Source organism: Neltuma alba, unplaced genomic scaffold (assembly GCF_004799145.2).
Source record: "Neltuma alba isolate B1F8T4 unplaced genomic scaffold, ASM479914v2 tig00008026_pilon, whole genome shotgun sequence".
NCBI lineage: Eukaryota > Viridiplantae > Streptophyta > Magnoliopsida > Fabales > Fabaceae > Neltuma > Neltuma alba.
Genome location: NW_021634928.1, coordinates 5,461 through 73,731, shown reverse-complemented (window position 1 = coordinate 73,731; position 68,271 = coordinate 5,461). Strand labels below are relative to the sequence as shown.

At 34.7% G+C, this 68,271-nt stretch overlaps 7 protein-coding genes and 2 long non-coding RNA genes across 17 annotated transcripts; 3 read left to right on the top strand and 6 right to left on the bottom strand.

The window, feature by feature from the left end:
• The first annotated feature begins 715 nt into the window (after positions 1–715).
• Positions 716–2,835, top strand: LOC114753610 (uncharacterized). Its single transcript, XR_003741031.1, has 3 exons — positions 716–1,220; positions 1,489–1,725; positions 2,327–2,835. It is a non-coding gene; the product is annotated as an uncharacterized LOC114753610 (long non-coding RNA).
• Positions 2,836–7,536: 4,701 nt separating this feature from the next.
• LOC114753619 (endoribonuclease Dicer homolog 3-like) lies at positions 7,537–20,875 on the top strand. Its single transcript, XM_028942314.1, has 24 exons — positions 7,537–7,785; positions 8,184–8,297; positions 8,477–8,611; positions 8,893–8,962; positions 9,630–9,694; positions 9,788–9,919; positions 10,260–10,412; positions 10,673–10,802; positions 11,012–11,117; positions 11,206–11,398; positions 11,906–12,066; positions 12,622–12,840; positions 12,958–13,227; positions 14,007–14,286; positions 14,410–14,948; positions 15,049–15,143; positions 15,383–15,588; positions 16,148–16,357; positions 16,751–17,227; positions 17,574–17,828; positions 18,143–18,469; positions 18,556–18,799; positions 19,312–19,423; positions 20,668–20,875. The coding sequence occupies exons 1-24, from the start codon at positions 7,537–7,539 to the stop codon at positions 20,873–20,875; spliced, it is 4,950 nt and encodes a 1,649-aa protein (XP_028798147.1).
• A 2,146-nt stretch (positions 20,876–23,021) lies between these two features.
• Positions 23,022–27,534, bottom strand: LOC114753616 (DEAD-box ATP-dependent RNA helicase 21). 9 transcript variants are annotated; one of them, XM_028942310.1, is made up of 4 exons: positions 25,092–27,534; positions 23,975–24,109; positions 23,657–23,704; positions 23,022–23,496 (listed from the first exon to the last, which is right to left on the bottom strand). In XM_028942310.1, the coding sequence occupies exon 1, from the start codon at positions 27,452–27,454 to the stop codon at positions 25,262–25,264; it is 2,193 nt and encodes a 730-aa protein (XP_028798143.1). In that variant the 5' UTR covers positions 27,455–27,534; the 3' UTR covers positions 23,022–23,496; positions 23,657–23,704; positions 23,975–24,109; positions 25,092–25,261. The 9 variants fall into 9 exon arrangements, with proteins under 9 accessions (XP_028798143.1, XP_028798144.1, XP_028798145.1 ...); XM_028942311.1 differs by having other exon boundaries at positions 23,994–24,109; XM_028942312.1 differs by having other exon boundaries at positions 24,002–24,109.
• A 912-nt stretch (positions 27,535–28,446) lies between these two features.
• Positions 28,447–31,289, top strand: LOC114753618 (uncharacterized). The gene is made up of 4 exons (XM_028942313.1): positions 28,447–28,556; positions 29,323–29,476; positions 30,091–30,201; positions 30,600–31,289. Exons 2-4 carry the CDS (start codon positions 29,360–29,362, stop codon positions 30,852–30,854), a joined length of 483 nt encoding a protein of 160 aa, XP_028798146.1. The 5' UTR covers positions 28,447–28,556; positions 29,323–29,359; the 3' UTR covers positions 30,855–31,289.
• Positions 31,290–33,166: 1,877 nt separating this feature from the next.
• On the bottom strand, positions 33,167–38,890 carry LOC114753612 (pectin acetylesterase 10). Its single transcript, XM_028942299.1, has 12 exons — positions 38,303–38,890; positions 37,677–37,759; positions 37,101–37,230; positions 36,923–36,996; positions 36,388–36,474; positions 36,185–36,309; positions 36,005–36,065; positions 35,457–35,510; positions 34,623–34,700; positions 34,253–34,358; positions 33,972–34,117; positions 33,167–33,555 (listed from the first exon to the last, which is right to left on the bottom strand). The coding sequence occupies exons 1-12, from the start codon at positions 38,502–38,504 to the stop codon at positions 33,448–33,450; spliced, it is 1,254 nt and encodes a 417-aa protein (XP_028798132.1). The 5' UTR covers positions 38,505–38,890; the 3' UTR covers positions 33,167–33,447.
• Positions 38,891–40,502: 1,612 nt separating this feature from the next.
• On the bottom strand, positions 40,503–41,183 carry LOC114753609 (uncharacterized). The gene is made up of 2 exons (XR_003741030.1): positions 41,067–41,183; positions 40,503–40,837 (listed from the first exon to the last, which is right to left on the bottom strand). It is a non-coding gene; the product is annotated as an uncharacterized LOC114753609 (long non-coding RNA).
• Positions 41,184–43,418: 2,235 nt separating this feature from the next.
• On the bottom strand, positions 43,419–45,063 carry LOC114753615 (uncharacterized). The gene is made up of 2 exons (XM_028942303.1): positions 44,734–45,063; positions 43,419–43,691 (listed from the first exon to the last, which is right to left on the bottom strand). Exons 1-2 carry the CDS (start codon positions 44,899–44,901, stop codon positions 43,644–43,646), a joined length of 216 nt encoding a protein of 71 aa, XP_028798136.1. The 5' UTR covers positions 44,902–45,063; the 3' UTR covers positions 43,419–43,643.
• Positions 45,064–45,623: 560 nt separating this feature from the next.
• LOC114753613 (probable serine incorporator) lies at positions 45,624–49,186 on the bottom strand. Its single transcript, XM_028942300.1, has 6 exons — positions 48,853–49,186; positions 47,671–47,910; positions 47,093–47,204; positions 46,821–46,995; positions 46,432–46,672; positions 45,624–46,223 (listed from the first exon to the last, which is right to left on the bottom strand). The coding sequence occupies exons 1-6, from the start codon at positions 49,034–49,036 to the stop codon at positions 45,943–45,945; spliced, it is 1,233 nt and encodes a 410-aa protein (XP_028798133.1). The 5' UTR covers positions 49,037–49,186; the 3' UTR covers positions 45,624–45,942.
• Positions 49,187–51,052: 1,866 nt separating this feature from the next.
• On the bottom strand, positions 51,053–52,964 carry LOC114753614 (60S ribosomal protein L13a-4). The gene is made up of 4 exons (XM_028942301.1): positions 52,641–52,964; positions 51,931–52,047; positions 51,721–51,808; positions 51,053–51,431 (listed from the first exon to the last, which is right to left on the bottom strand). The coding sequence occupies exons 1-4, from the start codon at positions 52,910–52,912 to the stop codon at positions 51,288–51,290; spliced, it is 621 nt and encodes a 206-aa protein (XP_028798134.1). The 5' UTR covers positions 52,913–52,964; the 3' UTR covers positions 51,053–51,287.
• Positions 52,965–68,271: the final 15,307 nt, after the last annotated feature.

Genomic DNA, 68,271 nt, shown 5'->3' with positions numbered 1-68,271 from the left:
TGGGTTGAACAATCAAGCAGTGAACCAAAGGCAGCGACAGCCTCAGCAGCAGCTGCAACAGCATCAACAATCAGGTAGGCAGCATCCTAATCAACGGCAGCATCCACTGTCTCATCAGCAGGCTAAACTTGTGAAGGGAATGGGAAGAGGAAGCATCTCAGTCCAACAGAATATCCCTATAGATTCTTCTCATCTCCATACATTATCAGTACCTCCAGCAAGTCAAACTGCTGACAAAGGGGATAAAAATTTCACACATGATGCGAGATCAAAACTTACATCCTGCTTCTAATTTAAATCCTACTCAACCATCAAAGCCGTTGGGTCCTGCTCATCCTTCAAATCATTCCCAGTTGCAACACAACTTAAATTCGGGGCCAATAACCACCTCATCAAAACAACTTCAGTCAGTGGTATCACCTTCTGATAATAGTACTCAGGGACAGGCTCCAACAGTTCCATCAGGTCATGTATTGTCACCTCCTCAGACAGCAGTTTCATCAGCTGTTATTTCTTCCAACAATCCCCAGCTACAGCAACAATCTCAGCTACAATCTAAGAAAATGAATCAAACTCAGTCAAATGTTCACAGAATGTTGCGACAGAACTTTCGGGTGCGTTCTGAGTCATCAAGCGAGCCTCAATCTGACTTAACTCAAGCTGATCACCCCTGAAAATAATGCTTCTCAGATTAGTACAGGCACTGCTGTGACTCATGTGTATTGATTCCTCTGCTCAGTGGAGAACAGAACCACCATTTGATTCCCATGTTCCAACTCCTGCCAATCGAGTGGGCTCCTTCGAGAAAGTACCTGTTAGAAATTCAGCTGGGAATGAGCCACAACCTACTATTAATCAAGGGCAAGGCCCTAGACAGTTGTCATTTGTCATGCCTCATGTACATAATTCAGCTGCACAGTGGCAGCAACAGCCACTGCCTATTCAACAATCTTCATCGCAACCTATTCCATCCCAACAGGTACATCAGCCCCACGAACAGCATCAACAGGGCCAAGATCAACATTCACATAAACATGTGACTTTGCAACGTCAGCCTCAGTAATAATTGCAGCATCCGCAGCCAGGGCAGAGCAAGTTTTGTTTGTCTGTCCTGAATTCAAAGGGGAATGATACAACCAAATGGATAGAGCAGCTACCCTGAGAGCGGTGGCCTTTGTCAGGATTGGAATTTTTTATGCCCTTTTGGCAGCAATTTACAGGTATTTAGATATATATATATATATATATAGCTTATTTTGCCTTCACTTATATTCACAAATATAGTGAGCATTGAAGCATAAGCGACCTGTTGTTTTTATAGATTTTGTTTTTTTGGTGGGGGATGTGACTTTTGAGCTGGTCGTAGTTGAGAGTATTATTATCCATAGACATCGGATGATTTTTCTGAACTACTGCTGATTAAGTTTGGTGCTTTTGTGGGAAATGTAGTCTGCAACTTCTCACCTACATAAATCCTTGTATTTACAGAGACCTGATACGAGACATTAGACTACAATAATTAGAGACATGTACAGCACCATATGCAACGGGCTTACAATCAACAAATGCTGGTGTAGATAAAGGTTTATCCTCAATGGTCATATCCGTAACTAGAATATGACCACTTTGTCCACATGGCGACGATGGTGGCTATTGTTATTAAATTTGTTGCATCATTGAGGTCTTATTTTGATGAGAATCTGCAGCTTTACTCCAGTTAGACCTGTAACGTCGTCATACCTTTTTACTTCAAATTTTCCTCTGAGCTGATATGTTTAGTAGCTGATTCTTAGGCATTATCCTTCTATTTTAAGCATAACAATATCAATCGCAGCAGAACCAAGTCCAGCTGGTTTAGGTTATCGTTCTCAGTTTACAACGGGAAATCTTTCTGCATCAACTTTTATCTTGAGCTTTTCCTCCTGCCAAATGCTTGCTGACATGTTCTTTCGTAATTTGAATCTAAAGAAACAGTCATGCAAATTAGATGACACTGTATGGGAGTAGTAACTGATATTATATGACATCATCTGAGTTTTCCTCTCAATTTTGTGCTGGTACACAGATAACGCGTGGATGTATGTTGTAATTTTCCTCAGTTGACATTCACATGCATTTTGATACCCTATTAATTCTCTCATGTATAATACAGTGACACCCACGCACACATTCAAACCTTAAAGTATTTACCAAGTTGCAAGGTATTTAATGAAAGTTGATCTGATCTGTTGTGTGCATGTTCATTTGGCCTTTAGATTGCTCTTTTGCTGGGTTTATATATGGCAGGAAAAAATGACGTGATCTATTTTATGGGGGTTTTGTGCAGATGAAGCTGGTGAATATGGAAACAGATGCATTGGTTTCTGCTGGTCCTGTTAAAAAATTAATTGGCTGGCACTATTGGTTATTTTTATTTGTGTCATCCAGATCTTGCACATTATCACTTTTTAAACCCCCCCCTTTTTTTTTCTGGAAGGGACACGAATACAGAGGTGTGTACAGGGTCGTCTCTCTTGGCCATTCTGTAGAGAAACACAATTCCCCTTTTTTGGTAGATTAGTGGGTGTTTATTGTCACCCTCTTAGTTAATTGGGATAGCAATCATTTTTGTTGGCAAAAGCCAATTCAAATATTTGTAAATACAAGTTTTTGCACGAGGCAATGGGTTTTTTTTTTAAAACCTTTTTTCTGTTTCTTGTACTGCCTGTGCACTTGCGGAAGTAGTGAATCTCGTGACTATTTTCTGTTCCTGAAATTCAGCAAGTTGAACCATCCCATTTATCGGTTTGTATTACGCAACAGTATATGAATTTATGGTACAGAATGCTTTGATTCTTCAGGTTTTGCTGATGGGAACCGTTATCATAGGTGGAGGTGTGAACTTCGTTTAGGTTATTGGAAGCAAGTTTTTTTTTTTTTTTCCAACTAAAATAAATTAAAAATTATATATTTTTTAAAAATAATTTTGGATTAGTGTCATCAGTCCTCTTATTGCTCTATCCGGTATTTTGTGGTTTGACTCTGTTGCATATGTTTAAATAACTAGATGGTTCTTCAGGTTTGATTCGTCTGTACTTTTTTTCCTCTACCATTTTTGAGTGTTTATGGTGTACTGGAAGAATACGGGTTTTCCCTTCTGAAGTTGTAATGGGGTGGGAGACTGCTGTTACTGTGGGATTGCGTGGACCTGATTTATATGGTAATTACAAATTCACAATTGTGTTGAATTTCCTTATTCACTACTAGGGTTTATGCTATTCAGAGCAGTTTCAGACTTGAAATTATAATACCACTGTCAGTCCAAAAAAAATAAAATAATAATACCACTGACTGCTGATATGTTCAAGCACTCATGCTCAGATTAAAAGCAGTTATCCTTTCTGTCTTTAGTATACGAGTTATTTAATTTTAAAAAATTTTAAAAAATAAGTTAAGTTAGTTGTTTAAAAAATGAGTTGATTTTTTTAAAATATCATGTTTAATAATGATTATTAGTAAATGGAAACCCTCTTAATACATGTAGTCAGTAGAGATATTTTGAAGAATGGATTATATATATTTGAGAAGCAAAGTGGGTTCAAATTTTATATTTATGAATAAATTCAATTCTAACCAACTCTTATATAGACGATTGGAGGTAATATCATTATTACTATTAGGTACTTGTCTTGTGGCAAGTGAGGAAGGAAAGTGCATTATGGCAAACGTTCCATCTTTTTACTGGGTAAGATCAAATGTCCACGTAAAGAATTTCAAAGCAGGCTTGTTAGGTGGTGCGATCCATTGATGCAATTATATTGACGAGTTTTTTCTGGCTTCTTCCAAATCTAGGCAGCTGGTTTAGGGTGTACACAGAAATTTCTCGTTTTATTGATGTTCTCACATAACGGAAGGACAATGATGGTACTTGTTTATCTGTGTTATGTAAAATCTTTGGCTTTGTTGAGGACTTTGACTCCTCCAGAATTTATAATGCCATACAAGAATACAAAAAACCCACCCATTAAATTATAATATTTTTCATTAATAAGAGTTGAGTTTAATTAAAAGAGCTAATTTCTTATAATATGACATTTACAAATCAAGGTATGAATTTTTGTTGAGAGATATTTTTATATTTAATACTTGATAATGCTTCGAGTATGATTGCTTTCAATAGAATGATATATGTGCTTATAGAAAAGTTAAAATATTTTTGAGATTGCAATTATTTATTTTATGCTTTTAAAATATATATATTGCAATTATTAAATTAATTAATTAATACATGGTAAAACCAATAATGGGGCTTTTTTAGTATGACTACAGGATCAAAATGAAACCATCTCTTAGGCCTAAGAATAAAACAAACAAACAAGACTTTACAGTTAAAAGATAAAATGTATATTTTTACCTAATTTTCACATGCAATATATGAAGGAAAAAAAAACATGTGCTGTTATTTATAGAAATTATACATTTTGATTAGAAAAATTATTCATATATACCTGTTTGGAGAATAAGGGCCTGTTTGGTTTTGTTTTGTTGTTTTTTGTTTCAAAAACAATTTTATAAAACTGTTTTCTGGAACAAGTTTTGAAAAAAAAAAACAAAAGAATCTGTTTGGATGTTTATTTTAAAAAATTATATTTAAAAACAAAAAATATAAAAAGTTATTTGGAATACTTGTTTTTAAAATCATATATTGAATGTACTGTTTTTTTTTCTTAACATGATCTGAGCCTTTATAACTTCAAATCAGAAATAGATCGTGCAAGAAACATAACAATGACATCATATAATGCATCATACATGATTACATGCATTATTCATAATTCAAAGGAGGCAGAACAGGAATCATAAATAGTCGAGTAGAATGTGCAAGATAAATCTGAAATATTCATTATAAGCTTGATCATCTATATTGATTACAATTGTCACTATAGAATGTGCAAGATAATCTGCAATATTAATGTAAAAAAAAATCATAAAACAGATATTCTTCTGCCTCTTCCAATTGCACTTCAATCATGCAAGCATAATGTTTAAATGATGGTTTGATCTCATATTTATCCATTATTAAATAGTCCCTAGCTTTATCAACTTTGCCTAGATGTTTACAAGTTATCAAACACACCAATGAAACTTACGTAATCTGGCAATAAACTTGAAGAAGATTCAAGTTCAGAGAAGAACTCAACTGCTCCTCTTTCAAGACCATTCATGGCTAGCCCTATAATAATGGAGTTCCTGCCAACATGATAATCCTTTCCTAGGACACTCCTCAAACACCTGGAGAGAGCATTTTCAATAGATCCACATTAGCAATATATATCAACTATTGCTGTCACAACAATAACGTTAAACTCAAAATCATTCTTATACAATCATGAATCCATTTCCCTTGTTGAAGTAAGCCCATGAGCACAAGCATTCAACAAGCTTATCATTATAAACTCACTAGGCTCAACCGCTTCTTCATGCATCCTGTGAAAAAGCTCTAATAATGCCTCCATTAGTTTCCTGTTTCTTACAAACCCGCTAGTCATAGAATTCCATGTGACAGAAGCTCTTGTAAGCATTTCATCAAACAGGTTCTTTGCCTCTTCAATTTCCCTGCATGTAGAAAGACCTATGATCAATGAGTTCCAAATTATAACATCAAATTCAAAGAGACCATCAAACACTCTCCTCGCTTCACTCAAGAGCCCACAATTCGCATACATATGTACCAGTCAACTACGAATAAATCCATCATTTTCAAGACCCAATTTCAAAACTCTCTCCCATGAAGATGAGCTCCTTCATGTCCAAGACCCATCTGAGCAAGTAATAAAAACTGACCTTCAAGTTGAGTCACTGAGTACAACATTTCAACGAAATGAATAATATACTAGTTAGATAAAACAACAAGGCACATCAAACTATCATTGATAAAAGCAGCAAGATAGAGGAGAGCAATGTTAAAGGAAGTTTTCAACGTTGCGGAAGAAGCATGCTACCACACTTGAATTGAACTCAAACCAAAGACAAGCTCTCTTGTTTGTATAACTTCGTAGCTCTATCAAATGGAACCACCAAAGCCGCTGCCGTTGCCCACTAAATCGTATACACGAAAACCCACTAAATGGTACAAATTAAATTCAGTTGAAAAATCGACTAAATTAATCAGTTAGGGAGAGAGGGTATAGATTGAGGACTCACCGATTGAGGATTGAAAAGGGAGGAAGGAGAGACTGGGGAGTAGAAATGTTGGGGGAGTGAGGAAGCAGCAATGAGGGAGAGGGGAGTAAGGAACCGAGCGCACTGGAGACATCAATGAAGTGAGGAGATGGCGAGCACTGAGACTAGCTAATGGGCCATGAACACTGAAGAATGAATCTTCAAGCCGTCGAGCAAAGAGAAGTGTTCGATCGAGAAAAAAGGTCATGCCCGATTTTTTGAAACAAGAAATTAGGAAGCTCAGAACCAAAAATTAAAAAACATCTAAAAGTTGTTTTCTGTTTTTAGTTTTTCAAAATAAATTTTTATTTTTTTGTTTTTAAAAATAGTAGACTGAGAATAACTTGCCAAACAAGATTTTTTATTTTTTTATTTTTAAAAACAAAAAACTGTTTTGAAAACAGGTAAACAAACAGGCCCTAAATTGCCCAATAATGTCTGACTTCAACGTTATATGTTTTCATACGCAAAGTATCGATACTTTGAAAGACTTCATATATTTTTCAGATTTCACACTCTCTAGAATTAAACTATTTACGTGCAATTTTCTCTTTTTATTAATCATTTTCTAAATTCTAAACTAGTACGAAAGTGATATAAGGCTTTTGGGTTCCCAAAAATTATGAAATTATGAGAGCTGAAACACATTTTTAACCCATAATTCTACAATTTAGTAGGGTCATTTTGGGTTATAAAATTTCCTTTCAGGGACTTTGGTCCTGCCATTTTCAAATTTTAGCCTCTAAACGTCTTAACTGTCGTTATTTTATTTAAAAAAAAGGTCCCTAACCGTCATTTCCACTTTTCCCTTTGGTTTCTGCATGGCTTTTAGAAAGAAAACACACCATCTTCATGCTATGTGTTTTTCAGCCATCTTGCCAGTGAGAATGAAACTTGCATGTGCCCAACTTTTAACACAGCAAAATTCAACTTTAGTTTCCCCAGTCTTGATCTATATTTTTCAACTTAAACCTTGATTTTATTCTAATTTATTGCTCTTGCTATGTTATTATAAATCCTTTATTTAGAAACTCAGCCTCATCACATTCTTATTATGATTCGGATGTAGTTAAACACAGACTGAAAGCCCTTTACATTGGTTTGAGCTAAACAAGTCGTTGACATGAAACAGAATTAGTCACATTCGTTGCACAGTACAAAGTGAATTCCCAAAAGCAAGTTCTTCAGATGTCTCCCAACAACACAATCTTTACAAATCCTGACGTGGATCAAAACTCTAAACCTTCTTCTAATGCTAAAGATTTCAATCCTAGAAGGTACGTAATTAATTTGGCTCCCGTTCATTTCTCTTGAAGATTTTATCTTGCCTATGTGATGATATTGACTGGAAAATTAACCTTTGTATGTGTCTTTTGGGTTGTGGTTTTGTGTGTTCCTCAAAGGTATCAAGTTGAGGTGTTTGAAGTTGCCAAGAGAAGGAATACTATAGCAGTGCTGGATACTGGTGCTGGAAAGACGATGATAGCTGTGATGCTTATTAGGCATATAGCTCATTCTATTAAGTCCACTCACCAAAAGAAGCTGATTCTTTTCTTGGCTCCCACAGTCCATATTGTTAATCAGGCATTTTCCTAATTGTAATTGTATTATTATTTTAAGATATAATTACAAATTCATATGAGATGATAATATGCTAGAACTCTTGAACAATCTGATGAAGATTTAACCATAGGGGCGATTTGATGCAAACCGAATGAATCATTGGATCCCACATGATAAAAGAAAATGAAAAGGAGGGGAACACAAGGAAAGAAAATGGAAAAATTACTGTGCGGTCACACCTAAGCAATTTAATCACTAAAAAGTCTTGCAACAAATGAGAAGCATGCAATAACAAGTTCCGGTGTAGGAAATGATAATATCTGTATGCTATTAGATTGTTTACGCGGGACTGTGAAATGATTTTTCCAAAGAAAATTGTATCGGATTTATGACTGACAGATTTTAGACTCTGTGTGCAGCAATTTGGGGTCCTAAAAGATTACACGGATTTGGCTGTGGAAGAATTCCATGGAGCCAAGGGAATAGACGAGTGGAATTTAAATTGCTGGGAAAAGGAAATTGAAAAGCAAGATGTAAGCCTGCTATTTAAACAGTCATAAAAAAGTTGTCTCTAAAATATTAGTTACGTTTTATGGTCCTTCAAGGCCACTATTAGAGCTTTCTTTTGTTTACCTTAGTCGTACAATTACAATTTCACCTTCATTTTCCTTTGATAGAACATTTTCCTCTGTCCTCCTCACTAATAATACAGGTCATGGTCATGACACCACAAATTCTCTTGGATGGCTTAAGAAAAGCATTCTTCAAAATGAAAACAGTCTCTTTGTTGGTTATTGATGAATGCCATCGTGCAAGTGGGAACCATCCTTACGTTAAAATAATGAAGGTTGGTGTAGATTATGCAATCTATTTGTGAAAGTTGAGGGACCTATTTTCTAGTTGCTTTAAGTCCTGGGTGCTATTTGCATGTGACTCAAAGTTCAACAATGTTCTTTTTTTCACATTTTCCCCAGAAATATCCAAAATCTGCTTGAATTGCATCTTGGTAATGCAGTGTTAATATACGAGTGGAACATATTGTTGAAGAACTTTCCCTTTGTTGCCGTTTATATTTACAGTAATAATCTTAAGAGGGAAGCTTACTACCTTCCTCCTTTTCATTTCTAGGAATTTTATCACACATCTAGTGACAAGCCAAAGATTTTTGGAATGACAGCGTCACCAGTCATTGGAAAGGGTAAATGAAGTTTTCATGCCTCTGATGTATGTAGCTGCTTCAAGGCCTAACATAAAGCAGTTGCAATTTATTTAGTTGTTCAAATTCAAAACTTAGTTATGCTACAAGTTGGAATGAAGCTAGCTTGTAATCACAATCTATGAAGTGTTATTTACTAGACCTTCCTTAGAAATCATCGTTCTTTGTGACTCTTGTTTGATGAGAACCTAAGCGGGCTGAAAAACTGTCACAAAATCTTTTTATTGACATGAGCGAATCAACTCACTTAATACCCATTGAGCAGCTCAAACTGCTCAACGTGATATTAGACATGTCATTATACCTTAGTCTCTATTAGTAGTCATCTAGAGTTAATCTCTGTCTAAAGTATTTATTGGCTTGACTTTAGTATTGCAAGGCAATATAGGAAATACATGGGATCATGAAGGTGTGTGCGCTAGATACATAGTCATTAAAGTTTGCAATATACGTTTTGGCCTGAATTACTATTTTTATTCTTGTGTAACACTGAAATATACAGAGAGGGTGCTTGGTTAAGAGGTAAGAAGTTAGTTGCCTCATATAGATTACTTTTATTTCTTAGGAAACATCAAATATCTTGATATTTATGTTATGTTGGGATGGTTTGAAATGTTAAATGGACTCTAAACTGAACTTTTTGCATCAGTTGTGTCATCCACCATGGACTGCAAAAGTCAGATGTCTACTCTTGAAAGCATCTTGGATTCCCAGGTGATGTTGATAGATCAAATTTTTAGTCATCCATGGGCAATGTAGTCCAAGGTCAATGGATAATTTTTGAAAATCTCAAATGCTATCTTGCAGATTTATACTGTTAAAGACCGAACAGAATTGGAAATATGTGTGCCCTCTGCCTCTGGAACTTGTAGATTCTATGATCAGGCACGAGTTCCATTTGAGGGTCTAAAACTAAAGATGGAATCTCTATGGTCAGAGGTGCGTTGTGCCAGAATAGTACAAATTACAAGTCTTTGCTTGTTAAGCTGACGCTTCAAGTTAAAACGGTCTTTGAAATAACGGCTCTATAGCGGTCTGGTGCTCAGTCTTTGCCTCCTTCATTCTTTTAATTCCTTGAAGGCTTAGACTTTTAGGCGAAGTCTTCCTCAAAACTTTTCAACTGTAATACGCATGTCCATATTACTTACACATAATATAATCTGGTACATGTTTATCTGATTCCTATTGCACAAATGACACATGTACATGATATGAATAATGTCATATTTATTTACTGTTAAAACAGGAAGGATAGTGAGAAACTCTTTTGCTTTGACAGTTTGATGCTTCATTGCTGAAACTGCAACGGTCAACGGAATGCCAATATAAAGACTTGGATGATAGACTTGAGAGAATGAGAAAGCGATTGTCTAAAGATTATTCAAAGATTTTGTATTGCCTTGAAGATCTTGGCCTTGTGTGCGCTTATGAGGTACGAGTTTAGTCCTCATTGATTACTCTCGTAGAACTGTTTTTCAACTTCTATTGATTCTTTCTTGATCTCTTTCACAGTTATGCGATACTTATAATAGTTTCAATGGTGTAGCAAATTATTATCACGTAGTTCTTGAGATGGATTAAAAGCATTTTGCAGACTATTCTTATTCATTCCTGTCATTCATTGTGATCGTTTTGTCCCTTAACTTTTTCCCTTTTCCTTTGTCTTTTTTAATATTATCCATCTTTCTATAGGCTGCTAAATTCTGTCAAGAGAACAGCCCTGATCCTGAAGAGGGGTGTAAACTTTATGACGAAAGCCTTTTGAAGCACGCACAATTCCTTGATGAACTGGTGCAGCTAATTGGGGTATTTTTTCCTACTGGTATGTTTGCATGTGGATTTCTTTTCTCATAAGGTCTTCATCTTTAGTTGTTGATTTATTACATCATCTCAAGGGATATCATCTAGTGAGGTCCAATTACAAAAAAGAAAAAAAAAAAAATTGAAGTAGGTTTCCTCATGTAACTTGATGCCAAATGACTGTAAGCAAGAAGATTTGCAGAAGCTATTTTAATCTTCGTTTCTTCTCAGGAATTAACAACTATGGGGACTTTAGTGATGACCTCGTAAAAGAAGCAGACTTGGGATACATTTCTCCAAAATTATATGAACTAATAAAAATTTTCAAAGCATTTGGGTAAGCTGATTACTTGAACTTTTATAATATTAACAATTAATAATAGCAATAATTGTACGAAAATTGACCATCATATTTTACATTGCAGAGAAAGTAACGATGTATTGTGCCTCATATTTGTTGAAAGAATCATCACAGCGAAAGTCATTGACAGGGTTGTGAAGAAAGTTAGGTCTTTATCACATTTTACTGTGTCACATCTAACTGGAAGCAATAATTCTTGTGATTCAGTGGTGCCAAAGATGCAGAAAGAAATATTACAGTTGTTTTCCTGTGGAAAGGTACTGGATATCATATATCAATGGATTAAGAAATGTTTATTCTTCATAGCCTTAAGTCTGTTCTGCTGCACAAACTTTCTACACAGTGTTGGAGGGAGGAAGAGCGATTTTTTCTACATCTACTCAAGTTCTTCGACTTGTTCTTAATCTCCATGTACAATGAGAGTATATGGCTTATCAATCAGCTTTTCTATACCTTGATCTCCGGACCATACAACTCAAATTTGGAAGATCCAGATTTAGTGTTTTTTTCTTTTTTAAATATAAAGATTCATGTTAAATCTTAAAAAAAGTAAAACCCGAGTAGTTTATATTTGATATGGATGGCCCAGGGGTTGAGAGGTAGAGGAAGATAGTATAGAAGCCGGTTTGGGATGATCCTTTAGCTTCTAATCACATGAATCACTAACTTATACCCTAACAAGAACTAGAACGTTTACTATGGACATACACTAACGTTGAACGTATACATCTGGAAAATATTAAATTACTAATTCCAACATATAGGTTAACCTACTATTTGCAACTGATGTTGTTGAGGAGGGAATTCATGTGGCAAATTGCTCTTGTGTGATACGTTTTGATCTGCCCAAAACAGTTCGTAGTTATGTCCAATCAAGGGGACGTGCTCGGCAAAACAATTCTCAATTTATCATCATGCTTGAAAGGTACAAAAGTTATCTTCCTTAACCTATAACACATACCAGATGCTAATGTGTATAGTTAACAGAGAAAAACAGAGAAACAACTAATCTGAATGTGATCAACTGATATCTTTTTGTGTCTATCATCATAGATCAGTTCAAGTGCAAGTGATACGAGGCAACTAATAATCAACATACGGTTTTCAACACAGTTGTCATTGGCTTATAGTACAGTAGCATGTAATATAGAAGGGATAGGTGAAATCGTTAGAAAGTGGGGAGTTAGTTTTCATGCCCTTCATGTCCAACGAATATAAAAGCCTCGCATTAGGTGGAAGGTAGTGTGTATCGGCTGTTAATTAAAGTTTCCTTCTTTTCTACGCTCTATCTCACTCTTTCTTCTTTTTGTTTCTTATCATACTGGTCTAACATAACACGGTCTAACATAACACGTACATGCACACCTGCATATAGAAAATAGCCGGTTGACACAGTTTTTTCAAAACATGTCAACGTATTCTTAATGATATTCTCTTCATGTTTTTCTGTCAAAAGGTTCTCACTTTACAAGTTTTACAGGGCAAATGTGAAACAAAGAAATCAACTGTTTGACATTATTACGAGTGAATATTCAATGGAAGATGTGGCGATGAAAAGAGAACTCGATTCTTCTGCTTTGGTACCCTATAGGAATGAGGAAATGCACACATATAGTGTCAATAAAACGGGTGCATGTGTTACTGCAGATTCTAGTGTCAGTCTCATCCATAGATATTGTGAAAAGCTTCCTGGTGATAAGTATGAATACTTTTACTTAATCAATGCCACAACATGAGTTCCTTTAAACTTTGGTAATATATGTGATTCTGAGAACTTAGCAATATGAAAAATTTGATTTGTTTCCAATTAAAACAGGTACTTTGTTCCAAAACCAATTTTCCAATTGTCATATTCAGAAGGGAATTATCAATGTAAATTATCACTTCCTCCTAGTGCACCATTTCACACGTTAATTGGTCCTGCGAGTAGTAATTCTCAGTTGTCAAAGCAGCTTGTATGCTTGGAGGCATGTAAAAAGCTGCATCAGATGGGTGCTCTAAACGACCATCTGCTCCCTTTTTCTGAAGAGCCTTTAGATATTAATATGAGCTTTAATTGGAAAAAGTCATCATCCGGGGAAGGTATATGTGCATAATTTAATCAAATTATGTCAACATCTTAAAGTGATTCATCTGAGTAATTTCCGCTAGTTTCAATAATTTTCATGTTATATTTATTTGTTTTAAATTAAATGTTGATATAGAGACAAGATGAATATAGTACTTCGTTTCCTGAATTCCTGTCCTGCTACGATAGATGTCTCCCCTTTCCCTAGGAGTTGGGCTTTGGGTTCCCATTTATCTATTAGTTTACATAATAAATTATACCTATTTGGAAATACGATGTTGACGATCATGTGTAGAAGCATTATATCCGTTGTCACATATTGATATGCTTGAAATTGAGAAATTTATCATGTTGCAACTTACGTGGGACCATTTTCGTGTCTGTTTTATATTTAGCATATTGAGGAAACTCTACCTTAGTCCCGGACAGATGATTGCACTTCTAATTTTGTTCCCTACTAGTCCTTCAATTTAGTTCCTTAATCACTAGAACACCATATTGTTGGTCTTCATTCTGTTCGATCTAAAGATTGCTGCCAAAATTTACAGATTTTTGACTTGGACTTAATGATTTAACTTGCACCTTTAATTTACACCTCAGATTCCTCACTCCAAGTTAGCAATGTATTAGGATTATCATTATATTTTGTATGGATATAGCGCGGAAGGGCATTCTAGAAAATGTTTTGGTTAATGATTGAGACTGAATTGAAAGTGCACTCATTTTTCAAGGGCTAAAAGAGTGTTCATCTTTACTTTTACGTTCTTCCATCTTTACTTACGCACATATATCAATACTACTATAGGAACAACCAAACTGAAGGAATTACATGGGACTACTTGTATTAGTGCATTATCTGGAACTTGGGTTGCAAATCCTAATGGAGCCACTTTTCATGCCTATAAATTTGATTTTGCTTGTGACATTATCAAAGAGATTTATTCTGCATTTGTTCTTCTGATGGAATCAAAACTTGATGATGATGTGGGAAATTGTGAGGCAGATCTATACTTGATCTCAAAGACAGTCAATTCTTGTGTTTCTGCATGTGGAAAACTGTATTTGGATGCAGAACAGGTATAACATAATTTTTTGTGTAATTATTATTTATCTTCCATTCACCCAAAAAAGGAAGTTATATCGCAACTTCCGGGAACCAATTTATGTGGCCTTATTCTTTTTTAATTTTTTGGGTATCAGATGTTCAAAGCAAAGTGTTTCCAGGAACTTTTCTTCAATGGTTTGTTTGGGAGACTCTTCGTTGGATCAGAAGAATCTGGAGTAAAGAGAGAATTCTTACTCCCGCATCAAACAAGTAAATTATGGAGCCCATCAAAGATGTATATGCTTTTGCCATTAGAGACATTAAACAGTGAAGGAGAAGCTTGGAGAATAAACTGGAGAGGGGTGAGCTCCTGTATTGGAGTGATACAGTTTTTTCAGAGTAGAGCTCTGAGCAATGCATCAAGTTCTGAGCATAGTCACGAACAAAATTTATCAGACTGGAATGGTTCATCTGATATGAAGCAGAAGAGCTCAAAAACAGTCCATTTTGCTAATTGTGTGGTTGATATTGATGATCTCAAAGACATGGTAGTTTTGGCTATTCACACTGGAAAGTTCTATTCTGTGGTTGAAGTTGTAACCAATACTTCTGCTGAGAATCCTTTCAGCTACACTGGATCTCAAGTGTCTGTTTCGTCCGAATATAGTACTTACATTGATTACTTCAATAAAAAGTTGGTACCTTTGGATGCTACTTTTGCTTTTTTGTTAATGATTCATACTTTTTCTCTGCATTTACTGGTTAATTATGCTAATAATATGAATCTTATTCAGGTATGGGATTGTGCTAATGTACCCAGGACAACCTTTGTTAAGGTTAAAGCAAAGTCATAACCCTCATAATCTACTTGTGAATTTCAGGAGAGAAGGTTATTTTAAAGCTTATTTCTTTTTTGGTTATATTCTTTACTGTCTTCCATCCTTCCCTCTAAAACATAACTTTGTATGACAAAGACTGTTAAATGTAAGCCACTTGCATAAAGTTGACAATTGTTTTGTGTGTTTGTCAACTAGAAAATCAAAGTTTGATTAAGATTAAAAGAAAAGAAAAAGAAATTGACACAACGGTAATTTGTTTCTTTTTGGTAATTTGTTTCTTTTTCGTCAGGTGTATCTCCGGCTTCAGAACAAGAACAAGTTCATGTTTATATGCCACCTGAGGTTTTAGTCAAGACTGACGTTCCTGTAGAAGTTTTGAAGTCATTTTACTTGCTGCCATCACTAATGCACCGCTTAGAATCCTTAATGTTAGCCAGCCAGCTTAGAAAGGAGATTAATTTTAACTCTGGCAGCTTTCAGATACCAAGTTCTCTGGTTTGTGCTGTCACTTTTGCTCACCCTGCTTTTAGAAAAGTTTCAACTTGGTCTCTTTGGTTCAGAACCTGACAATTTTACCCTCTCATTTTCAATGAAATTCCAATTGGACCCTTTGTTGTACCCTGTCAACAAGTTAATAGAAATTACTCATGTGGCCGCTAGTTTGAGAGTCGGCTCCTAGTCCTAGGTGACTAACGCCATTTGTTTTGGCTGATTCAAAGGCTCCATATCCAAAGGATAATAATAGAAAGGATGAAGAACTTCATAAAGTTTTCAGCTTTTTGAGATTCATCATTAAAACTGGCATTTTGGTAATCCCATAGTCAAATCATAAGAATAAGATGAAGAGCACCAGCTTTTTTACACTAAATGGGCGAATGCTCGCCTGCTAAGTCTTAACTTTGAATGGATTAAGAATGATTTTCTTGGTTTTGAACTTGATGACCGAAGTTGAATCTTTCTAAAACTAGAGGGACCAAATAGTATTTAAACCTTTATAGTGAATCATCATATCATTACGATTAGCTAACTTCACCTGGTTATGTTATATGATTAGATCCTTGAAGCACTGACAACAATGAAATGCTGTGAAAACTTCTCCATGGAACGTTTGGAATTGCTCGGGGATTCAGTTCTAAAGTATGCAGTGAGCTGCCACCTTTACCTTAGATATCCTGAGAAACATGAAGGACAGCTATCTGATTGGCGTTCGTCTCTTATTTCTAATTCAGCTTTGCATAAATTAGGAACCAACTGCAAGTTGCAGGTAATTGATCTAATGCAATCCCACTTGGTTAGGGGCAAATTTTGGATAAGGGATAATGGAGGGTAAATATAAAGAAAGAAAATATCATTGTAATATTTCCCTTACTTGTGATTTTTTGTTTAGCAATGTAGGATAGTTAAGAATTGACATAACTATTGGCATCATTGGAACTTTCCCTCCAACAGCATTTAAAATTCCTGGTGATAATTATGTCTTCACCACATGAATGTAGTTATCTTTTCACCACATTTGGAACACATACAATATATAAATTCGAAAATTTGCATATTATCTAAACTTAAAAAATTTGTATATAGTTTCCAAGGGGTTGAGGGATTAAAATTCTCACATAACAAGTCACCATCTGAGTTCTAAGTTTTCTTGATTTGACAGCGATATATACGTGATAGTGCATTTGAACCACGTCGTTGGGCAGCACCAGGGCAGCTTTGTATACATTCTGTTCCTTGTAGATGTGGTGTGGATACTTTAGAAGTTCCCTTGGATGAGAAATTCCAAACTACAAATCCATCTTGTAAGGTTGGAAAGTTGTGTGACAGAGGACACAGGTGGATTTGTTCAAAGACTATATCTGATTGTGTTGAGGCCCTTATAGGAGCTTATTATGTGGGAAATGGCCTTGTTGCTGCCCTTCATACGATGAAGTGGTTTGGTATTGACCTTGAACTTGATCCTTCACTAGTAGTAGAAGCAATCAGCAAGGCATCATTGAGGTCCTATGTACCAAAAACTAATGAGATCACAACCTTAGAATTAAAGCTTGGATATGAGTTTTCTTGCAAGGGTCTCTTACAGGAGGCTATAACTCATGCATCTGAACAAGAACTGGGGGTTGGCTATTGTTACCAGGTATCTGTTTTTAAGTTATTTGCGAAGTCTCTTTTGTCAAAGTTAAATACTTGTGGATAGTTAATTAGGTATGTGTTATATAAATTTCTTTAATAAGACATAGCATGCGGAAAATTTTTTGCACTCAGCAGACCATTATTGACTTATTTTCAGGTGCCATTACATAATTGAAGAATATATTAAACTTTTTATTTTGAAAAAAAAAAGGGAAAAAATAACCTTCTGTACACTTCCATTCCCATTGGCCAAACTAGCACAACCCAAGTTGAGGAATTCATATTTCCAACAAGACCTTGAAGATTTCAGCTAATGCTTTTTCCTGTACTTATTTACCTTTTCTCCGCAGAGGCTTGAATTTCTGGGCGATTCAGTTTTGGGTCTTCTCATTACGTCGCATCTCTACAAGAACTACCAAGATATTGATCCCGGAAGATTGACTGATTTGCGTTCAAATGCAGTTAGCAATGAAAACTTTGCTCAAGTATGCATAAGAAGGGACCTTCAACCACACCTTCTGCACTGTTCAGGGTTTCTTCAAAGCCAAGTAACAGAGTTTGTGAGGTCATTGACTATGCCTCTCAACAAGATCAAAGTACCAAAAGTAAGTTCTCATGATGATTAGTGCTGATATTGACATGTTCAGAATGAAATATATCAAGAACTCTGAATAATATAGTTTAACGTAGTTTTATTTGGTATATCCTGTGTCACGCTAGCTTTCATAGTTTATGAAAATTAACGGGTCAATATATTTATGCTTCATAGTTTACTTGTCAATACTCAATTCACTATAGTCTTGCTGGACACCTCTCTTATAGACTAAATCAACCTAAAAATGTCCCTTCATATCAGTTTGCTGTGTTGCTTTTATCAAATCATATTATTCAAACTAAATTTTACTTTCCCCTGCCATAGGCTCTTGGAGACATGGTGGAAAGCATTGCTGGTGCAATACTCATTGATACCAATCTTGACCTGGACAAAGTTTGGAGAATCTTTGAACCACTATTGTCTCCAATAGTGACTCCTGATAGCCTAAAACTCCCTTCATTACGTAAACTAAATGAGATGTGTCACTCTCTTGGGTACTTTATAAAAGAAAGATGCATACAAGTGGGAGACATGGTTCATTCTGAGCTTAGATTGCAGATGGAAGATGTCTTATTAGTTGGAAGAGGCTGTGAAAGAAACAAAAAGGCTGCCAAAGCAGCTGCTGCAAGCTGTTTGTTAGACGAACTTGAGGTTTGTTAGTTTCCTTAAGGATAAACTATTTTTGTTTTTACTACCCCTGATAATTTACTGAAGATGTGATGCTTGAAATGCAACAGAAGAAGGATATTTCAAAACCCAATGGCATTTCCAAGAGGAGAAAAAGAGGTTCTGATGAAGATGAAGATTTCATTACTTCTTCATTGGATATAAAGTTATGTGGTCATGTAACTGCTGAGGAATCTTGCAGCAAAGGAAAGGAAAAGATAACTGAAAGTCAATGTCCACAAGAATCAGCTAAAGCTTCCTTCTCAATCAATGATTGTTCTTGGAAAACCTGCAGCATCGTTCCTGCCATCCCAGGTTTGCTTAATCCCCTTCCTCTGTTTTTTTTTTTGGGGGGGGGGGGGGGGAGTTTCTCTAGATTAATTTTATGCTTGACTATAACTGAGAGATGCAGTGAAGTCATGTATGGTAGTCAGAGCTTTGTGTACATTGAGTTTTTAAACAGAAAAGGAAGGGAGAAATACTGTGGAAATTGCAATTTTTGTCGTGATTTGGAACATGTGATTGGAATGACATGCTTGTTTCTTTGTCCTTGGTTAAAATTAAAAATTCTGGAACTTCTTGGTCATTGTTGTAGCATGTTAAAGTTTCTGTTGGTTTCAGTTGCCCCTTCTTGGTTTCATGTTCAAAAGATTTTTCATCCTTCTCCCATCTAGTTGGAACTTGGAAGTGAATATGGCTGATGCTTTCATTGTACTCGTTCATTTGGCAGCCTAAAGTAGGATGTGATCGTTTAATGATAGCTATTCTATTTGTCTAATCTTTTATCTCTGTTCTTTTATATAATTTTTTATCTTTTACCTTTGTAGTTATTGGACCAATAAACATGAGCAAAGGTGGACCCCGGACCTCGATATTTGGAATATGCAAGACATTACAGTGGCCGATGCCAACATTCAGAACCAAAGAAACGAAATCCAGGTCATTTCAATCAACTTAGTTTTACATGATAATATTAATCTTCCTAAGCACTTACAAGGATTTAAGATGCAACATGACACATAAAAGCAGTATGAGGACAAATGTGATGTTTCGGTGCAATTTCAAGTGTCTTGTTGTGCTACCTCCAATCCATAATACTCCTCCAGTCCTAAATATAAGATTCTTTTTGTAGTGTGTATAAGGATTTTATATTTAGGACCAAAGGAGTATAATATTACCTCTAATTTTTAATATAAGAGTTAGTTGAGAGTTGAATTTGATCCTAAATACTACCTCCGATTCTAAATATAAAAGCTAATTGACTAATTTGAGTAAATTAAGAAAATACTACCTCCAGTCCTTAATATAAGACCCTGTTTGACTTTTATTTTGGTTCTATATATAAGACCCCAGTCCACTCAATTTTTTCCAAGATAGTCCTTCTAATAATTATAGTTCTAGTTAATACACTTGATTAGTAAAGATATTTTAGGAAAGACAACACTTATTTAGGACAAATAACTAACTCAATTTACTTTCTTAATCTTTTCAAATTAGTCAACTGACTCTTATAATTAGGACCAGAGGTAGTAAGTTAGTTAGTTAGTTGTAATAAATAGGTGTTGTCTTTCCTAAAATATCCTTACTAATAAAGTTTATTAGTTAGAACTACTATTATTACAAGAACTATTTTGAAAAAAAAAGAATAAATATGAGAAATAAAATAGATTGAGATCTTATATTCAAGACCAAAATAAAAATCAAACGAAAGCTTATATTAAGAACCGGAGATAGTATAAGATTTTGGTCCATTTTGTCTTTTATATTTATTATTTCTCCCAAACTAATTTACCTAACTTATAAACTACTACCTCCGGTCCTAATTATAAGACCCAATTGACTAATTTGAGGAGATTAAAGAAAGAAGTTAAGTTAGTTATTTGTAATAAATAGGTGTTGTCTTTCCTAAAATATCCTTACTAATCAATTATATTGGCTAGGACTATAATTATTAGAAGGACTATCTTGGAAAAAAAATATATCAATATGAGAGACAAAGTAGATTGGGGTCTTATATTTAAGACCAAAATAAAAGTCAAACAGGATCTTATATTAAGGACGGGAGATAGTAATAAATAATCTTATGTTACATTCAGGTATTTTATGGGGATCAGGTGACATTCGTTATAACTAACTAATTTGTCCGACTTCAGTTTGTATATTTTGTTTTTGTTCATCTACAGAACTCCGATTGAATTTGGAGAAGGCTCAGAGAAAAGATATGGTTTCAACAGCTACGTCTCTAAAATCAAGTTACAGATCCCAAACGGTGGCATAATGGAGTGTACAGGAGATCCTAAGGCTGACAAGAAAACTTCATTTGACTCTGCAGCTCTCGCAATGCTTCGTGAACTTGAACACCACCGCAGGATATCTATTATTAGGTCCTAACTCCTAGCCTTGAAGCCCCCTAATCTAAAAACCACCTATATCTGTGATATCAATCAATTTAAAAACAAGATGAAAATATGATATTTAACTTCATTCACTTTTAGCCAGGACGTCTAGTTTGAATTGAAACCTATAGCATTAATTTATATTTTTCTTGATAACTTACCTAGTTTACAGATATGTTTTGATTATAAATACAAAATTCTAATTCACTTTGTCTTTCCCATATAATATTGTTTGCCTTTGCATGGCTTTTTTTTCACTCATTTGTTCACTATAACTTTCAGTCTTTAATATCAGAGCTAGTTAGATTTTTTTATATTTATTCATTTTTTTCAGAGTAGTTTTCATGGTGATTATATATCTATGAAAGAATAGTTTCAAATTTTCAATATACATAATTAATAAGAATATTTAAAAAAAAACAATACTAATTTATTACACATAATTAACTTAATTAATTTTCTTAATATCTATAAATTACTTTTCTAGCTCTTATATTAAGAATTGAAAATAATATCATTTAATAATATCTCCATGTAAAAAACTCCACTCTCAACTTTAAATGATTAAACCAAGCCAAATTTTACGTAAAGTCCTGCATATTTTTAACATAATGATAGCAAATAATAAATTTAACCAACGTTTTTAATATCTCCGGTTAAGTAGGCCCTATATTTAGGAGTAAGAGTATAAACACATCCATGTGCATGCTTTTTAATAACTCATGATATTTGACCTAAGCGAAGCGTCGTTGCCTCACAAAACAATCTCCTTGCTGTTGTTGATAATGCAAACAAGTCTGTCAATCCACTGCAATTTGCCCAGACATGTCAAAGTGATCCAATGTCAGACTGGAAATTTGTTCGCGAGATGTGGTCTAAAACTGGGTTGTTTTTGGCATCTGCCATCCTTCTTTACATTAAATGCCAGAGTCTGGGTAAACCTAATCTTGTCGATACTTTTTGTCTGGTGCTAACTTTGCTCCTGACCACCTTCTGCAACTGCAAGGAAGTCTTTCATCTTGGGACGCCTTTTTGAAGGACCAAACTAGAAACATAGCTCTCCGATTTTTAATATAAGATCTATTTAACTAATTTAATTAGATTAAATAAGTTAGCTAAGTTAGTTAATTATAAAAAAATATCACATGTTTTTTCTAAAACACCATAATCATTTTTCTTAATATCCTTCATCTCTCATTTACTTAATTATAGTTGAGAGAGTATCCATAAAGATAATTTAGAAAAAATTGATAAATATGAAAAATAAGTCTCATATTTAGAACCAAAATTAACTTAACAATTAGATTTTACTTTAAGAACCGGTGTTTAGTTGTTTGGTTGGTCCTCATTCCTCAAACTAAGGATATTATGAGAAGTTTTTGGTAAAGACACACCTTGAATATTGGCCTTGCAATGGCATGATTGAGGCCTTTTGTTTGGTAAAGAGGCCCCTCCAAGGTGGGAATTGCCTATCACGCATGAAACAGTGGTTAACGGTGAACAAAATATTTATTTGCTATTGCCATTTATGCCTCTGTTTTTTTTTTTCTTTCTAAATCTTGAACATGTTTATTTATAAAATAAAATACTCTAACCTCTTTTATTTTGTCTTAATTACAGAGATCCCTATTTTTAAAACATATATTTTAGTCCAAGTTATTAACACCATTAAACAATATTCTCAAGAATATACAATATTCTCAAGATATTCTTGAAGTATTTTTTTTAATTAAAAACCATATTAAAATAATTTTTTCTTATTAATTTACCTCTCACTATGCTCAATCTCTAATTTATCTGCAAACATTAATATTTATTAATTATCTATGTCATATTTCTACTAAATTTAGACAAAATTTAAGCAACTTAAGATGTTAACAAGAAGATCCAAAAATTGAGTAATTTTTTAACGACATGTTTTATGAAATACATTTAAAAGATTTTCAATTATGACATATTTCTATAAGAATTTCAAAATTATATCATTTTTAATTGAAAATAAATATATACAACTGCAAAACATTTTCAGGCAACATCTATATTTAAAAGATCACATCAAAGTAAGTTAAATTTTAATAAATAAACGAGATTAAAAGATTTAAATTTATTGAAAGTTTTAACTTCGAAAATTGCAAGCATTATTACAGCTCAAGTCATTTTTTATTTCATTCTTTATTGCAAGCATTGTTTTGGTGTTAAGGATGGTCCCTTCCACAATCAACACAAGCATATCCCCAGCACACTCCACTTATGACCAGGTACTATCCCATAAACTTTAAAACCAGACGTATGGTTGACCGCATTACAAAGCTAAACAATGAAGGATTCCCTCATACAGATGCCAAGAGATATCACTCATACGTGGAAAGGACTTGCAAATAAACCAGTCAAACAAATTTTAAAAAGTTGACAGTTTAAATATGCCTTGAGAAATCGTCGTCTTCGCCGAGCTATGGATCGTGTGATACACATAACATGAGATCACATCCAAATACATAAAATTTACCATCCTGTCAAATGTGCTTTGGAAAAAAGTTTGGCATTCGGTTCATGATAGTCAACCAACACCAAACGAACTCTGTCTGTGAAGTAAAGTTGTGTGCTTTCCTGAGCCCCCTTTTCAAATCCAACAGGCAACAGAAAAGAAACTAAAGAACATATTAGAACTGTTGGCAACTCACGACAAAAACTTAACAAGCTAAAAACTACTAAAAAGATGAGCACTTGTATAGAAGAAATAAAATTCAACAACTTTCATGAAAGGATTTACGTAGACCTTGGAACACGAGCGACGAACAGGACAACTCTCCCCAAAATCCACAACCTATAAGACAACGAGGCAATAAGATAGAAGATGCATTTTGCATGATTTAAACTAATCACTCAATAAAACCAAAATGCTAGAATTGGAGAAACCTATTAGCTTCTAAATTTTTTTGTTATCAGATACCACAAAAAGAAAGGATAAAGGACAAAGAGAATTATCAACAACCATGAAACATGTGTAGAAATACCATATAATATTAGAAAACACAAGTTGATTGGCAAGGCATAGTGTAAAATGTAAAAATATCAACAAATAATGTTTCCATACATAGAGTCAAGTCCCTAACTGACACACTTGCCACGTAGGTACAATAAGCTTCCCCTGCTCGGAGTGGCTACGCTCCTGCACCTGCACTTCAGAGAACGATATGAAGTATGACCAATAAGGCAGATGCTTCGGATCCTGCTTGAACAAATCGGAAGATATTGTCGATAAATAGAAGTACATCTTGTTCATTGACATCTTGGAAAACTAGTCACTTAAAGCAGCAAGTGGCACATCCCACAAAAACATAAAAACAATCAGGAATGAAATTAGACTACAAGATTCATATTTTTTTAAAAAATAAAAAATTCCAAACAACTCCAGCTTCCTGGATTTTAGATAACACACTTGTCATATAAGCTTGCCAGGCCGCATCAAAAAATGAGGTAACACAAGGACGATAGCTTCCCTTTTGGAATAATATAATTACTAACACTCCCCTACCCCATTCATTCACCCATGGAGGGACAACTCTAACAAGCAACACAAAATGTCAACAATTAGTACCAATAAAAATAAAGGAAAAGGAGGAAACTAAGCACGATCGATAATATAGTAAACTCCTATCCAGCTAGGGAAAGACTTGATCAAGGATGTTAACCAGTTAACTTTCTCTTTAGCTGGTCCATATAACTTCCCTCTTTTAGAATCATAGTTGCATCATATTAAATATGACACTATTCAATAGGTAAACTTGGCTACAGCCAAGTTAATCAAAAAGATATTTTACAAAAACACACATGATGTGTACCAGAGTTAGAAGGCATATATAGCATGGAAAGATCAGACTTTAGCACAATCAATTCATTCAAATGATGCTACATAACAGAATACCATGCCATCTGATCGCAGAAATCAGCAAAACTTTAAAAGCTAATTTAAATCCTTGAAATTAATCTAAAACTATTATACACAACAATAATATTACAATAATATCCTGCATAAAGCCATTAAATCATAAATAGATCAGAAAAAGCCATATTACCATGTGATTAAAATGATTGAGGTCAATCGAAAAACATCAATCAAGGATTCTCCGTCAACACAAGCAATTTCTACGACAAATAATTATAAGAGCTATAACATTTGTGAGGCAGAATATAGGCAATAGTAAGATTACCAGGACTAAAGGATAGTTATGATTAAACTAAATACAACGCTATTCGTCTACAAAAAGCAGATTACGCCCCCTTAGCTCCACTGGCAAGCTGTTCAGCCATCTAAAAAACTCATTGTCACGCACAACGTCGGTGCTCCCTTTTAAAACTGCCTATTCGAACAACTAAGTCTTCAATGTGCAAATACGGTGTCATTCCGTCTAGGTGGTCTATCAGGAATAGTTCCTGGCTTGAATTTTGAAGCCTCATGTCTGGCCAATTCAGGAGGGACAGGACTATTACTCTGTATAAGCATCTGTTTGAGGTCATAAAAGACATCAGTGTCATGAAGAGTCAGGAACGTCGTAGCAACACCTGTCTTCCCAGCACGACCAGTACGTCCAATACGATGTGTGTACATCTCAATATTCCCAGGCATGTCATAGTTTATGACATGAGCCACATCAGGTATGTCAATCCCACGCCCTGCAACATCAGTAGCAACCAAGACATTATATCTCTTGGTCCTAAATCCTTCAAGACTAATCTCTCTCTGCTCCTGTGACTTGCCACCATGCAGAGTGGTTACACGGTAGCCATCCCTATCCAAATTCTTTGCAACCATGTCAGCATTTTTCTTAGTGTTAACGAATACAATTGCTGTCTTGTCATTAAGTTCATCAAGCAGCCGTTGCAGTTTGAAAAACTTTTCAGATTCCTTCATCATAATCACATGCTGGCTGATCAAATCAGTAGCCTTTCCTGCAGTGCCTATGGTTACCACAACAGGGTTCCTCAGGTATTTCCTAGCAAGCCGCTCAACAGCAGGAGGCATGGTGGCACTGAACATATAAGTAGTTCTGTAAATCCTCTTCTCATCAAGCTCTTCATCTTCATTTTCTGGTTTCAGATTGCTGGAAGGCATTGCATCCAGGACACCCATTACTTGAGGCTCAAACCCCATATCAATCATGCGGTCAGCCTCATCAAGAACAACATAATTGCACTGATTTAGGACAGCATAACGCCTCTCCAAGCAATCAATCAATCGACCAGGAGTGGCAATTACAATTTCACAACCTTGCCTTATTTTAAAACCTTGCTCTTCAATTGACTGTCCACCAACAATGGAAACCACTTTGATTCCAAGATACTGGGCAAACTTCACGGTCTCATCCTCAATCTGCTGTGCAAGTTCACGGGTAGGTGCCATGACAACAGCATAGGGACCCTCAGCCTCATTCTCTTCACTCATGGGAGGAAGCCTTGTGATGTAACTCAGCATGGGAAGCACAAAAGCAGCGGTCTTCCCTGAACCTGTCTCGGCAACGCCAATGACATCACGCTGCTGAAGGCCAAGAGGGATGGCAGCCATCTGAATGGGAGAAGGGGTTTTGTACCCAGCCTTCTCAACCGCCTTCAATAGCTCAAGACTCAACTTACTCTCAGTCCAGCTACGCATTGGACGAGGAATTTTAGAACCCTTGTAGGAAATATTGAAATCCTCCCTGAATATACGCCAATCCCTCTCAGTCATCTCCTCAAGCTTCTTCTCGCTCCAGTGGCGGTCAACTCTCATGTCAAAGGTGTCATAGAGGTCAGCAGCAGCCTCCTTTCGCCGTTGTGCAACAGCCTCTTCGGGCTTCTCCTCCACGCCCTCCTTCTTCCGGATCTGTTCACGCATCTCCTTCTCATTCTTAGCAGCAAGCTTCTTCTGCTCACGCCGGTCCATGCCAGCACGAAAGCCACGACCAAAGAGAAGCTGCGCTTCGTGAGGATTCTGGTAAAGAATGTTCATGTCACGAGAAGTATCCTCCGTGTTCTCCCAATCGAAAGAAAACCGAAACTTCTCACTGGGTTTGATAACCCGCTTCTTAGGCTTCTTCGAGCCAAGATACTGCTCCTTGATCGCTTCAAGCTCTTTCTCACGCTCCCGCTCTGCCAATTTCTCCGTCCGAGCACGCTCGCGGGCCCTAGCCTCCTCTTCACGCTCCCTCTCACGGTTCCTGCGTTCTGTTTCACGGTCCCGATCCCGAGCCCTATCTCGCTCACGCTCGCGCTCACGGTCCCGCTCTCTATCCCGGTCCCGGTCCCGGTCCCGGTCGCGGTCGCGGTCCCGTTCCCGTTCCCGGTCCCGGTCCCGGTCCCGGTCCCGTCGATCGGAATCGGAGGGTTTAGAATCAGAGTTCGGGTCGGATGGGCGGTTCCGAGAAAGCAGTTGTTCCTGACGGCGTCTTTGTTCGGCGATTTCTTCTTGGCGTCGCTGAAGAGCCAATTGTTCACGTTGAGCTTTCGTTAAGAACACCGGTTTCGAAGGAGCCGCAGCGGCGGAGGAGGCAGCCGAAGAAGCCAAGGGCACAACGATGTCATCGATCGGGCGTTTCATGGCTTCGAGTGTTGACGAAAATCCCCACCAAACAGGGAAATCGGGAATTTTGGGATCGCTTGGTTAAACGCAGGAGGGGACAGCGGGTGCATGCTCTAGTCAATCGTAGGATGATAGATCCCTCTTAACGATCTCATTTTCTTTGGCCCACTTAGTTCTAGAAGCAGCCCATTTTTCATGGGCTTATCACCCCTAGGTCCTAATTCATAACCTTTTTTGCCAGCCCAACATAACAATCTTTTCTTGTTGGGCCGTAATCATATACAATTCTTTTTCTGGTAAAAAAAATAGATATCCATTTTTTTTTTAAAGTTTGAATTCTTTTATCCAAAAAAAAAAGTTTGGATTCTCTATGTTTATATGTTTATATGTTTGGAGAAAAATATAACTAATAGAACTTGGGTGTAACGAAAAAAGTTAGTATCACACAACTTGATGAATTAATGTTCAAATTTTCATTAGGAAAATATACTTACATTTAGTACTTAACAGTGTTTCGAATAAAATTGTTTTAATAAAAAAATATCTGTCTATAAAAAAAATATAACAACAAAGAATGTAAAGTACTGGTTTAAAAAGAATATAAAAGTTGGCCAAAACTTTTTTAAAATAATATATTATTATGTATAATGTATATATTTCATTATTATATCCATAATTTATTTTTATTTTATTTCTCTAGATATTCTATATTATTTATTTCTTAGTTCAATTTACATCTTAAAATTCATATTCTTCCTAGTGATTATATATTTTAATTTTTTTTATATATCAACTAAATAATTTCTATCAAACATATGTTTGACAAATAAACTTCCTCTTTTTGACAAATTAAAAATCAAATACACTTGGAAATTCATATGCTCTTCTTGTTTGGCTTGGTAAAATTGCTCAGGCAGAAACGACGGCGTCTGTCGTTTTCCTATTTTTCGTATTTTAAGATTTATCATTTGAGTCTGACTTTAGCCGAAGCTTAGTGAGCTTCATCGCACCACGCATAGCTCAGGGATCATCGAATCTCTCATACCCGGAGACCATTCTCCGCCGTCGCCGATCGTCTGCGGTTCAGTACGTCGGGTGCTTTCTGTTCCACTGGGCATTGGTAAAGCTCCCTTTCGATCTTTTTTATTTTCTTCTTTGAATTCCCGATCTGTTAGAGTTGGAAAGATTCCTTTGAATCGTGGGGTGAAACGGATGCTTTGAAACTGGACTGATCTTTTCTGATTTTTTTTGGCTTACCGTTTTAGAGTAATGAAAAATCCTGGGACTCCTTTGAATTTGAGAAATTGTAATTGGGCCATTTTTGAAATTATCCTTGGAGAACAGTACCTGTACCTTAAAATGTTAACTATCCAAGTTTTGTACTACCATTATTGTAAGTAGCTATCTACAATGCCGGCATTAATTCCTAATTATGTTGATATGCATTTTACCCTCAGATTCTTCTCCGGACAGCTTTCCACTCTGTTGTTCGTTTGCAATTTTTTTATCTGCTTCCACCCTAAGAGATGGGCGCCTAAAAGAACAAAAAATCCTATGTCATATGACGATCGATCAAACTGAATTTTCTTACTGGATTGTCTTAGTAGTAAATAGTGTGTTTATATCAGCGGGGAGAGCTGAGAGATAGATTGAAAGGGTACTACGTTAAACAATTTGAATTAAACAATCAGAAATTAAATAAAAAGCCTTGGATTTAGCACTCTTTCCTGTGACTTATGTCTTTCACTTGGTGAGATTGTCTGTGTTTGACCCCATGGGGCTGCCATGTAAAGCTTAGTAAATGCATTCGTTCAAAACTTTCATGTGAATTAGTTCTGATCAAACTTTGATTATGGCATCTGAGCTAAAAAATCTTATTCTTGCAGGGGAAAAAAAAAAATTAGTTGGTGGTCATTGGCTAACATGAATAAGTTGTTAGACTTCGGAAGAAAAGCTTTATTTTATGTACGGGTGCTTTCTGGATATGAGGAGCGAAGAATACGATCTTTTAGGCTGCAACTGGAGAACCAACTTAAACAGGTGTGGCATATTCTCTTGTCTCAACAACAATCATGTTCTTGAATCAGTAACTGTTCCCTTTTAGAGGCTAATTGAGAAGATAAACATAGACAAATGAACTGCTGCTTTATTCAAGTGGAGCTGTGGTTCTATGCAAGGGAGAGAAGTGAGCCTCACATTTTAAAAATCAAGGGAGCCCTGCCTAATCTGAAGTGTGAGAAAGCACGAACTACACCTGTTAAGCAGGATAGTCTTCAGAAATCCTAGGCTCAAATTGTTTCAAATGTACCAAAAGTGAGGTATTTTTTAAATGGTAATATTCATGTTTATCAAATATCTGAATAAGGAGCAAATTCCGAAGAAGCAACAGCATACGATTTTCCAAAATAAAAATATGAGAATCCCAAAATATAGGGTAAACAACATAAAAAAGATTTGACTTTAATCCTTCTCCTTTTTCATTGCTGCTAGGCTCATTATCACAAGAGGCTAAAGTGGTTTTAACCTTCATTCTTTATGCACCAATGTGAATTTTTATCTGATGTGAACTGTCAGCTGTTCCTTGCTCTCGATTTCTTTCTGACATTTGTTATATCTACTCCCACTCTGGTGTGTATGGCATTTGATTATGAAAGGCACAAGAGAGGAAGGCAGCTTTGAACAAAGTACCTGAGCAGATTATTATATCTGAGGTTCGCCGTATGGTTGAAGAAATGCAGGCTTTAAACAAGAAGTTGGAAGAGACAGTAAGCTCAATCTCTTAACATTTTAAATGGTGGAGACTGAACTAAGAAGTTTAAATGTGATCCTTATCTGTCATTGACCAATTTGACTGGCACAGTATCAAATCTGAAAAGATTTTTATTTTTTAAAGGAAAACTTGTACTATATGCATCCCAGGACTTCTTATCTAGGATTCACATTTTAGTGCTCTTCTCTTTCAGGACCTACACTGGTTATTTGAAATAAAATTCTGTCCTTGTTTTCCCAATGCTGCATCACCCGCGTTCCCTCATGATTGTCTTTAATGAGACATTTTTCTATCATGTGAAAAAAGTTCACCTCTGTTTGATTGCGTTTCTTTGATTTTTCCTCTATGATTCATTGATATGAGGAACTCAAGCTAGTTGTAACTTCCATTCAGGAAGCAGCCGTTGAAGAATACTTCAAACCTATTGACGAGGAAGCCGAGATTATAATGAAAATGCATCTAGAAGGGAAAGAGAAAACTTCGGAAGAAATGCTAAAAGCAATGGAGCAACAGGCTTTACTTGAGCAAGTTGAAGCAGAAAAAATTTCTGCTGCACGCCAACTAGAAAAGTTCCGTGCCAACCAGAACCAGCCATCCACATCTAAACTCCCGGAGGAAGCTTCGCAAATTTTGAATGCCAAAAGTTAGGTACAGTTTTTAGGTATTTTTGCTATCAGGTTCTTATTCTATAACATGACAAGTAGGATTTTTTTCCCCTCCAACTTGGCGTCACATAGTTGGATCTTTGAAAAAATTTGCGTCTCGTGTTATGTTTTTATTGGAGAGCCTGATAACAAATATTCTAGGAAACTTTGATGACCACTAAAACCACCGGTGCTGGGTGTAACATTCAAGACGGAGAGAGAGCTTTTCTGTGGTTTGAGCGTTTGGCCATATCTCAAAAGTGGCAATTGTAATTTCTCCATTCTATGTTCCAGGGCTTCCTAGAAAATTAGTTGAGATGTCTCGCTGAGAGCGTTGAGATGACAAAGTTCTGTTTTGTTGTGCAAAATGGATCACTGTTCAGACATTGATGAGAAAATAATTGAGCTTAGCATGGGAAAAAGTGTTATATTAGAGGAAGTACACATCGTACAGTGCACAAGAAAGATGATAACTCAAGAAGTTTCGCAAGGAATGTGTTCATCTTTTCAACATTTAAAATCTGTTCAGATATATATTGAGAAATACTCCCTCCATCCTTTTTATAAGAAACAACTCCTATTATAGTGATTTTTTTAAATAAAAAATAAATCATCTTTGTCTAAAATTTTAAAATTGTCTTTTTATTTTTATCCCTATTAAATATGTTATTTATTATTTTTTTGTAATAAATTTGCATTCATTATTTTTCATGTAGTTTCTTTACAGACAAGATTATAATTGAAAAAATATTTTTTAATGTATGCTAATAAATTAGCGAAATCAAGGCATCACGGAGAAAATCTGGTGGGGGAGGCTTTGGTGCTTTTCAATGGAATGAGATGCCTTGAACTTTAAATCTTGCCTTGTATCCCATATATCATGACAAGTAAGATGCATATAAGCATTTAAGTCCACTAATAACAAGAATGTGGTCTCAACAAAGGATTTGTTTGGGGCACCAAATAGAGGGAAATGTAATAGGAAATGGAATTTAAAAAAATATTTTGAGAATTAGAAAGAATTTATTTTTATATTTCTTAAAAAGTAGAAAAATAAAATACAGGAAATAAAATTTAACTTATATTTTTAACCAGAAGAAGTATCTTTCAATAATGATTACAAGACATAGTAGTTATTGATGATAATGAAAATGAAAATGAACTCACTTTTCAGTTTTCATTGTAGTAACTAATCCAGCAAGACGTTGGCAAGAAAAACTTATCTAGCAAGATATAGGATTACTCTAATTTGGATAATATTTTATATACCTTAAAAGTGTAAAAATTTCACATTACATTACTTTTAGAATTAATTATTTTAATTTAATTTTCTTCCGTATTCTATTTGCACAAATTTTTAAAAGAAACAATAAAATAGGGGGAAAGAGTAACGCCAAAATCTAAAACCGAAAAATAACTTAAAAGAGAGTGATGCAAGAAAATGAAGACATTTGAGTGTCACTATCTACTTGATTAATGTGAATAATGGTCTTAAAAAAAAATCACCCTGAAATGAGAATATGTATAATGAAAAATTACAATCAAGTCCCATAAAAGAGAAATAATTATTAAAAAATCCTAATAACAATTTCAACAGCTTTTAATAACAAGTTGTATAGTGAGAATAATAACCTCTGGAACTTGTTTTTTAATTGTTTTCCTTGCTTGGAACCTCATTATAATTCTCCCTATATATTATTTACATTTCGCTCTTTTTTTACATAAACATGCACCCACAGATCCTCAAAAATTTATGAAGCTTCTCACTATTGATTGCCAGCGGATTTCCCTTCCTCCTACTTCACTTAACCCCGAGTTTGAAGAAGCAGTATAGTTCGAAACCAAAAAACTATTGAGAGGTCGAATTCCTCCCTCTCCTTTTGCTCGACAAATGGATTATTTTATTTTATTGGTTTAAAATTGATTTTCTAAAAGGGAATTTCGAAAACAAAAATAAATGAGGGTTGATTTTGAAACAAATAAGGGGAAAAAACAAAAGCTAATATAATTATGACATATGAAATCTATATGTATGTTGGCAAAATATATATGTATGTATGTATGTAACTTTGTTCTCTTGTTTCACTCTCTTTCCCAATAAAAGCGAAACAAGAGAACAAAGTTACATATATATGATGGCTCTCTTAGACACCCACACCTGTGCTTATATCTTTGCATTGACCATGATGCCTCACCTTTCAAATCAACCATGGCCTGAACATCCTCCAACTCAAAACGGAAGAGAACAGAGGCATTAAAATCAGAAAAACTATCATAACGAAGGCAATATATTCTTCTGGCAACACAATCAATGCATAACTGAATATAAAGTCATAACAAAGAAGTTGCAGAGACAGAAATTCAGATTTACATGCTTACAATGATTTAATATAATCAACCTTTAAAAGCTCAACCAACGCTTCACATGAATGAATGAGTTTTAGAAATGCTTCTATGGCTGTGATCTGGTTTTATAACACAGCTTGCTTCTTCTAACAAAGTCCTAACTTTAAACATTCCAATGATATATTGGCAATGTCAATGGTAGAGAGTAAAACAAAATTCTTAAAGAATGATAATTTAGGCAGTTTTATTTTTCACTCAAAGACCAAATTATGGCAGGTTTTGTCACAAGGGTAAGCACAACCAATAGCCTGGATTCCAACTCTGTCAAAAAACCAGTTTCCAACAGACTGTGCAATCCCCTGCATGTGTTTTAGCCATGTATTAGAGAAAGAAATAAGCCCTTAAAGCCCATGAAGCAAATATCAGAAAACTAAAGAGAAAAAATAAACATGGCATGCTAGGATTTGTGATTTAAATATACTTTTCTTTATTTAAAGGGCCAGGCACTAACAACCTGGGGTTACAAAGGACCAAACCTGCGACCTCCCATTTATAAGGAAGTTTTCATGCCACTAGGCTACAAGATCATTGATCTAAATATTTGTAATTACATAATTGAATAAAGCAATTTAGGATTTATTTATTTAGAAGTTCATCTAATCTGGATTATCTGTAAATAAAAGTTGTGAACGCATATGGCACATTGAGAGAGAAAAGTATAGTAGTGAGTTTAGGTTATTCATAAATCATAACAAATGATTTAGAATGCACATACTCTGTTTCCAATATGGGGAGAATTGTAGGCAAACCAAGTATCCTGTCTTTCGGTCTGACAATGCGCGAAACATGAATTTATGAACAATCCATTTTTGTGGGATCTTGAAAAGCCCCGTACAGAATTAACCATCTGATTTCGGAATCCTACATTGTACAAGGTTTGACAACACAAAAGAGAACAGTTGAAATATGAAAGGATTAAGTAACAACTTGAAACTGCTGCTATTTAAAACACAGGCAGATTCAAGAATGAATATTCTTAAAGTTCAACTTAACCACCTTGAAGATAATGAATCTGCGATGCACTGCAACGTGCGTAATTTTTTCTGCACTCAGCCCAATTCCAACGACGATCCACTGATGGCGGTGCCAGGCTGGCCTGAATCTGATAGAAGTGAAAGAAATTACACAAGTCAAATACAACTTGACAATAGGGATCACAATGTTCATATGTTAAGAGATTACACGTTCCTAATTCATCCTAAATATGCTCCCTCAATGTGATGAGGTAATAGCTGACAAGGCCACATGTCCAACAAAATTATAAGATTCTTCAATGTAAAGGAACTTGTTTTTGAAGTTTTATAAAGACTACAATGGTATTTCTCATAAATAATCAATCTAAAGAGACAGGGTTATAGGGATTTGCCTGCCAAGTATCATAAGCTGCGTTGAGGATAAATAGCGGTGTCCTGACACTGGAAATTAAATACTGAGGGAAGAAGCACTAAGAACAAAATAAACAAATAAAAAACATGTGAGGAACTTCTGACGTAGAGTGGGAGAGAATAAAAATGAAATTTTGTCAAAATTTAAAATCAATTCAACATGCTACTAAGCAGATCAATTCAAAATTTAAGATTATTTACATTTTTCCTTTTAGATTGTCACATGCAATGCGTGAAGATTTTGAGTCATACACATATCATTCATTTTGTAATGTAGACTCTTCTGATGATAATAATGAAGGGTTGTAGGCAAGCCAAGCATCTTGCCTTTCGCTCTGACAACATGCAAAACATGAATTTATGAAGAACCCATCTTTTTGAGACCTCAAGAAGCCCCTTGAAGAATTAAGCATTTGATTTCGGAATCTACATTGTGCACTTTGCATGAGGTATAGTCTAGCTAACAATACAGAGTGATAAGCAACTAAAGTAAAAAATTCTGATGACACTAAGTTTCCAAGTTCTACTATGGGCTTACAAAAGTAGAGGTCCAAAATCTTTGTTCAAAACTCTAATTACGGCAATTTATCAATTAAAAACCCTAATTTCCAAATGATGAATTCACAATCACGTAACAGAACAAATAATAAAATATTTTCCCATACTGCTCGAGCTTCTGCAGTTGAAAAATGACGGTACTAGCATTTCATGCACATGTTATGCCCATTTTCACAGTATATATCTCAGGTGACAAGACACGTGATAATGCTACGCTAGTAATTTAATAATATTGAAAGACCCAAAACAATAGTTACCAAGGTTGGATTGAAGTGACCGGTACAACTCCTTGGAAGGCTCCTTGCTGCTCCCTGCCACAAAAGATCCAGACCAACTTCCATTTTCAGTATATTTTGGTTATCCTATACACCTTGTTAACAATATTCAAGCAATCAGATGGACCAACTGAAGCATCCAACCATGAAATTGATATAAATTTCTGAGTTGTGAAATTGAGGTCAAACACCTACAATTCCTTTTTATCTTGGGATAACCAAAAAAAAAACAGAAGGGAATATAGGGGGCCAGGTGATTGAAGTAGCAGACTGAACAATCAGTGGATATGATGCGACATGAAATCTTAAAATCCTAATATAATTCTTCACTGTTAACTCACTACTCAAACAAGTTGAAACAGTCTCTTTATATCAAGCTTCAAAATATCGAGGCAACTAACTAATTTAATATAATACGAGGATTTCAGAATTTGGTTCTTTGCCCCTCACTGATTTGTCATATTTTACTTGATCTGTCATGACACTAGAAAAAAAAGGACATCAACAAGAAAGTATAAAAGAAAAAATACATGTAAGGCAACCACATCTCTGAATGTCCTCCTCAAAGTGCGACCACCAGATACATCAACACTGCAACTCAAGAAGAATAAACATTTTGTTATTTGCATGCCTACATATAAATACTATGACCTATGAGCATATCCAATGAATTAAGGATGAGAATTGAAATTCATGAAATGATTTTTTACCTGTCAAGGAACAATCCAGCATCACTTAAGCATTTGACTCTTGTAGTTGCAGGAAACAGTCCCCTAAATTCGTCACAATGAAGTATAGATGCTAATCCTCCAGCAGAACATCCAGATAGAAGAGCCTAATTGGACAAATCAATGAAATCAAACAGAAGTCAAGCAGCTAATTATCGTTTCTTTGCTGAAACTGTCATGTAAACCTGTTTAGCATAGCGCATGCCCTTTGACATTAAATCCTCCATAGCAGCTGCCCAGATGCGTTGTCCTCTGAAGTACAGACCCGCAGCCTACGGATCAAAGAAGAAATTAGATGTGATTCAACAACATTCTTAACTATCATGATCCACCACAGATAATACTATGAGATCAAACCCTTCAAATAGCTGTCTTGACTTGACAGTTTAATTTTACTTTCAACAAATATAAAGCAAAAATGAACAAAAACCAAATTAACAGGTAAGCTGAGAAAAGAAGATGGAAAATTATGACAAATAAAGAATTAAAAATGCCATGCCTTAAGAGTATATAGCAAAACCACCATAACTGTAAACTTATAAAAATTGCAGAACAGAACAAAATTAGAAGGAAAAATTCTGGCTCCTACAAATGAAAACCTGAAAAAACTTTTATGCTAGCATGGAAAAAGTATTCGAATAGACGCTGCAAATCATACTTCACACAGTGCATGGCTCAAGGAATAGATTACATTGAAAATAGACCTGTTTTGCCACTTACTTTATTTTGACTGTCCCCGCTAAAGGATGAACCATCACAGTAACGAATTTTTACTCTGTTCCAGTTGAAAAAATCTGTAAATAAATTCATCAGGCAGAATGATGAAGTTGATTTCCAGTGCAAATAGAATAGCATGTGAACAATGGAAAATCTAGTGATGCTGAGTTTGCGTTCTGACCAGGGTTTTCTTCAGCTTTGTTGCTCAATATTCCAATAAATGGAATCTGCTTTTCCATGGAATTGGATGAACCATGACGAGTTCTCTTACTGTACTCACAAGTTTTGATATTTCCACACCAGCCCCCTCCCTGTCATGAAAAGGCTTGCTGAAGTAATCAATTAAGGTGGAACAAGTTAAATCCACACGACATACCTATCTTAACAGTATCAGGTCCTTTTGGCCAAAAAACCAAAAAAACAAAAAACAAAACACTATCAGGTCCTGACCATACAAATCATACCCCGATTGACTAAAATTATATCTGCAGCTAAGGTGGAGGGCAAAGAAGGCTTCCTTCCAATGTAATGAAGCAAAAGCTTCTCAGTTTCATTAATTTCTTTTGATTTCTGGAAGCATGCACCAGAAGAACTACTTGTACAATAAGTTGAGCTTACTTACTTAAGTAGTTAAGAGTCAATTAAGAACGCATTAGCTTAAACATTGCAGCTGATCAAGGTATGATCACTCGCTTTAACCGTATTTTAGAATTAAAAAAATAAAATATGACAATAAATTGAACAGTGAAACACGCACCTCCAATTGTATAAGCCAACTATTTGATCCTGAACCATAACCACGGTGAAGATGGTAAGCTGGTAAAGATCCATCCAGACAAACTGCACATGAAGAATGCAAGCCATGCTATATGATACTGGGAAATTATCTGGTAAAGTTCGATTCATTTCAAAGCAGTGACCTATATAGTGCTTTTAAGGTTTTGGAAGTTGACACATCAAACGCAAGATCTCAATTAAATTAAAGAATGTAATTTGGGAAAGTTTGTTTAGGCTACTTCGCCTCCAAGTCTCAGTTAAAATAATCCCAAACGAGACAAGCAACTTATAACTATGTTAATATTACTGATAGGGATTTTGTTGCCCATATTCTTAATGGTTAAATCTTCATGGTTCTTAATGTTCAAATGATGACGGCGTAGGCACCATTGCTTGAGTGCATCTTCCATGCTCAGATGCTCATAAGTGAAACTAATAATATACTATGAGAAAAGCCACCATAAGAACAAAATAATTTTTGGTGGCCCCGTCAACTTAAGCAAGCAGATTTTAGAAGTATATGTACAAAATATTAAAAAGAAAAGAACCGTCATTTGGAAAGAAAAATAAATGCAGAAAAAACGGTTAGATAGGAAGAAGAAATACCTGCGCCTTTGGCAGCAGCTCCATCAATAAAAGTGATACCCACCATTAAGGGCCTGTTATTGAAAACCCTCCTCTTGACATAATCCATCTCTGTCACACTGGTATTGTCGAAACCTTCGACCACTTTGATAATCACCAATCCTACAAACCCAACCAACCACCACAGCTTCATGCCCCATGAACTCTTGTTTGTTTTGCACATTGGTCTGGCAGCCCGGGTCTATATAGAAAAATAGAAGACAATGGTAAAACGAAATAGAGCTTTCCCAGAACTTTAAACTCGGGTTTGAAGGGAATACGCTCAAGAGAGCAATGGAGCCCAAAAGAAAGAGGAGGGAAGCAATGCCAGTGGAGGGCAAGTTTGATTTTTTCGGAGGATAACCAAATCCAATGAGATGAAAATGAAAGTTCAAAAGACAAGGGCAATAAATAACTGAGTCCTCCCAGGTGACAAAAAGGTAAATGCAAATGAACACACCGCAGATTCACTAGCGAAACTGGAATCACAAGGAATGGCCTTCTATAGTAATGAACTGGGGGTGGTAAACAAAGTTGGATACAGAAAGGCTTAATAAAGAGCTCCAACAGCCAAAAGAGCGGGAAGTGAAAGAGAGAAAATGATGCCACCGACATGGCGGTGGAACGAGGTTGAAGATCAAGTGAGAAGAGAAAGGCAGGGCAGAGCTGTACCACAATATCGCAATATCTTTACCTTTCTTTCTCTCTCCACACCCAGCTGGTTCTGGACCCTCGTGGCCATGCATGACCCACCTACTGTCTGTATCTGCGTGCATTATGTCCTTAGCTTGTTCAGTTCACTTGGTTTTGGTGTGGTACCACATCGTATTGAATAATCGGAGGAGACCAGCAAAACGAGAACACTTGTCTCGTTTCTCATGTGGGATTCTGGACCACATTAGTTTATAAATGGGGGAAGCAACATAAAAATTGAATCTTGGACGCAGCTATACTGGCACATTTTATTGGCGTTGCTTCCCAAGCATTAGATTTGCAAAAATTTCTGTATAAATTTAACTATATGTACGGATATACCGCTGGTGATTTTTTATTAGAATTAACAATTAATAGTAAATAACAGGAAGAATGATTGTAGGGTCTCAAACGTAAGGTTCCGAAAAATATTTAACGAAACATAATGGTAAGATCCAAATACCTAATTTACAACATTAGCATATTACTATGTTAGCACCTAATTGAATAGACATTTACCACTTATTCTTCGGCCTAACTGTCATTAGATTCGTCTCTTAAGACCTAGTTCATTTCTCAAGACCCAAGTGTAATTTTCCTTAAATATTCATACATGGCCACCAAAGGTCTTGCATGCATTGTGTTTTTTTTTGGTGCTAAGTACAGGTATTTTATTATTAAAACAACTAGCAAAATCCCCCGTACATTGCACGGGCCACAAGAATATCGATCAATGACTACTATCGTCCATCACTCAATGTGGGGACATCATGTCAAGATGAGATTAGAGCAACTCTTTCAAAGCATTTGCTGCTGATTACATGGCCATAAACTTCACAAAAATTACCCCATGATTTAAAAAGAGGAGGGATACATACAACACAGAAAAAGAAAATAAAAAAATATTATGGAGGTACATATTCGCGACAGCAATCACGGTGCACAAGTACAGCAGCTACTTAAGATCATCATCAAATAACACTCTTGTGGCACCTCAAAATGAGCTAAGCACAGGTGGTCCACCTGCATGTAACAACTATAAGTAGGATAAAATATCTCACTCCGTCTAATAAATATTAAATCTTGCTATTAATAGAAATTACGAGCATGAACTTGTGACTTATTAACAAATGAAGGGAAAATTGTTGTACCATGGTTCTTATGAAGCATGCCAATAGCATATTACATAATCAGAAAATCCCCAGCTTTTACCCCCCGGCATCTATCTTGGCAAGAGTAATCGTAGCACACTGATCATGAAGCTTAATAGTCAACTCCTTCGACTGACTGACAAAATTTAATTTCCATAACCACAAAATGATGAAAGCATCAGTATGTAAATTCAAATGGGATAACACATTAAGCTTACAAGATCAAAACCATATATGTAGCATTCATCAGTCATTCATGTTGTTGTGAATAATTAGCAGACATATAATCCGCCTAATAATTATAACTAATACAAGCTCACACATATCATATACAGCGCTTAAGCATCGCGGAAAGTCATAACTAATATATCAATAATTAATACATCATATAAGTTAAAACATCCAACAACCCATACAAACTTAAGTATGAAGTACCCCATTACATATGAATGATCACCTACAGTAAGGACCTAACAAAACATTTGTCATCAACTTATAGCCCAAAACCACTGGATACAAAAGCTATGGCCCTAACTACCCTAATACAGTTCCAAATCATATTCATCTTCTATAAGCGGGCCTCAACAATTCTCTCTTCAGATACATAATCTCATAAAAATAAGGGTTCCAGTACGCTCTAGTAGCATTTGTGTAATTTGCCAAGAAGCTATCCCTGCGGGAAGAAAAAAAAAACATTGTTATAAAATCGATCATACTACATTAAACACTTGATTTTTATGAAATGAATGACAAAGCGAGACCATTAAACCTTTGAAAGCACCAACCATAAAAAAATTAGTAATCTTTATGACAAGATGAAGCAAGATATGAGGGAATTGGTCACAAACAACAGAACGCATGAAAATGCAAGGAGTGTATTCATTCTGGAAGGAAAAAAATACCAAAGTGCAGTTACATCATCATCAAACACAACCATATTCGTGCGTTCAACGGTGTTTTCGTGCCCTGCTTACCACCGAAATGAGTCAAGAAACTACTGCCAAATAATATAAAGAAAAAAAAGGGTTGAAGCGAGTTAGGAAAGAACTTACGTCAACTAAAGATATCCCCAACTCAAAAATGAAGTAGCTGCACCAACCCATTTGCAAAACCATTTATAAGAAACCCGGATAGAGTAACAAACGTACAATACTAAGCAAAAACTGTCATGCGCATGTGGACGTTATTTCAATAGAGTTACACGCAATAGATAAGCAACACGCAGCCCGAAATGTAAGCCTCTACTGTTCACACAGCCGTTACTGTTCATAGAACAGTATTTTGAGAGAGGAGCCGATCAGGAAGGGACATCGGCTAAGAGGTGTCATTGATTTTTATTTGATATATCTATAGATTTTGCTCGAGACACTGTAGCACATTAAATGTGGATACTTCGTCCAATGTTTGTATATACTCTTTCCACAGTAATTTGTTTACAGCAGTCATGAGAAATTAATTCAAAATATAAAATAATAAAAGAAGCATGAAAAGTTTATTATCAGAAAATGAATGAAACCCAATATTGTTGACGGTGCCACTCACCCACAAAAGTACAAATGTATTATTCCTATTTTGATGGAGCGGTGAAGTAGAGTAACTACTGCAAAGCAAACTAGTACTGAATGAATATCATGATGATGACACTTAGCGAAGCCATGATGATGACATACCATATGGTGGTGATTAATTTGTAGAATTGATGAGCAGAAGGGAAATAATAATCAAAAGAGCAACATGCAAATCCAAATGGGAAGCCAGAATATTCATAATCTGACACTTGTGAACCCAGCCGTATGTTTGATTGCAGGTGGTCATCCGATATCATTTCATAACATGTTTCAAAGCATTATCATTTAAAATATGGAATTCTAACTCAGTATGATTATTCGGGACCCATGGTTTCCAATGATTGATGAACATGATACTTTGATATGGAAAGGTAGAATAGAGTAGCAGATCGTTGTAGCAAATAGCTTGGAAACATATCTGAAACTGAAAGTGGCAACTTCTGTTCAAAATCCAGATGTTCATATGGAGGATCTTGAAAATTGCTTTGCCCTTAAAACTCACAGTGAAAGATAGTCACTTTGCACGTTGCAAGTAACCTCGGCAAGTTCTTTTTGTGATTACAAGTTGAAATCAGAGAGCATTTACTTGTAAGTTGTCCCTTTTTCATGAGCCTCGTGATGGATATAAAGACGTTGAATAGAAAATATTATTACTTTATTGTTTATTAACATGAACGTTCATTTGTAATTTTAGGATTTTATGCACTCGGACAAGATTTGAGTCGAATAATGCATGTAAATTAAAGGGAGTTTTAGAATCAATGAAGCAGGCAGAAACTGAACCAATCCAAACCATTTTCCCAATACCACATTCTTTCAACAGGAAGGTCACATACACAAAATAAAAGGCTCAATAAGAGTTCCCGTGCAGGTTCAGGCAATCGTAGCTGACATCTGAAGCTGGTTGCTAAACTCCCCCAACTTAGTAATTTGGAAGGATATAAAAAACTTTGGCATACCCCACTGTATGCAATTAATAATGAATAATGCGCAATATACATACATGGTCCAGTCCAAAATTCCATTCCTTTGTATTTCCAATATATGAAAGAAGAGCATTGAATTCGCCGACGGTTGGCAATGTTCATAAGTCTGCCACATTGTGCCATTGTGGTTGTAATATTGTGATAGAAACCGAACAGCAATAAATGAATCTTACGTCTCTTTTGAAATGGCTGAGCTGATGCAGACTTGGATAGGGTTAAGCCGTTATCTCAATAAGGGTGGTTCTCCATCAGCGTTGGCTCAAATGTTTTGTGGACAATAATACAAAAATGTCATTATATGTGCTAATTCAGTTGAGGCATTAACAGTTCCCCACAAAATATTTGGGCCAGCACTCATCTATATCCATGTGTTTGGAAAAGTATAGTTATCTATATCCATGTGTTTGGAAAAGTATATAAAATGACTAGCCCAACAAACCAAAAATATGAACGAAAGCCTCGTCTTTCTTGATATCACCCTGTTAAGATATAAGGATTTATTAATTGCCAATAAAGTAAAATGTAAAATGTTTTCTAACAGTTAGCCCTTTTCTACTGTATGGTTTATCCATAGCATCTGTAATTCTCCCTGTTTATTTAAAAAACACCCAGAATAAAAAAGGGATCTCTTCTGGATTCAGATGAAGAGTACAGCCACGACTGTTTATTGGTGTGGTGTAGCTGTTTTCATGATGAGTGAAACAACACAACTTGCAATTCCTTTCTATAAAAATAGCAATAATATAAACTGCAATGTAATCAAGTCCAACACCAAATGATTTCATACAAGGTCTTCCGGTTTTTCACTCCAAAAGAGAAGATAGAAAAACGCTTAGTGGAGAGAAGAAAAGGCACATGTTTGTGGTCTCGTTTAAGTTCTCATCTTCGCAAGCCCCACAATTATTACAAAGGATTTGTCAAATTCTCACAGAAACTTCCTATATGGTCGGCCTGCATCTTCGTCTTGCATATGCTGTAAACGGAACAAACTAATCAAGACACAGAACAAACTTTCATGCATATAGTATATAGGAAATAACATTAAGGAAAATTTTGAGAAATATATCATCTCATATATAGAACCTAAGGAGTATCACAATTCACGAAATAGAGGTCAAACAAAAGAGAGCCAAGTTAAGCTCAAATTTTATTTGGCAGTGGAAGTATACCCAAGGATGAAGCTGTGCCCAAGGATGTGGAACTCACATCATTTTCAACCAGAAAAATCCAGTATAGGCAGGGATCCTTAAAGAAATCATATATGATGTGAAATTTCCTATATTGTATTTAATAGTAGGTTCTGTAGACTGCCAGCAGCCATCCATTTCATGAAAACACATTAAAATATATATATTGCAATACAACCATTGATTCAGATAAGCTCTCATACTTCCACACTGCATGGACAAGACAGTCGTAAATGCTCTGCCATTCTTATTCGCTATTTCAACAATTAAAAATCTCCGACTGTACTAATCAAAGTTCCAAGTATCTAACTATTTCAACAATTAAAAATACTCTATCATGTTGCCACATTCTTATCACTCCAGACGAGCTATTCTTTTCAAGCCAGAAACAGTGGGAAGTTAACTTATAGCTTCTAAGTCCAGCAACACTACCACTATGTCTTGCCACATCATCCAAGCTACTCTAGACCTTTCCAGACAAACAACCTTAAGTACCCTCAAGGCAGCAACATAATCTTCCCGCATCCGACATTTCTGCCTCCGTCTTTCTCCAGAAAGTTACTTCATAAGCAGAAAATGCACATACAAGAGGGGAAAAAGGTGGCATCTTTAACCATAGGCTGCCACAAATATTCTTTCGCAGAACTATCACGAGTGAACATGACTATCCAGAATTTTCACCACATGGAAAGTAAACTAAAACGAGGGAAAATTAGGGCATTGACGGATCTATCCTAAAGCAGCAGCAAATGGCAATCAAATGACATAAAAGCGAAATCATTCAAATTAAAAAATAGTAGGAAATCACAGAAAGATTGAGGGACATACAAATTCTCTGACAATGCCCTTGTAGACAAGGACGGGAATTGCGATGCCGAAGATGCCAACGAGGGCCAAGTTGCGGCGAGTCCATCGGAAATTGTGCTCGAGATTCTCTCTAGCAGCACCCCAATCCTCTATGAACCTGTTCTTGTGGGCTTCCATTCCTCCTCCCATCTTCCCTGACTTTGCTTCTCACTTCCACACTCTCTCTCTCTCACAGTCTAGAGATCGATCGATCGTTTCTGTTCTGCGAATTCCCACCTTTGATGACCACGCCTACTGATGGGACGTGTTTGGCTACTTGGATAAGCCTGCTCCGGATCCGAGTCTCAGAATTCGGAGGTGTGGAGCGCTAAACCGAAGCTGGATTGCTATTTTTTTAACAAACAAATTGATAGGATTTGGATTTACCAAAACAGTTGGTTAATTTATAAGTCATTTTACATGAAAAATATGAAATATTAATTATATTCTTTTAATTTTATCCTTTCACAATTTCTTAGCTAAATCATTGCTAAAATTATACATTTTCATGGAATAATAATTTGTAGTATAATTTAATTTTTTAAAAATATCATCCATTAATTAATCCATTAACATTTCTTAACCAATTGTCCTCATACATATTTTTAAGAGGATATATTTCATTAAAAATGAGTTACCAAAAATATATCTCACATTCATACACTAGTAATTTTAACATAATTCCGAACAAAAAGCAAGAAACTTGTTCATCATACGGGAAGGGATTGTTGGTTGCTTACCATACAATTTTCTTTCTTTCTTTCGTCTCATTCTTCTTCTTTTTTTAAATTTTTTTCGCTCAACATTTCCGTTTATTCACGTAAAGGTGAACACTTCATGCTTCTATCCCCACAGGCCTTACCAAGAAGCAATGCTCTCTTAATTCACGTCACTTCAATTACTAATTTGATCATATCCATACAGTAAACAAAGCTCATATTGGCCTTCCATTAGTCCTTGAGAGGATGATATCAAATTATCCTAATAGTGAACAAATCCTTCAGGGTATCAAACAGTTAGCCATACAAGCAAGTTCTGCCACTCGGAATTTTGCATTATGTCAAGCAAACATTTATTCCAGGCCACACATGATACGATAGAAGTAACACACCATAGCAGAGATATATTACATATATAGCACTTGATAAGATAAACCCTTCTTCAGAATCTTGCAACTGAGTAGCAGGGCACTTAGAACTCCCGATCGGGGAAGAGGATAGGAGCAGCAAGAGACCATATGTACAGTGCAGCAGTAGCCCAGCAAGTGACGATGCGAACCCACACGGAAGGCCACCCTACGTCGACTATCTTCCCGCTCTCCCCAACAGAGGTTGTCCATCCAGTCAGAAGCATTGCAGAGTACATGCTAGCGAGGGAAAAAATTAAGTGGAAAAAGGCATATGAATAGGTGACCGGCTTTGCCTTTTCCTTCTCCTCTTCCTCCTTGGCATCCATAGGAAGCAAAGGCTTCCCTGCAGACAAAAGCCAGATGAACAGTTATTAGTTAGCACCTGTGGTTAAACAGGAAATCTGACGCAATTTCTAATGAATATCAATAAGACAAATCATAATTTCTTTCGTGGCATCAATGTCTGATAATGTTGTGAAACAGTGATACTTTTGAAAGTGGCGTTTTTTTTTTCTTTTGGGGCACTACAGACTTCAGATTTTGGCAATTACCAGCACGAGGTGAACTTGGTGGAGAAAGCGCTGCGGCTGATGATCCAGCTCTTACAGCAGAATAGACAACTGACAGAACAGTTGTAATTAAGCCTAAAGTGAGGGTGCCAGTGGAAACAGCTTTTGAGTGCTTGTGAAGACCATTGCACTCATAATCTCTTGGTTCACTGGCCAGAGCGCTATAACAGAGATAAGTGCAGTATAAGGATATCACTGAAGCTGGCAGGATGCTACTATTTACCTGTTCAAAAATAATTCGATTCAACCAGTGCTTAGACAAAAACAAGAACAGCAATCTGATACCAGAAGACAACAGAATCAACAAATTTGAATTGACTCAAAGAAATTTAATAGAAGTTCACTACAATAAAATCAAATAATGAACTTACTGCAGGATGCAAAGCGACTATAGCAAAAACAAATGCAAAAATCAGGGTCATGGTAATAAAAAAGGTATTGAGGCCGCAGTCCTGTCCAGATGCTGTGAAGAAGTGAAAGAGAACGCCAGAGAATGCAAACGTACCCACATAACAAACAAGAGAAACTACAAACAGAGCAACGTACCTGTATAAAAAAATAATAAGATAATTTAAAACTGTCATGTCAGGTAAAGCAAATTACACTAGAGAAGATGAGTTAGTATAGCAAAGGCTAGGCTCACCAGAACTGCTCATCATATCCGACCCATGTGTCATTCCATCTGTGAACAAAATCCAGCAGCAGCACAACTTGAACAAGAAGAAACAAACCTGAGCCAAACTTTGATGACGTTTCTGCAAACAATAGAAATTTCATAAGAATCTAGACATAGGAAGATTGGCATGTCAAAAGAATATCATGAAAAAGCATGTCATGTCTGAATTCTTTCAATTCATAATCTTTATCATTGGTCAGTAAGCCTTTTAGCATTTTATAATCTAAAGCTTCCATACAATACATTTTGCCTCAATATCTTGTGATGCTAACCACTAAACGACTAACTTCAGGTTGTTTCAACATAGAAATCTCTTTTGCAAAGGGCTACGTCCAGGTATGCCAGTAATGACATCCTTATACTTCCATAAAACTTCAAATGATTATACAATTTCTTAAAAGATTGCATAACGGATCTAAGATAGAATGTCTTAGCACATAGCACCCTCAAATTCACATTCACATAGCTTAATAAGCTTGGGACTTTACTGTAGAAAATGAATCAAAAATCAAATAAATAAAACTAAATTATTAAGAACTACTTACCATATAAATCAATAATCTCATTTGGAAGAAAAAACATGAAGATGACCAAGAGGCACCAACATATGATTTTCATCATCCATCCTCCATGGTGCAAACCATCACGGGGATCCTTTTGGCTTTTTACGCCAATCATCATAATTGCCAGAATAGTGAAAAAGACAAAATTTCCCAGGCTAACCCGCAGAACTGCATCAATTTCAAACCATTCTTTGCTAGGTGTGTGCGCAAAGTGATTAATCCCTGCAGCCATGACAAAAGTATACTGGATTAATCCTGACCTTGAAATAAGAACGCCATCCTCATCTTGGTTAATAAAATACTAGCACAGCTGATTCTGCAGCATAGAATCTCTAGATATTTTATACCCAGTTAGACACTAATTTGCTCGCAGTAAAGCTTTAGCTGGGGAAACATAACTATATATGAACACGGTCTCTGTGGCTATGGAAATTACATAATACTTACAACAACTAAATATATTTCTCCATATGACGCATGAGACTGAACAACATCAAAAAAATTTTAACATTGTAACTAGTTTTTCTTACATGTAAATCATGTCAAAATGCGTAGAAACAGGTTGAAGGAATAAAAGAAATTATACGGAATCCAATGAAATATGTTAAGAAAGATTAAAAGAATTAGAAAAACAAAGAACTCAAGAAGCTTCATACGCACATGAATAGTTTGACTCCCAGAGATTTTACATGTTACATTAATAGATTTTGATAAATTTGAATAACGAAACTTCCCAACAGAGTGCAATAAAAATAGAGTTTTAACTTTTGAGGAGAGAACCCAACAAAAAGAATATTTACGACCAAGGTGCACAGAAAGTTTTAACTTTTGGAAATAGCTGATCGATTTGATAGCCCCAACTATCATCTGCAAGACATCCAGTTGTCTGCACAGCTCAGACGGGCAATAATAGTCTATTCGAGCTTCCTGGAAATATCTATGAAAATCCAAAATTATCTATGATAAAACTACCAATATTGACGATGCGCTTCAAATTTTCAGTGACAAATCATTGTTGAAACTCATAAAGAAATCAATTATCCAAATCACAAACATGTAAAATAAATTGAAATATTTTATTTTTCTTGCGTGATCAAGAGGTGATACAACAAGACCCACAAACAAACAGATAGAGATCAAGAAGCAAAACATTCAAATGCTTACAGGGGATTTTCTCCATTAAGGGTGCAGCAACTACGCGAAGAATCCATGCAACAACTAGCGAGAACGCAAATAGCCCACAATAGGCAATCCTAGCGGAACGGCGGCTGATACTTGATACCGCCGTCCGGCACGCATCACAAGCGCAAGCCGCGCAGCATGATGCGAGGCAGGAAGCAGCCCACATGGTCTTCTCCTTTGACGATTAAAATTGAGTAATATTGCAGTTTAGAGCTTTAACCGTGAACCGAATTCGCTTTCGATTTCAGGATGATCAGGATTTCAGAGAAGTCGTGATTTTAGGGCGGAAGAATCGAGCAGAATGGGGAAAGAGCTCGGAAATCGCGAGATGACTTCGATTCTCCAATTAATCCCTCCGACCTTTTGAAACTTTTTGGCTTCATACAAAACTGCGTCGTTTAAGTGAAGCTGTTCAACAACAGTCAACAGGACAAAGCCGGGGATGCCCATCATTAAGAAATACTCCTCTGGTCCTTAATATAGGACCCAATTTTTGAGTTAGTCTTGATCTTAAATGTAAGACCCATTTTTCATATTTATCAATTTTTTCTAAATTACCCTTATAGATAATCCCTCAACCATAATTAAGTAGAAGAGGGAGAGGAGGTATTAAAAAAGATGATTATGGTGTTTTAGGAAAAACATGTCACTTTTCTTATAATTAACTAACTTACCTAACTTCCTTAATCTAATCAAATTAGTTAAAATGGTCTTATATTAAACACCGGAGAAGTATATAAATAGGAAATACAGAATAAAAAATAAGGAAATAAATTTTATTCATTATCCACATAAAAATAAAAATTAATGTTAATAACAGTTTCCTAACACACACACACATATTTGATGGGAGTCATCTCATCAGTTATCAATTACTAATATAAGATAACTATGAAAATAGTTGGCCAAAAAACACAACAACAATAACGAGAATCTACCTATTCCTCTTCAAATCTTAAATATAAGACTCATTTTATAATTAGAGTATTAATTTTTCTTATTGTAAAAAAAAAAAAAAAGGTTGGAAAAAGCATCTGCATTGACATTGTGATGGAATTAATGAGAATTAGTGAATTACTTTACTTGGATTGGGCATGATGACATTCGTATTAGAACAGAATAAGTAGCCTGGAAACTCCAGGATTGGAATGTTCGGTATTTGTTGGAATGCTTTTGCGAAGTTTGTTTTAAGAGAAAAAATTAGCTGCCATTTTTACTATTTTCAAAATTATTATTTAATTAAAATTAAATAAGAATATAAAATATTGAGTAATTCGTACAAAATATATTTATTAAAATTAATAATAAATACCTAACTTTGTGAAAATATTTTTAATATAGCCAAATAAAAAGTAAAAACACTACAAAGAAGAGGTACTTGTGAAAACCATCTGAAAAAGTTCTTTTAATTTTTGATATCATTGCATTTGATCAATTGTTAGAGACTATAAGTTTCACTTAACTAATTTAAATAGATCAAATAAATTATTAAATTCTGATAAATATGATATAATCTTTGTGATATTAGATTATACATCAAATTATAATTCAGATAAATTCATTAAAAAAATAAGTATTATAAATAAAATACATTAAAATACTAATATGCCCGAAATTAAGATCAAAATACTATAATAAACCATTAAAAAATCAGGGTGCCAAATTCGCCAGGCTTGTGCCAAATAAGATCAGATTCAGGATCCTCAGCTAGCACCTTGACCCTTTTCTAAGTTGAGATTTTGAACAAGTAGATCCCGCGTGATTTTTCTTGTTCCATTCTTTTGTAGGCACACAAGCAAAATTAGAACACATGTCGTCTTCACTGAAATCGTAAGTTCGCGATTTCACGAACAAAATCGTCCCTCTTCGATAACCATGTTCATTGTTGGACAAAATAAGAGAGCAACAAAGCCAATAAAGAACTAAACTTTCAACACTCTCTAGCCTCTCGATGCCCCCAAGACAATAAAAGTTTCCCGGCCTCAGCCTCAGGATATAGACCCCCTCAATTATGACCCAGTTAAAAAATATTAACCATCAAATTATAATCTTACAGTATTAATGGGAAAGTTACAGATTTTCGTTTTAAACTAACGGCGACTTTCACACTTGCCACATCAAAACACACTACACTTGACGTGTGCCCCCAAACATCATGCACACAGCCCATCAACGGGGCTTGTGATGAGAAGCATTCAGGTTATAAAGATTCATTCCTTGTAAGCAAAACCACAAGCAGCTCATTTGAAGACAATAAAACATCTAAACGACATAGGTAACTCTAAAATATAAATAAAAACAGCTTTCAAGATGTAACAGAGTAGGAGTCTAACACAAGGTACAAGCAACAAAAATGAAGAGTTCAATATGGTATAACTCTCGCCAAAACTTCAGAAAAACTACCTAAAATTGACAACTCAGTACTTAACGGGAGCAAGGATTTCAAGTTGGGGACCAAGCTTTTCCTCTGCGATCTTCTCAGCTTTCACCCTCAGTTTGTTGAGCTGCTTCTTCCTCTCATAAACCAATTGAGCCCTCTCCTTTCTCTTCTTCTCCAACTCCTGTGAGTAATACAATGATCAAAAACTTCACCAGACACACCAAATGTTCCCCTCAATTATCACAAGTTTCATAATCCCTAAAAAAATCTTGGGATGAACAAAGAATTTCAAGTCCTAAATGATCAAATATACATGCACATATCTGACTCAAATGGTCCTTGCAATTAGTTTATAGGAATAATTAATGACATAATATGATGAGTCTATTTTACAAAAAGGCCTGTTAAAACATTTGTGGAATGTAATTATAAGTTCGATGAAGGAAGGAGTTCAAGCACGATGCACTCACCCTGATAGTGTCATAGTAGTTCCATCCGACCTCGGATGACAATTTTCCTAGCAAGCAGTATTTGTGTCCTTTTTGAAGCCTCAATACTCTGATTCCATTCAGTTCAAAATTCGTTAGAGAAAAGTGGATACAAATACCCAAAATCTCATAATCTCAATTGCTGATTGCCAACATGGGAAGGGTTAAGATAAGTAGAACTACAAAGCTTACTTCAGAGCATCAGGGACAACCATCCTCTTCATCTTGTCATATGGAGGGGGAATACCCTCATAAACCTTCAACCTAGCAAGTGCTTCTGCTCCACGCTTTGTCTTGTGGGGTATCATTCTATAGATAAAGACATTACCAATTAATAACATAACATAAGCTAGATAAAAACAAAACATAATTTGCAATTTCTTATAAACAGAGTAGTATTCTGGAGAATAATTAAAATGAATTAACTACCCTAGAGGAAATAGTCAGCATTGATGGCCATACATACAAGCGTCCTTGTTAAAAGAAATTAACTACCCTAGCTATCAATTCAAATTTAGCATCTAATGTTGCTCATGGCAAACGGTTCCATTTGATGACCAAGCTAACTTAGTAGAGCTGCTGCCCTAGAAAACATACAGATGTATTGCTTAAAGGAAAACATGCCTCATCTTGTTACGAATGACTTATTCATTCCCTGGATTTCGCACAGGAAGTATGGCATTCAAAGTAGTCCGCAAGCATCAATATTCAATGAATTCCGAAATTTGACAAGAACATTAACTAAGGCCAACAACCCAGACTGTCTTAACAGCAAGGAACAACATTCGAGAAAAAAATCAGGTCAGTGAAAAATGAATCACAATATTTCTGAGGATCCGAAGGCCAGCACAAATGCCTAATAAATGAAAACAAAACAGAAATGCTTGGTCTGAGAAACTCACCCACGAACAGTGCGCCAGAAGATCTTGCTTGGAGCACGGAAGTGGATGGGCCCATGGGAAGGCTTGGTGTTCATACGCTTGCGAAGGAACCTCATGTACTTCATCTTCTGCCTCACGAGGCCACCAGAGATGCAGATCTCCTCGCACCTCACCGCAACGACCCTCTGGCCATTGAGGAGCTCCTTGGCCACGATAGAGGCCAGACGACCCAACATGTGGTGACGAGCATCGATCACCACCCTCTTTGCGCAGATCCCTGATCCTGACACCATTGTCGCTGGCTCTCACACAACTCCCTCGCGCAGGAACCTTTTGCCGCTCCCTGCTTCAATTGAGAAGATATAAGAAAGAAAGGAATGAAGAAGTGGCTAGGGTTTTTGCGTTTTAATTGTGGGCTGGGCTTCTACACAAGAAATAGTCCAGATGAGCAAAATCGCTAGATCAGCTTCAGGCTTCAGCTTGGAGTTTTGGCCCACAATAATAAATCAGCTCACAAAAAATCATTATAATACTACCCCACTCCGTAATATAAAACCTTGATTTTAAATATAAGATCTCAATCTATTTTGTTTCTCATATTTATATTTTTTTTTCAAAATAGTCCTTCTAACAATGGTAGTTCTAGCCAATATACTTAATTAATAAGGATATTTTAGGAAAGACAATACATATTTATTACAAATAACCAACTTAACTTCTTTTTTTGATCTCTTCAAATTAGTCAATTAGCTCTTATAATTAGAATAAAAGGTAGTATGAGATTTATATAATTTCCTATGCGTCAAAAACAACTAAATAGTTGGCCAAAAAAAAAACTAAATACTACTAATTTGTTGTTTGATATAAATATTCCCAAAAAAGAGAATCTTAGATGGAAGTACTTTACTCTTACAACATTACTTTAAAACATTTCAGATTGATTGAAAAAAATTATTATCATCCATTAAGTGCTTGATGTGCAAGTTGAGATAAATTTTTAATGGTTAAGATAAATTGAGGGCCACAAAATATTTTTTTTCAATAGAAGTTAATCTTAAAGTATTTCCATATTTTTAGTGTAAAGTATTTTTCTCATCAACAATATGGACCCTAAACTTAAATACTAAGTGTTAAAAAAATATTATAAAATACTAAGTGTTACTTAAAAAAATGTTTTAATATGCTAGATGAACCACTAATTAATTAGCTTAAGATTAATGGACTACTATGTTTTTTGTAATATAATCTAACTTTAAATTGTCTAAGCTTTATCATGGTTAGATTAGATTGGACGTGATTTATAAGGAACCTAGCATCATTTCCGTGAGGGGGCTTTATATATTTTTGGAAGAATTATAATCAAGTCTCGAGAGAAAGAAGTAATTACTAAAAAGTCTCAATAACAATTTAAACAGCCTATAATAACAAATTATAGAATAAAGAATAACAACTTTTAGAACTTGTTTTGTAATTTTTTTCTTTTTTAAGATATTATTGTAATTCTCCCTATATTTTAATACCTAATCAATGACTTTATTTCCACGTACCATAATACTAATGATGAAATTTGCAGAAAGAATTTCGCGACCAGGTATTTCTTATAATTTATGGAATTCACTTGCAGCCATGTGGTGCATTGACTTCTTATGCATTAATTAACTGGAAATGTCAATAAACGTTGAGGACGATAACCTACGTGTATTGCTTCGCTCTTTAGGTACGAGAGGGGGAAAAATACCGTAAAATGATTCTTATAATTTAAAATTGGATTAATTTAATTTTTTATCCTTGAAAATTGGGCCTATTTTGATTATAGTCTCTAAAATTTAGTCTATCTTAAGAACATTAGTTTTCAGAAGTGTAATAATATTAAAATATACTAAATTATCATAAATAATGTCAAAGTAATGGTGATGTAAATGTATTAGATAGCACCTACCTGAATCTTGTACGGATAATAAAAAAAGAAAAAAAGACCAGACCCTCAAAATATAGCTCTTTAGCCTCTCTCTTTTTTCCCCCTTATTATTCATTTTCAGAAGCTATTCACTGCATTGCACTCTCTTATCTATATAAGATCCATTTCATTGTCACCTGGTGAGTTCATTTAACTACTTTTAACGTTATTGATATCATTTTAACAGTTTTTAATATCATTGCATTATCAGGCACTAGTGTTATAAGACAAATAAAATTTGAGAAAATAAAAACACGAATTTGAAATTTGAAAAACCAAAATTAAAATGGATTCAAATTTTAAAGATAAAAAACTTATATTAACCTTTTAAAATTCATATTTCAAAACTAAGTATCTTGGAGGAATATAAGTATATAAACTCTGTAACTCAATAGGTGTTTGAATGGGATAGAAACTACTTTAAAAAGTATTTCACAAAAATCAAAATAAATTTTTTATATAATTACTTTATATATTGTAAAAATTATTTTTAAAATTATGATTTAGTTCTTATACAAACACTCTTTAAATTTAACTATAGCTTTTATCAAAGGGAGCTTATTTCTTATGGGTTACTAAACTAGACTTTACAGGCGGAAGGCATACACAGGAAGTGATGAAAAAGAGAAAACGAGTGTAGAAAAAATAATAAAAAGAGAGAATGAGAAGTTAGTTACTTAGAAAATACTCATCCCATTTTAAATATAAATTTAAGATTTATTCCTCCAGTTTTAAATATAAGATCTTTTTCGTAGTGTAATTTATACTATAAAAGGGTGTGGAGGAGTATTTTGTAGTGTTTTAATAGAGGAACAAAAAGAGAGGAAATATAAAAGAGTCTTTCCATTTAAGCATGTTTGAGTAAAATTATTTGTTTGAAAATCAAATGAGTGAAGACTGAAGAACTAATCCAAACAAAATAAAAAATACCAGATTCGGATATGGCCTCAAGTGCAAAAAAAGGTTCGCTGGTTGCAATTTGCGGATGGTACAGGAATGGTTTATGAGAAGGGTGAATACTCTTTTTTTTGGGTCTTTTTGCTGTAACTTTTGTTTGCTTTGGGCTTTAAGCCCTTATTCTTACCGAATAAAATTCTATTTTTTAACCCAAGAAAAAGTTGGCCAGTTGTACAGTGCTCTTGCCAAAAAACGTGGCTCCGAAATCAAACCCATCAGTAGTTGGTTCGATTCGCAGATTTGGAATCATTACCCCCACACAGCAAAAGCTTCTCCGGTGGAAAAAGCTAACAGAGAGAAGCTATGCCTATGCCTATGGGTATGTTTGGATTGGCGTTGGGTAAAACTGACTTCTAGCTCAACTGACTTTTGTAATTGAAGTTAGAGTAAAAGTCAGTTAGAGTATGTTTGGATAGGTGCTTTTGAAAAGTCAGTTGAAAAAGCTGAAAGTTGTTTGGATGATGAATGAAAAAGTTAGTTTAGTTGTAAAATGACTAAAAAGGGCATGAACTTTATTAAATAGTAGTTTTTAATTTTTTATGTTTTTAATGTGATAATAGTTAAAAAAACATATAAAATTATTATGATAAAATATAAATAGTTTAATTGTGAAATTATGAAATAAAAATATTTGTTATGAAGAAAAAGTTGAAAACACATTATAGATAATTAATTAAATATACATAATAGACAAACATGAATATAAATTAAATTTATTTGGTCTAAATAAAAACTTATTATGCTAACGAAGGAGATGAGGCAGAGAGAAAAATGTGAGGGTAAATCTGGGATGCTCATTTTTAGTAATCACCGTTTGAAACTACAGTTTGAAAAGTTAGATTTTTCTCCATTGAGTCTAACTGAGGTTGAAAGCCAGAAGTTGGTTGAAAAAGTTAGCCCAGCCAAACAACAGTTTTGGTCCAACTAAGTTTACAACCTCAGTTTCACAGATTCCAAGGCACAACTACAGTTTGGAACTGCAATCCAAACATAGCCAATATCACCATGCTACGGGTGCTCCCGGTCTTGGTACTATGAAAAAGCACTGTGTCAGTGTCTTTTCTGTGCTCCATCAAATCATCTCTGCCTCTTCAACGTCTCTCTTTGGTCAGTCTTTTCTCCGCTCTGTTATTCAATTTCTGCTTTCTGATCCACCCTCTCCCCTCATTCTCACATTGCCTTGGAGCGCAACTGAGTGAAAACAAATCAGGATTTCTCTATTTCGTTCAACTTAGAGGAACCAACCAGCCTTGCCGGGACTAAACGGAAACGCCTCAGGAGACGATGAGATGACTCGAGACAGTATCAGACAAGAGGAGTAGATAGAGACGAGTAAAGTATTTTCTTTTCAAAGGTTTGTTTCTTTCTTCTATCAGCCTGGACTTTTTTTTTGGTCAAACAGCCTGGTCTTTGCATAAACGTTTTCTTTTTTGTTTTTCCCATTGAAAGGGGAAAGGATCTCTCTGCAGCTTGCTCAACTCGATGAATAAACGACAGGCGACCTCTTCTGAAAGAGATTCGGAACAAATGGAGGAAGTGATGAAACTGGAAAAAAGAGACGGAAAGACAACGAAGGAGTACGTGCTTTTTAGTGGCGATGCAGTGTTCGTCACGGAAATGAACGTCATTTGTTTGAGTGGTCGGGTGACCGGCGAAGAGCGCATCACGGTGACGGTGAAGAAGCATTGGGAAATGCTAAGTGGGAAGCACATGCACTATATGATTGGGAAAACTGTGAAGTTAGGGTTCCTGATGAAGGATTACTGTGATAGAAACCGCGTTACAAAATCACAGTTTCGGTTTATTATTCCAGGGACTACTGAGCGGATCACAGAGAATCAAACCCCAGAAGAACTAGGAATGAGAGATGGTGGTGTGATTGTAGCTGTCCATAGGTTGTAACGATAGAGAATCAAACCTCATGGCTCATGTATTGAGCTGTTGAGTTAGTTTAAATTTTAGTCTAATTTTATTTGGGGTAATACTACTACTTTTTATAAACTGGGAGAGTTTGTTCTTATTTGGCTCTAAGTTTTTCCTTTGGGAAACTGTCATCCGCCTTCTTCTGTTTTTCTTGACCATTTATACTGCTCCAATTGATTCACTGTCTGCAACTGTAAGATCCTTTTTGAAGGCGTTCGTTTAGTACAGTCGATGGTCGAAATTAATGGACGACGATACAAACATAATTTCCCATGCGTTAAAAACAACTAAATAGTTGGCAAAAAACAAATACTACTAATTTATTGTTTGATATAAACCCAATTTAAATTGTCTGAGCTTTATCATGGTTAGATTAGACTGGACATGATTGATAAGGAACTTAGCATCATTTCCGTGAGGGGGCGTTACATATTTTAATACCTGAACAATGAATTTATTTCCAGATACTATCATACTAATGATAAAATTTTCACAAAGAATTACGCGACCAAGTATTTCTTATAATTTATGAAATTCATTTGCAGCCATGCAGTGTAGTGACTTCTTATGCACTAATTAACTGGATTTTTGTTTAGCCGGGGGATGGAAAAGAAAATGTTAACAAGCGTTGAGAAAGACAACCTACGTGTGTTCCTTCGCTATTTTGGTACGACAAAGAAAAATAAAATGTAAAATGGGTTTTGATCCTCACTAAAATGATTCTTATAATTTAAAATTAGGTTAATATAATTTTTTTGTCCTTGAAGTTTGGGCATATTTTAATTTTTGTTCCTAAAATTTAGTTCGTCTTAAAACATTAGTTCTCAAAAGTGTAACAGTGTTAAAATCTACTAAATTATCATAAACAGCGTTAAAGCAAAGATGATATAAACTCAACAAATGACACTTAGCTGGATCTTATGCAGATAATAGAAGGGAGAAGAAAAAAAGTCCTCAGAATATAGCTCTTTAGCCTCCTATTTTTTTCTTCCACATTATTCATTTTCATAAGCTATTCACTTTATTGCACTTTCTTATCCATACAAAATCTATTTATGTGTCACTTAGTGAGTTCACTTTACCACTTTTAACATCATTAATATCATTTCAACATATTTTTTATACCACTGCATCGCTGGGGACTAATATTGTAAGACAAAAAAAATTTTAGTAACTTAAATTATGGATTTAAAATTTGAGAGATCAAAATCAAGATGGACTCAAATTTTAAAAAGTAAAAAATTATATTAACCCTTTAAAATTCGTACTTCAAAACTAAGTATCTTTGGGAAATATAAGTGTATAAACTCTGCAACTCAATGGGTGCTTGAATGGGATAGAAAGTACTTTAAAAGGTATTTTCATAAAAATCAAAATAATTTTGTATATTGTAAAATTATGCTTAAAATTATGATTTAGTTTTCACGTATACGTCCCTTAAATCTAGCTACAGCTTTTGTTAAAGGGAGCTTATTTCTTTTGGTTATTAAACTGGACTTTACATGGGGAAGGCATGCACAGGAAGTGATAAAAAAGAGTAGATGAGTGTAGAAAACATAACAAAAGAGAGAATGAGTAGTTTGTTACTTAGAAAATACTCATCTCATTTTAAATATAAATAAAATATCTATTTTATAATATTTTAATCTGATGAAAAAAAAGGAGAGGAAAGATAAAAGAGTCCCTCCATTTAAGCATATTTGAGTAGAACTAAAATAGTTTTTGTTTAAAAATCAAACCAGTCAAGACCTCATTAATCCAAACAAAATAGACTTACAGTACTCTTGTCATTTTGAGGGTACATCATCAACAATATTCTTAAAAACTTATAATATTCAATTTGTTTAAAAAAACAGGTTAGGTATGATATTATGAGATTCAAATCAATTTAATTAATGACATTTGAATAATATTTTAATTAGAATTTAGGTATATCAAATTAAATGAGAAATATCATTATTAAATGGATTTCAATTGGATAATCAAATAAAGAAATTAATAATTAATTTTGAATTTGAATAATATCTTAATTGAGATTTGAATATATTAAATTAAATGAGAAGTATCATAATTAAATAGTTTGTTAATTAAGGGCTAAAGAAATAAATACATAATTTTAAATTTTCATATGTTCTTTCCAAATTTTGTATATCTAATTTGAATTGCATTTGAATAAACAAAAAAATCATACTCCTATAAAAAAATATATTGATTAAATTTTAAAATCTAATTAAATATTTTAACACGGAAGAAGTTTCTAGTTTGGCCTTAAAAACGTGGCTCCAAAATCAAACCCACCAATAGCTGGTTCGATTTGCAGATTTTGCAATCACTCCCCCGGGGAAAAAGCTAAGCGAGAAAAGCTATGCCTTGGCCTATAATATCACCATATTACGGGTAATCCCAATCTTCGTACTATGAAAAAGGACTGTGTCAGCGTCGTTTCCGCGCTCCATCAAATCATCTTTGCTTCTTCAACGTCTCTCTTTCTTCAATAATTTCTCCGTTCGGTTGATTAATTTCTACTTTCTGGTCCCCCCTCTCCGCCCATTCTCACCTTGCCTTGGAGCACAAGCGAGTGAAAACTAGTCAGAAATTCACTATTTCGCTTAACTCAGAGGAACCAACCAGCCTTGCCGGGACTAGACGGAACCGCTTCAAGAGACGATGAGATGACCAGAGATACTTTCAGACAAAAGGAGTAGATAGAGACTAGTAAAGTATTTTCTTTCCAACGGTTTGCTTCTCTCTTTTATCAGCCTGTACTTTGAATAAACGTTTTCTTTTTTGTTTTTCCCATTGAAAGGGGAAAGGATCTCCCAGCTTGCTCAACTCAATGAGTAAACGACGAGCCACCTCTTCTCAAAGAGATTCTGAACAAATGGAGGAAGTGATGAAACTAGAAAAAAGAGAAAGTGGCGGAGAAACGACAAAGGAGTACGTGCTTTTTAGTGGCGATGCGGTGTTCGTCACGGAAATGAACGTCGTTTGTTTGAGCGGTCCGGTGACCGGCGAAGAGCGCATCATGGTGACGGTGACGATGCGTTACAAAATGCGAGATATGCACTATATGATTGGGAAAACTGTGAAGTTAGGGTTTCTGATGAAGGATTACTGCGATAGAAACGGCTTTACAAAATCAAAATCAGAGTTTGAGTTTAATGCTCCAAGGATTAGCAGGCTGATCGCACAGAATCAAACCCCAGAAGAACTAGGAATGAGAGATGGTGATGTGATTGTAGCTGACCTTATCTTGAGAGGAGGATAAAGAATCAAATCTCTTGTATTGAGCTGTTAAGTTGGTTTAATTTTATTTGGGGTCATATTTGGTATAAATTGCGAGTTTGTTCTTATTTGGTTCCAAGTTTTTTCTTTGGGAAACTGTTGTCGGACTTCTCTTTTCTCTCCTTGCATCGCAAACGATTAAATTTTTTTATAAACACATTTTATATAAATTAAAAATAGTTTTATATAAATTGAAGTAAAACTCTTCTTATATTTATCTTATATTTCATATTCTATCTGACGGAAAAATTACTTACAAATTATTCTAAACGACACTTTATAATGTTCCAATTGATTGATTCACTCTCTGCAACTATATTCGTTTAGTAAAATCGGTGGTCGAATTTAACGGAGATATTACAGATATGATTTCTATCCCATCAGACTTTTGATACTCCGTCAAAATTTACGTTTCTTACTCTTTTCATGCATTCAACAACTGGACTAAGAGGGCGTTTTTGAAGAATGGATTAGAAGAATAGATTATAGTTTGGAGAATATATTTTTAGAAGAATAGATTTTATAAAAAAATATTCTAATACAGTGAAAATATTTAGATAGTTGTTATCAGAAGCACTTTTTATATATATAAATTACTAAAAAGGACATAAGTTAATTTAATAATTACATAAAAAATAGATTTTATAATATATTTTAATTTGAAGGAATAAAATTGTTAATAATATATTTTTTACCAATATAATTAATAATATATAAGATAATATAATTAATAAATAATTAATATGTATATATATTTATGAAATATAAGATTAAATATGTTTATAAAAAAAATAATTAAGGGGTATTAAAGTTATATTATCGTTGGGATCTATTCTGACAGATACAATCAGACTCTCCAATTTGAGCCAGAAGCAGAATGAACTTACTTTTTCTAAAATCATGGTTTTGAGCTCAAAATCATGGTTTTGGCCAAAACCATGATTTTCTCCAAAATTCTCCTATTTGGCAGCTTCTTTTGTCAAACAATAGTTTGGATCTCCAAACTATGGTTTGGAAGAACATCCAAAGAAGCCTTAGATAAGTGTCATTTCAATTGCTAAGTTAATACTTCAAGCTTTTATTTGCTAGTCACCATATCAATTTAGTGTCTAAATATTTTTTTATTGAAATCAAGTTGAAGCTTTATTTGCAATATTGCCAAGAACTGGCTTTTTCCGCTACATTCAGCCTTTTTTTCCTTCTTATTGCGGTGATTACAAATCTCTAGTCACTGCGAAACTTTTAGAAATACGCACAAATTTGACTGTAAAATTGACATGCATTCTCCTCATTAAAGAAGCAATATATTATTACTAAGGGGAATTGTAGGAAGCTGGACAATTATTACTGTGTTATTTTTTTGCTTCTAATTTCAAACAAGCCTTTAGAACTAGGTTTTCGTCGATGGTAAGAAAAGCCTCTAGACCCATTAAGATCCCCTGGTATTTCTTTTATTTAGAGGGGAAGGTAGTTTACATTGATGCTCTTTAGAAACAAATCTTTAGGAATGTTTGGATGCAACCCAAATCATACATTTAAAAATAATTTTATGATATATGAAGAAGGTTCAAAAATAATTTTATGATATACTAAGGTAATATTTAGATAAAAATTAAACCATAGTTTTAAAAGTGCTTTTATAGTATATAATGGTGGAAACATGACAGGCTAGGTCAAGCCTTGCTCTTAACAGGCCAGGACTGTTTTAAAGCCTATTAGCTTGAGCCTAGCCTGTGGCCTGTTACAGGCTTATTTTCCAGCCTGAGTCTGGTCTGGCCTGAGGTTTGTTGAAAAACCTGTATTTTTAAAAAATTCAAGTTACGATTATATTTTTTTTAAAAAAGCTAAGATTAAAAAAGCGTACATAATAATTAATTTTTTAGTCTTGTCTTTTATTTAAATTTTAGTATCATAAGTACTATTTTAAATCTTAATTACAAATTATAAGGATATTATTAAAAACTAGTTGTAATTATATGTTAAAATTTGGAACAAGACTATATTTAAGTGCACAAAAAAAAAAGACAAATAAATAAAGAGAAAAAACTATTAATTTTACAATGAATAAAGAGGGTATCATACTTTAATTAACATAATACATAAGTTAATTAATTTGTAATTCTCAAAACAAAATTTTTCTTTCCCATTTTATTTATATTTTTATGATTTAAAGATCACATTATTTATTGATATTATTATTTTAAATTATATTTTTATCTTTACTTGTCAACTAAATTTCAAAATCTAAGAAAGAATTAAGCTATTAACTATATATTTAAATTAAAAAATAAATTAAAAGAGCACATTAACAATAATACCATTAACTAATTTTTTCATATATTATAATTATAAATTTCTAATAGGCTCAGGCCGGCCTAACAGATTTAGCAGGCTTTTTAGAGAGTCTAAACTTGACCTATTAGTTAAACAGGCTTTCAAACAAGCCCGAGCCTATCTCTTTTAGAAAACAGGCCAAGCCAAGTCAGGCCGAATGCAGGCCAGGTCATAGGTTCTTGACAACCTGTCTGGCCTGTTTCCACTCCTAATAGTACACGAAGTGAATATATGGAGAAATTTGTTTTTTTGTGCGAGAAATCACTTTTAATAGTGGTCAAATACTTCAAAATAAATATACGAGGAAATTTATGAAAAAGTATTTCTTCGAAACATTTCTCCCACATGCCAAACGCCACTTTGGTACTGCTAGGATGCTCAAGCAGTTGGAGATAAAGCAGTTGCAGAGCAGAAATAATCATTTATTGTCATACCACTGAAGTTGAATAAAATCAAGACATTTTTGTTTCTCAAAATCTTGCGTAAATTATGGAAATTTTTTTTTTGCGTAATGCCTTTTGAAATTCGCCTCTTCGTCACTATTCATTGCCCATCGATGTATCCATCCATTGACATTTGGAAATCAGAAAACCAGACGCTTCATTTATTGTCAGATTCCCTGAACTTAGTCTGTGTTTCGAAGAAAAATGAAACTGGCTTCGTATCTGTCTTCTAAACTTTGGGGTGATGCACCTTCAAAACTGGAAAACGAAGACATTCAATTCCAGAAATTAAAATGCTCGTACACTGTGAAGATTGTGGAGAGTAATTATCAAAAAAGGATAAAGGAGATTTGCCTCTTTGATATGCTCGTACGTTCTAACAGTACTAAAGATTTGTTTCTAAAAGATCCAATATTACTTCCCTATTCAATGCCCTCATTATTAGTCTCAAAACGAGCCTATTCATATCAGAGAGGCATTTCTTTTGCTTCATTTATTTATTGTCATATTCGCTGAATTATTTGAGTAAATACTTTTCCAAATACGATGAAATTATAGTTTGGGTCCTAAATTTGTTAAACAGGGAGAGAAATTAACAAATTGCTGTTTTGAGCCAAAAACATGAAATGTATTTAGATAAAAATCAAATCATAATTTTAAAAGTGTTTTTACTAAATATGTGGAGGAGTTGTCTTGTTTTGCTGAAAAATACTTTTATGCGTACCCAAACATTTCCTTGGTTTTGGGCTCAAAATCATGGTTTCTAAAGAAGTTAATCCATTTTACTTCTGACTTAAATTAGACAGTATAATTATGCCTGTTAGAGTAGATTTTAATAAAAATATGATTTTAACATCCCTCAATTATTTTTCATAAACATATTTAATATTATATTTTATAAATATATATACACATATTAATTATTTAGTAATTACATTATCTTATATATTATTATATTGATAAAAATATATTATTAATAATTTTATTCTTTCAAATTAAAATATATTATAAAATCCACTTTTTATGTAATTATCATATTAACTTATATCTTTTTTAGTAATATGCACATATAAAAGTGTTTCTGATAACAACTATCTAAATACTTTCACTTTATCATAATTATTTTTTTATAAAATTTATTTTTTACAAAATCTATTTTCTTAAAAATCTATTTTTTAGAAATTATTTTTTAAATTATAGTTTAGTTTTATCTAACCATTCTCTAAACGTCAGACTCGATGAATTATCAGCTTATCCCTGCTTTTCAATGTCACCTTACTGACGGCTTACCCACCCCCACGCTATTTGAAGCCCTAGCCTTTCCTACTCTTGTCGTTCCCTCTCTCCCTCGTCTATCTCTCTCTCTCTCCTCCGTCAAGTATCGACTTCTTGCTTCTCTCTTCTGGTGGATTAGGTAACAGCTTGTTCGTGTTTCTCTCTTTATACTATGATGTCAGTTTTATCCATTATGTTCGTTTCTTTTTTGTTGGATCTCTTGGATCCGTTCGGTGGATCTTGAGAGGTTAATGCGGTTTCTTTTGCTAGACAAATGTGTTTCTTTTCCTCACTACATGTACGATGGCTGAGATTTAGCTTTCTTACCAGTTTTTCTTTTCATGGTTATTCTGCCATTCTTTTCCTTAGCATTTTTACATTACCATTGATAAGCTTAAAACGGGCCCATTCAAATCCACATCACTAACTCTACAGTTTCTACATGTAGTACATGAGAAGAACAATACTCAGATTCAGTTCATTACAAAATGGAGAGAGTTATAAAAAGGGAGGAGATAACTGAAGAGGACCATTTGGAAGGCTTCTTTGTTACTGAAGCAACCATTGTTTGTTTCAGCGGTCAGAAGCCAGGAGAAGAACAAATAACCATAGTTGTGCAGAAGCAAAATGAGCAGGATCTGTACTATAAGTTTCGCAAAACTATGAAGTTAGGGCTTTTGATGAAGGATTACTGTAACAGGAAGGGCCTTGTTGCTGCACGATTCACTTTTGATGGTCATCGTGTGGGAGAGAATCAAACCTCACAAGACTTGGAGATGGAAGATGGTGATACTGTTGATGACTGGAATGAACAAATTAGTGGCTAAAATATTAGGGAAATTGAGTTCATATTATTATTAATTCATCCAAACTCCCATTACTTAGACTTTCTCTTGCTCTGTACTACGATTTTTTGTCGTGGAAGTTTTTGTTAATATTAAAGTAGTCCTCCATTAATAGTGACAAATCGGTGGTTCTTAAATTGATAGATCTGTAATCTGTTCACAAAAATCAATTTATCAGAATCAATAGACAGATGTGATTTTCACAATAGCGTGAGGGATTAATTAATGGAGTCAAAACCTGCAGGTTTATTCTTGAAAGATTTTAACTACGATCCTTGATTTGTGTCGATGACAGTTTTTAAATCATCAAAATATTTTACGAGCGTTTTTATTCCGACGAGATTTTACTGTACGTATAGATACAGTATATGGCACACTTGGATTGAAAAAAACGAGGATTATATGTAATCCAGATACAAAGAACTGATTCAGTTCTTTGTTTAGGTTTTTTGTAAGAAAAGAAGTTTATATTTGGACTATCATCTTGGCAAGCTTTTTAATTTATCAGATCTAAATTATTTATATATAATTTGAATGGTTAAATTTAAAATTTTTAATTAATTATTTTTAAATAGAAAAAATTATTTTTTTATAGAATAATAATTAAGAGATTATGTTTATTTTAGATTTTATTCGTATTAAAATAATTTTAAATAAGTAAAAATAAAAAAATAAATCTAAACTATTTAAATAAGATATGGATAATTTAAACGTGAAAATGATTAGTACCTAAACTGATTCCTTTGAGTTGCATAGATATGTCCTGTGAATGGAGATTATAGGATAAGAAAAATACATTGCTGCCCTTAAAAAAATCAAACCCCATTGGATCCTTCTCCAATCTACACTAATCGTCCTGCAGCTTCGCGGGTGTCGTAGCTTCAACCATGGTGGGTGTCAGTTGTGGTCCACCCATTCCTACTCGCCGGAGAACCTTCCTTACAATCACCGACGTCGGGAGCAACCTTCGTCCTTCCTCGCATTCTACATCTCAACCGCACCGCCGCCAGCTTAGAACTTCATCCGCAGCCTCATTCTTCTACTTCTCCACCCACCTCATTGTCTTTTGTCTTCAACTTCAACCTCCGTCACTACGCCTACCCACCTTTCTTCAGCCCCAAGATCAAACCCCCTCAAAGATCATTCAAATTGGAGATCCATTTGTCACCAAATTAAATCCGTTCTCTATCAACTTCTTCCTTAGTCCTTCTTGTGTCTGTTTTTTCATTTTTTGGATAAAAAGGGAAGAAATTCCTCCTTGTTTCTTTGATTTGCCGTAATTGTGTTTTTCACCTCTGCTTTCTGTGAATTATTTCTGATTTTGTGGGAAGAAAAAGATGTTTTCTTCCTAATTTGCGCTGAGGAAGTCAGGAAGCATAGCATGGAGGAGAAAGGATTTTCTTTTCTTCTTTTTTTTTACTAAGGGTATTTTTGTCTTTTTAATTTTATCATAATTAAATAAATATAAAAAATATATTTTATTACCCCATTCTTAATATTGTACCAAGCAAACTTGCTGTAAACATTATTACGTTACATTCCCATCTATTACATCACATTGCACGACATTCTCTGCCACTCAACGAACCAAACGGGCCAATATGAATCAGGCTTGCAGGCTTCATTCTCTTGAAGAGATATAAAGATCAATTTGGGCTCCAGCCTTCTAAAATCCTGTCATCTTATCATTCTTAATTATATTTTTTTTGGTGGTTTATAATAACAATTTTATAGAGAAAATGACTAAAAAAAAAAAGAACTTAGAAATTGTTAAATTCCAGGAAAGGTAATTTAAATTTTTGTTTTGTTTCTAATCCTATTAAATAATATAACATCCTCAACCTTGACCATGAGTATTTTAAAAAGATCATGTAATATAAGTTATAATTAAGTAATTTTTCTAACTTTCTTAATTTTCTCAAATTAGTTAATCATGTTTTATATTAAGAATCAGAGACAGTATAAATTAATGGGTTAATATATATTTTGGTCCATCAAGTTTGCCCTCATTTTGGTTTTAGTTCTTCAAGTTTCAAACCATAGGTTTTGATCTCTCAAATTTCTTTTAATATAAATATTGGTTCTTATAATTTAATAAAAATCTAAATCATTTTACTCCTTATAAAGGACCAAAATCTATGATTTGAAATGTAAGGAATTAAAATCAATATGAGAACAAATTTAAAGAATCAAAGATTATGTTAACCCTAAACTAATCTTAATTTTTTTTAAAAAAAAAAAGCTCTTTGCTAACTATACGTCGACTGAAATTTTCTAATAGTAATTTAATTTGATCTTGCAAACATAATGGAAAAAATGTTATTATCTGTCGCCCTCAACATAGGAGCTGCATAACTAATTTGTAAGCAATTCTCGCGCTATTTACTGTAGATGCACGTCAGATTGAAAAAATGAATGAACTATTTCACTTTTTTCATTAAAAAATATAATTGTCGGAGTGATAATTTATCGATCTTGCTGAATTAAATTACGGAGGCCCGTTATTAGATCTACCGATCAATTCTGTCGACTTTGTTAAACTTGAGAGTGCCTTATAGTATCATAGGAATGTGTGTGTGTGTGATCACATATTTTTTTATTACGGACCAAGAGAGAATATGGTTTGCGAAAGG

Excerpts from the sequence above, each read along its gene's own strand:
- LOC114753619 (XM_028942314.1), top strand. The coding sequence starts at position 7,537 with ATGATATTGACTGGAAAATTAACCTTTGTATGTGTCTTTTGGGTTGTG. Across the intron at positions 11,118-11,205 it reads AAAATTTTCAAAGCATTTGG|AGAAAGTAACGATGTATTGT; the intron begins GTAAGCTGATTA and ends TTTACATTGCAG. Across the intron at positions 19,424-20,667 it reads ACCAAAGAAACGAAATCCAG|AACTCCGATTGAATTTGGAG; the intron begins GTCATTTCAATC and ends GTTCATCTACAG.
- LOC114753616 (XM_028942304.1), bottom strand. The coding sequence starts at position 27,454 with ATGAAACGCCCGATCGATGACATCGTTGTGCCCTTGGCTTCTTCGGCT.
- LOC114753618 (XM_028942313.1), top strand. The coding sequence starts at position 29,360 with ATGAATAAGTTGTTAGACTTCGGAAGAAAAGCTTTATTTTATGTACGG. Across the intron at positions 29,477-30,090 it reads TGGAGAACCAACTTAAACAG|GCACAAGAGAGGAAGGCAGC; the intron begins GTGTGGCATATT and ends TGATTATGAAAG. Across the intron at positions 30,202-30,599 it reads ACAAGAAGTTGGAAGAGACA|GAAGCAGCCGTTGAAGAATA; the intron begins GTAAGCTCAATC and ends ACTTCCATTCAG.
- LOC114753612 (XM_028942299.1), bottom strand. The coding sequence starts at position 38,504 with ATGTGCAAAACAAACAAGAGTTCATGGGGCATGAAGCTGTGGTGGTTG. Across the intron at positions 37,231-37,676 it reads GTTGGCTTATACAATTGGAG|GGAGGGGGCTGGTGTGGAAA; the intron begins GTGCGTGTTTCA and ends TTTTCATGACAG. Across the intron at positions 34,359-34,622 it reads CAGCTTATGATACTTGGCAG|ATTCAGGCCAGCCTGGCACC; the intron begins GCAAATCCCTAT and ends CACTTCTATCAG.
- LOC114753615 (XM_028942303.1), bottom strand. The coding sequence starts at position 44,901 with ATGGGAGGAGGAATGGAAGCCCACAAGAACAGGTTCATAGAGGATTGG. Across the intron at positions 43,692-44,733 it reads AGGGCATTGTCAGAGAATTT|CATATGCAAGACGAAGATGC; the intron begins GTATGTCCCTCA and ends TTCCGTTTACAG.
- LOC114753613 (XM_028942300.1), bottom strand. The coding sequence starts at position 49,036 with ATGTGGGCTGCTTCCTGCCTCGCATCATGCTGCGCGGCTTGCGCTTGT. Across the intron at positions 46,996-47,092 it reads GGATATGATGAGCAGTTCTG|GTACGTTGCTCTGTTTGTAG; the intron begins GTGAGCCTAGCC and ends TTTTTTATACAG. Across the intron at positions 46,673-46,820 it reads TAGTCGCTTTGCATCCTGCA|GTAAATAGTAGCATCCTGCC; the intron begins GTAAGTTCATTA and ends ATTTTTGAACAG.
- LOC114753614 (XM_028942301.1), bottom strand. The coding sequence starts at position 52,912 with ATGGTGTCAGGATCAGGGATCTGCGCAAAGAGGGTGGTGATCGATGCT. Across the intron at positions 52,048-52,640 it reads TTCTGGCGCACTGTTCGTGG|AATGATACCCCACAAGACAA; the intron begins GTGAGTTTCTCA and ends CTTTATCTATAG. Across the intron at positions 51,809-51,930 it reads GTTGTCCCTGATGCTCTGAA|AGTATTGAGGCTTCAAAAAG; the intron begins GTAAGCTTTGTA and ends GAATGGAATCAG.